A 71,442-nucleotide genomic window follows, 5' to 3' on the forward strand; every position below is an offset into this window, starting at 1 on the left:
AAGGACATGTTTAGATTCATCTACTAATATAAGTTGTCTTTTCGTATTACGATCCGACCACGTAATATCATTTAGTATTAATTTAAACATTAGACAACCAGTGAGCCAATATTTGCTTCTATTTTGCTTTGCATGCAAAAATCATATGAGGACATTATATAAAGTATATTAATGTAATCTTTGAATTATTTTATTAACCAATCTATTTGAAAAATTATAAGTTTACAAACAAATATACTACACTTAAGGCACCAAATCCAACAAAGATATCATTTACCCATTTCTTGGGTTATGAAAGATGTTACAAGGATATCATTTACCTATTTCTTGGGTTATAAAGTTGTATACCCAATGCACCAGCTTTCAGTTCCTTATCTATTTGAACTTAGGTTTTTACTTACATCAAAGTATACAAGTCACGCATACATAATACAACAACCACTTAATATTAATGTATGTCGCACTATGAACGTCATAAGTAAATAAATCCATAAACAGATTTAGGATCTATTCTACTTGAGTCATGTGCGATGTACTGCCAATCCAGTTAGTCACATCTATATCTCTATCTTTTGAAAGTCATTTACTCCAGTGCTTAAGGAAAAATATCTCCCTAATTGGACTTGATAGATGACATATTAGTATTTCAATCGATTTACTCATTTTTTATTAGATTGAGACATGTTTAGGTTCATCTACTAATATAAGTTGTCTTTTCATATTACGATTCAACTATGTAATACTGCTTAGTATTAGTTAAATGTTAGATGACCAATCAGCCAATATTTGCTTTCATTTTGCTTTGTGTGCAAAAATCATTGAAGATGATATACAAGGGTGTTAATGTAATTTATTGATGTTTTTATTAAACCAATTTGTTTAAAAAATACAAGTATATAAAACGAATGTACTACACTTAGGGCACCAGATCTAACAACTCGAGACTAACCAACTGACACACCGTAATAATAAAAATGTTGTAGCATTAGTGTCCAAAGACTAAAACACTTTTGCACTAAAGTGTCAGTAAAAAAAGCACCAATGTGCTAGTAACAGAAGTACCAAAGTACTAATAACAGAAGTATAGAAGTACTATGCCAGAAGGCTAAATCATAGTTGAAATCGCATCTTCTATTAGAAGTAACTGAAGTCCTCTATTGGCATGTCAATCATATCCTAACTAACTCACTAAGCTACTAGGGCTTTGTTTTATTAATTCAATTTATCAGAAGATTTCTCATGCCATTTGCCACTATACCAAAATTCAATAAGGATCATATGGCTTGTGCCATTTTAATAAAAACCAGTGAAATTTACATGGCTCACACCATTAAAATAGAAATTAGCAGTCAGTTTCATTTATCATAATATGTGTTTATTCATTTAGGATATAAACATGATTTACAGTCACTTAAAATCTTTTGTTTCAATTTTTAGAGCTCATAATGTAGGAAGGTTACACTACTTTTAGGCACCCAAATGCATTCACATATACATTTCATTTCACGTTGTTAATTAGGCCTTATACCAGTTTTCAGTGTTCAGTTTTCCTTTGTCATATTATAGCAATTCTCATATTTTAGCTTGTATCTACTCTTGTCGACATAAAGTATGACTTTACAATTTAACATAATTTGGCTATTATGGCATTATCCAATCTCTTTATATTAGTGACATGGTTTGTACACATACATACATATCCTTTCAAGTCTTAGATTAATGCATGGCAACTGTAACACATTTTCACATAATTGACTACAAATCCCCACATAATCACACATCAATTTTTCTACCCCATTTTAGTGCATTATCATTTCACATTTTTCCATAGGATTCCACAACCATACTAGCAGAATTAAACACTTAATTATAACATTAATTTCATGATTCTTAAGCTTACTAACTTAGGGTAAGTATGAGTATCCATGATACTTACCTCATTGGATGCTCTACAACATTAAATCAAGTCTCCATGAACATCAATTCATCATCAATTAAGCTTGGAACTCCATGAATCAACATTTCCCCAATTCCAATCAACCAAAAATACATTCAAAACTTAATATAAATTCATTTTAAGCTTTCTCATGACAACTCCTAGCAAATATCAAACTAATAAAGGTGTAGGAAACCATTTCTTACCATTATTAAAGCTTTCTCACTCTAGATTCATCTTCTCTCGCAAAAGCTTCATCAACCCTTGTAATACCCAATTTTAGCCCGGGCTCACAAATGGAAACATAATTTTTGAGGATATGCAATCTTATATATGATATGCAATCCTAGATATGATATGCAATCTTAGATATGATATGCAATCTTAGATATGATGTATAATCTTTGATATGATATGCAATCTTAGATATGATGTATAATCTTTGATATGATATGTAATCTTAGAGATACCCTTTAATCTCAGCCGTTGATGTAATTGATCTGTACCGTTGGATTTGGGGAGGCTCAACTATAAATAGAGGCCTCTCCCTTCATTGTAAAAGTGGGGAAAGAGAAAAAAAAAAGAAGGAAGAGGAATAAAAAAGAGAACGATTGGCAGTTTTTTAAAGGTGGCTTACTATTTTTCTTTCGATTATTTTTTTACTTATTTACGATTTTAAAAAGGGGAAGAAGGTGATACCACTACGAATTTTATTTATTTATTTTATTTAGCCCCTCCGCCTTTTAATGTTTTTGTAATTAAGTTTTTTTATTTTTCTTAATTTATCCTTTTATTTATTTTTATTTCAATTGGGTCTAAGTTGAACGGCGTCGTTTTAGAGGAGAAGGGAAAATTTCCCTTCCAGCCCCTCTATGTAATTCGCGGGTTCAAATTAATCCTTTTACTTTTATTTATTTGCGGATTTACCCCAGTTTTTTTTATTGCAATTCAATTTAGTTTTTCTTTTCTTTCTTTTCATTTATTTTATTAATTAATAACGTAATCATCTTTTTTATTTTTATTTTTTAAAATCTATACATGTATATTTTTATGCACATTTTTTAAACTTATATTTTCTCACATTTATATATATATATACGTATATATATTTTTAATGTACTCATTATTTAATTGTTTTTTATCTATATATATTCCTTTTATATGTACGTGTATATATTTATTTTTAACTGAATATTTTTCCTATATTTTTAAATGAATATTTTCATCTTTATATGTATATATTTATGATTTTAAAATGATTAAATACTCACTTTTCCTTTTAAAACACACCTTTTTTATTTTATATATGTACGTATAATTATATTTTCTTTATTTTCATAAGTATATTATGTATTATATATATGTATAAATTCTATAACCCAAAATTTTATTTGTAAATTATATTTATATTTTTAATCTTCATAACTTCCATGTGTATATTATATGTATTCTAATCTTTATTTTGTTTGCTATCCCATCCATTGTATAATTGTGTTTACATTTAATATTTTGCATGTCATGGATTACCTTTTTTATTTCGTTTATTCATTTGCTTATATTATTTTTATGTCGATGATGTATTTATTTTATTATTATTATTATTATTATTATTATTATGTATAAAATCACGTGATAGAAAATTTTTTAAAATTGAGATAATGTTCGTATTTGGGATTTTCAAAGGAATTGAGCCCTAACGTATTGGGTTCCGATTTTCTTCGTTAAATCCGACAATCGAGCATTTCTCTTCAATCAAGAAAATAATAAAAACTCATTATTGGGAATTCAACACGTTGTGTCCTAACGTATTGGATGTGACGCATTGATTTCTCGAAATGAAGATTTTTTTTAAAAATCATGAAGGAAATATTTCGAGTTTGAGATTCTAAAGGAATTGTGCCCTAACGTATTGGGTGTGATTTCTTAAATCTTGGATAAGTGGATGTTCTTTTAAAGTAAAGGAAATATTCCGAGTTTGGGATTCTAAAGGGATCGTGCCCTAACGTATTGGGTGTGATTTCTTAAATCTTGGATGAGTGGATGTTCTTTTAAAGTTTTATTGTGTAAGTATTCTGACCTAATTCATTTTGGAGGAAATTAGAATGTTGTGCTCTAACGTATTGGGTGTGGCATTTTTGCTTCTCTGAATTGAAAAGGGTCTTAATATGCAACGTTTTAAGTTTTTAAAGATTATATTTTTAAAATTTTCGACCTTAAGACATTAATTAATTAACTAGGTACCAATTTTTGGGCGTAATGAGGGTGCTAATCCTTCCTCATACGTAACCGACTCCCGGACCCGTTTTTCTAAAATTCGTAGACCAAAGCTATTTTTTAGGTGATCCAATCACACCTTAATAAAAGATTGGTGGCGACTCCCAATTTTCATTTTTTAAAGTCGACAACCTAAAAAAAATTTTTGTTTTCGAAAAAAATGGTTTCGACAACCCTAAGCTAAAATTGGTGAAGTTGTTGACGGTAATGAGTTTAGGAGGTGGTTTCTATAGAGATTTTAATAAAATCTTAAGGTGGGTAGTGGAAATTTTGAGAGCAATTGATGAAATAAGCAAGAAAATGGAAGGTGGAAGTGGAAACTTCCATGTTTTTCTACTGCGGTCATTGGAGAAGAAGAGAATGAGTTGATGAGTTTCCTTCCCATCTTTAAAATACCATCAAATGGGCTTTAGGACCATGTTTACATGTTTCAAGTCTATTTTATGCCAATTTGAAGCCCATTTCCATTAATACGGAGTTCAAATGATCCAAAATAAATTCCAAATTCCAAATATCATATTTAAATGTTATTTTCATCATTGAAGTCTCAAGAATTGACCGAATTACCATTTTTGGCAAAATTATCATTTCCCCCCTCTTTTACCCCTTTTTTAGTGATTTCTTCTCAAAATTCAATACTTAAATTAATTTAATTTCCTAATTCATTATAAATCTTTATTATAACTTCATGAGTAATGAAAATCTCACTTTGGCTCTTTTTCGATAAAAATGAGAAATTTGCAATTTAGTCTTTATACTATTCAAAATTTTCAATTTAGTCCCAGAGTATTTTCATCACACCAAATCACATTCTAATCCATTTCATGTCAAATAATCCACAATAATTAATATTTTCCATATTCGATAATTTTGCACATTAGTCCTCATACTTTTTAAAATTTGTAATTTGGTCCTTTTGTCATATATTCGTTTTTGCAATTCCTTTCACATGCTTCCATCTCCAATATCAAATTTATTTCATAAAATTCTCATGTGAGTCCTTCTATAATTTTTATCATAATTTTCTCAATATTCACGTCCAAAATTATGCCACATGTCATATCAAAATTTTTGGGGCATTACTAGCCTTATTAGGAAAGTTGGTATATATGGAGATTCATACATAACCGAGATACATTTTGCAGCCATGAAAAAATTTCCTTCAAGATTATTTTGGTAGATTAGGGATGGTATGAGGATATAGATTTAGGGTTCATTGTGGGGCTTGGAGGTGCTTAGAGATAGTGATTTGAGCTCTAATGGTCAAGTTCCAAAACATGCTAAAGTGTGTGAGTTGTTTAATAGCAAGGGTAGTGGGTGGAATGAAACAAGTAGATTTTATTATTTGGGGACATTCAAAATAGGTAGATATTATTATTTAGGGACACTCAGCAGATGGAGTATACTCTACCAAGATAGCTTATACTTAGCTTTAATTGAAGTCATTGGGTTATGGTTTGCACAAGTTTTACCAGCAAGTGATTTAAAATCTCAAAATGTTTCCTCAAGTTAAACTTTTTGCTTGGAAAGAGGCCATGAGATTTTGCTCATTGTGGCTAAAATTGCACTTATAACTCCTATGCATGATGCTACTTGTAAAAGATGCAGGGCACTAAGGGAAGACTTAATTCATGCTCTTAAGGTGTGTTTGGTTGGATGGAAAAATGGAGGGATAAAAGGAGGGAATGAAAAAGTGGAAAAAAAAATTGAGTGTGCTTGGTAGGAAAGATAAGTGAGGAAAGAAAATAGGAGATGTGATCATTTTTCATACTAATGCATAAAAACTAATCCTTCGAAATTCAAATAATGAGAGCAAAGAAAATAAGAGAGAGGTGTATGTTAGTTCAAAATTAAGCATTTTTTAAATGTTTTATTTTCTTTCCTTTTATTTTTCAACTCTACCAAGTAATGTATGGAAAGAAAATTATTATTTTTTCTTTCAATTTCTCTATCTTTCCTACCAAGCACATCCATGGAAAGAAAATTTATATTTTTCATCTTTCTATTTTTTTCACCCTTTCAATTTTCCATCTTTCCGATTTTCATACTCTACCAAGTAAAACATTAGGGATTGCCTTAATCTTTAGATATTTTGTGACTTGGAGGTATTAATAATGATTTGCATGTAATTTTCAAGTTATGCATCCATACTTGACTTGTATCATTTGGTTGCGTTCATATACATGATTAGGGATGTATTTAGCTAGAATATATGTACAAAAGTTGCCTTGGTTTATTTTAATATAATTAAGGGACGAAATTGTTTGAAATACATTTTGGTTATGATTGTAAACTTTTGAGCTCATAAAATTGTATTATGACATGTAATTATGTGATGATAAGTATATATATGTGGTCTAAGTGGGAGATTGTTGGATTAGACATCACACACATATATAATAATAGTAATAATAATAATAATAACAACAAAAATTACATGTTATTATTTACTATTATAAAAGATTTAGCTCAAAATATAAAGTGATCTAATACAATTTAAGTTAATTAGGCTTCAATTATTAAATAAAGTATGAGCTAAATATGTACAGATAATTAAGAAACTAATTTCTAATTGATGATGTGCTAATTAAAGATTAGGGTTAATATGCAAAGGTTATTATTTTTATATAATACTTAAAACTGCCTATAACCCCTCATGCATTGGCCACAATGCCAATGCTAACCGAGCTAAGACTCAATCGACATTAATATGCAAAAGTTCTATATTAGAGTTATGGTCCCAAATTATACAGAATTCTTTTTAGTGTGAACTACACCATTAGTCACTAAACTATGGGTAAGTTTTCGTTTTTGTCACTTAACTAAAAAGGTTACCATTTGGTCACTGAACTATTCAAAAGTTTTCATTTAAGTCATTAGGCTATTAAAATTGATGCTATATAGCTTTCTCTATTTGCACTGCCTGCTAAAATGGAAAGCTCTATTTCCACTTCTCTTCTACAGTTTAGTTTTCTTTCATGAAACAACTTTGGACATCACGAATCTACGAATCAAAATTTAAAAAAAAAATTTCTTTGATCTTTGCTATTGACTATCAAATCGACTTAAACCTAAGGCATGTTCATCTACTCATCGGTGGGTACTAATCCGCCATACTGATCGCCAAATCATCGAATCGTTGCTTTGAGCTTGCTGGTGGAACTTTAAAAATAAAACCTAACAGCCCAGTGGCTTAAATAAAAACTTTTAAATAGTTCATGACTTAAATAAAAACTTTCTAATATTTTAGTGGCCAAATTGTATTTTTTTAATTAAGTGACCAAAACAAAAAATTAATTTAGTGACTAATGGTGTAGTTTATCCTTGTTTTTAACATTGTCAGGTTATTTTTAAAATTGTATGTTAATTTGAAAGATAAAAACAAAAAAAAAAACTTGGTGGACTAGATTGCCTTTGTTATCCTTGATAGGTGATGTCATAGAGAAATACACGAGACCTTTATTAAATCCTTGACTCATCGTAAACCCAACATATTGAGGGGGTGTTTGGTTCGTCGAATGTAACATTATGGTGTTACATTCTAGAATGTGTTACACCCTCATACCCGACCCGATTGCCAAGTCAAGGCATCAGGATGTCACATTCGTTACCGAAGTAACTATTAAAAATTTCAGATCAATTTATCTTATTATTTAATTAATGTAGATCATTAACTAATTTTAGTAATAATTGAATTTACGATAGAACTAATTATATGTTAAATGAGCTCATTAAAATATCCACAATTGATCAAAGGCCAAATTGTAAAGTTCATAAAATTTTTTGAACTGTCGTCGCGACGTTAGGGTTTCCACGTCGTGACATGACGAACTTGTCATCGTGACGTCATCTCCATTTCCTACAAGTTCGACACTTTATTTTTATTTATTTATTTTATATCATTGCCTGAACCGTATTCAGATGTCATAACCACCACTTCATTTTACATATCATCTACTTACATCTATTTCTAATCTCAAGTCTTCATAAAACATGATATTCAATTAAATATAACAAAGTTTATAAAATTAACACAAATATTAAAATTTTACAAATAAGACCATTGGAGGACTTACACTTGCAAAATTAGTTACCCACTTGATGTATATTTCATATTTATTTCTAAATTATGCCAATCAATTTAATTCTTCATAAAATTTTAACAAAGAATTCACATCAATTAACAATTATTTACTTATTATGTTATCAATTAGTTTAAACATACTCATATGTATCAATCATTCCATCACCTACATGCCATTTCAAAACATTTCAAATTCATCTACTATACATATATATATTCATATATTTTTCCTCATCCTCCTCCTCCTCCTCATTCCACATCCTTTATGTATATATTTGTTAGAATCTTTAGCTTTTAGCATATAACGTACTTATATGTAACATTATCTATAATTCCACTATTTACTTATGCATTCATATCAAAGATGTCCTGTAACACCCCTTAACCCCAAACCGTCGCCGAAACAGGGTTACGAGGCATTATCGGACATATCAAATAATTTACAAATAATTCTTAAATAAATAACCAACATATTAAAATAAATCATAATTCATATAAATTTTAACAATTGACTTCATTCTCTTTTTTTATTATTTTTTATTTTTTATAAATTTCAGTAGCATTTCTGCTTATTTTTACATAAAAACCCCTGCAAATTTCAAATCGCAACCAAACCAATCCCAGTAATTTAACCAATACATTTATATACTTAAATTATACTTGACATAACAACTTAATTAATAAATACCCTATTATCATTTCTAATTAATTCATAAAACTAATCAAGTCATTTCCACTTAATACCAATGCTATAAATAACTTCTACCATTTTACTATTATAATCATCAAACCATCAAATACCTTTCTTTACAACAAAATTATATAACATACCAAAATAACCATAATCATTCTTATGCTGGACTGAGACTCTGACCCATTTTTCAACCTGCGCACGGAAACAACCGTACGCTGAGTATTTTATACTCAATGGTATTACCATAATTCAAATTATAATAGCAATAAAGAATTATAATTACCAAGCATATAACTATCCGATTTCTTAAATATCAATTAATTCATAAACTTTCATTATTCAACAATAACAATACAATTTTTAGCTATTCTTCAATCTCAATCACATATCACATGTAGCAATTTCAATCACTACATAAACATTAAATTCATACCTTTCATTTCAATATCAATTTCAATCCACAAATTTAAATGTTCTCATATTCAATACCACAATCAATCAAATTCATTTGATTTTCTCATTTCAATTACTCACCCTATTAACAATCTGGACTTTGACAGATACACGGATTCCAACCCAAACACACCAGTACGGTACATTGTGCCTAAAACGGTACATAGTACTTGATCAGTAAACGACACATAAGTGCTTGAAACGACACACGAGGTGTCTGATACGACACATAAAGTGCCTGATGTACGACACATAAAGTGCCTGATCGGCAAAGCCGATAAATCCCGTACTCTTCCAAATCCTATGGCATGGCAACTATATCCGACTTAGCCCGACTAATTAATAGGGTATTCAAATTCTCAATTCACTTTCATTTCCAATTCAAGATCACTTTTCCACTTTCTAATCAATCAACAATTTAATACCAATACATATTTCAAATAATCACATATAATCATATTTTTGATTCAATTCAAACCACTTTTCAATCAATACACAATTCACATATTCACACATATTCATAAATTAATTCACTTTATTTAATTCATATTTTAAATTTATTTTCCAACCAAATTCAAATCACTAATTACTTTTCCATCAATATACATTTCAACTACTCACATACTTCCATCATTCAATTCAATTTAATTCAATTCAAATCACTACTATCATTTCAATTGCTTACCTAATTCTACTTACCATGCATTTTAATTAAAATATAACAATTAATAATAAATATATTTGAATTATAGTAATACAAACCGGAATTCTCTTCGGATTTAATCCTCGACGATCTTTTCTTTTCCTTTTTGGGCCGATGCTTCAGTCTCGATATTAGCTACGAACAATTAAAATAATTTCACAATCATTAGCACAAAACAATTTAATTGCTGAAATTTTTATCTAACTTTTACTTTAATTCTAATTTAATCCTAACTAACCTATATATTTTTCTTTCTCAATTCATACCTTTTAACTACTTAATTTCCTACCAAACTCACATTTAACTATCTAATTTTTATCATATTTTCATAATTTCGAATTTATTTCAATTTAATCCCTAAAATTCAAAACTTATAGTTTAGTTTACAATTCAATCCTTTATTCTATTCCAAATAAAATTTCTATCAAATAAATCCCTAATTTAACAATTTATTCAACATGAACCATGCTAAAAAACTATAAACTTCCAAAACCTCAACTTATTTTCAACAAAACTTTGTTTTAAAACTTTTAAAACATTTAAATTAAAAGAAAAGGACTTGATTAAACTTACCTATTAAACTTCAAGCTTCAAATCCCTAGTTTTCCTTTTATTTTTCTTTCCCCTTTCCTTTCTTTCTTTTCGTCTGTTCTCTGTTTCTTTTTAGCTATTCTGTTTCTATTTCTCTTTTCTATCTTTTATTTCTTTTATTTCATTTGTTTTCTTTTACTTTTTGTTATAATAATTTAATATAAATATCTTTTACTACACATGTCATATTCATAACCATACATTTGTTTTAATCTTATTTATTTCACAATATAATAATAATAATAATTTAATAATATATTTTAACACATAAAAATCTTATTTATTTCACAAGATAATAATAATTTAGATTTTTATGCTTATGTCGCCTCAAATTTGGCAATTGGCATAATTGCCTATTCAATCCCTTTATCTTATTTTAGTCTATAATTAAACTTTCACTTTTATTGTAATTTAATCCTTTTACTAATTATTCTTAATTAGACTAAATTCACCTAATTAATACCTAATTAAGCACTAAACTAAACTCATAATTACTTCTAATAATTATTTTCGAACTCAATTTACTAAGACGGAGGCCCGATATTATACTTTTCAATGCCCGTGAATTTTTGGGTCATTACATGTCCACTTAAGTCATAGTCACTAAATTATTTATATCTTGAACTACAAAATTCTAAATTAAGATTTGCTTTGATGTTTTTGAAACTAGACACAAATATCTTTTTACCATAAAAATTTCAGAATTTATAATTTAGCCAATAAGTACAGTAAAATCTTCAAATTTATCCCTGTTCTGTTGTTTGACAGCTTCGACCTTTCTTTACTAAAAATTAATTATCTCTTAGTACGGGGTTTTGATAATGTCTCTGTTTGTTTCTATTAAATATGGACTCATTAGTAATTTAAACATATAAATTTAAACCCCTAATTATTTTTTTAAAATTTTTGATGATTTTCTAAAGTCAGAGAAGGGGAACCCGAAATCAATCTAACATTGTCTCACAAAAATTCATATATCAATCTAACATTGTCTCACAAAAATTCATATATCTCATAATATGAAATTCTTTTGTTTACACCGGTTCTTCTATGTAAAAATAGACTCAATAGGTTTTAATTAACCTCTAATTCAATTTCTAAAATTTTTGGTGAATTTTCAAAGTCAAACTACTGCTGTTGTTCAAAACTGTTTTAGTGCAAAATGTTGATAACCAAGTTTATAAAACCCTCCTTTCCTTTCTGTACAATATTTCCCATCACTTCCTCTTATTTCCCTTCACTAACATATCAAGAACATAAAACCTTATATAAGAAAACTCTACTTAACATCATTTTCATGCTTTTTTTAATAATACCAAACTTAAATATATATTAGAATCTTGATGTTCTTACCTTGTCCTATTGATTTCAATCTTTAACTTGATTTTCTCTCTCCTCCAACTTCCATTTTCTTGAATCCAAGGTGATTTTCTTGTTCTCCATAGTCTCCTTATCGCTTTTCTCACTTGGTGATTATGAAAATTTCTTGAAATTCTTGGTGAAAATGGTGAATTTTTGGTGGCAGGACCAAATTGTAAATACAACAAAATTTTCTTCTTCTCTCCCCTTCACTCACGTTGGAAAGATGGGAGGATCCTCTCTCTTTCTTTTTTTTCATTTTCCTCTCCTTTTATACTAGCTATTTATAATAAAATATTAGTAAAATATCTCATTAAAATATTAATAAAGTAATATTTATCTAATTAAATAATTATAAAATATCATCAAAATATCTCCAACATCATCAGTGCCTTCTAGAGTTCTCTCTCTTTCTAATTGACCATTTTTCCCTTTATGATCTTTTAAAATTCGATCCTTGAATCATCACTTAATTTGGTAAAATTACGATTTAATCCTCATAATTCTTCACATTTTTAATTTGGTCATTGCATGCCAATTTCATATCATAGTAAATTAGATTATTTTCACTTTTGGTCCTTCAACTTTTTATTTTTACACTTTGATGCCCTAAATTTTGAATATTTATACTTGAGCCCAAAAAATTCACATATTTACAATTTAGTCCTTACTTTAAATCAATATACTAAAACGCACTTCTTAATTATTATTATTTTAATACTCCTTAATATTCGCTTTTATCATCTTTATATCAATTTCTCATTTTATCGAGAAATCAATTATACATCATGTCATGCTTCTTGATTTAACTCTCTTTGATATCTTGCAACTTTCATTTTCTTTGATCTTATACTTTATTTCACTAAAATTTATCTCATATTATTTACGACCAAGGGGGTTTTGAGGATGTTACAGAATGAGATTACGGTGTTTGAATTTTAACATCCTGGCCATCCTATAATATAGGGTGTAATCTCATTACGGTCCATTCCTTAGGTAATTTTAGATTATGAGTATAATCTTAATTTTTAGACCAATTTGCCCTTTGTTTTATTATTCTATCAATTTAAGCTTTTATCTTAAATAAAGTTTAAGACTAATTTAAAAATATTTTTCTTAATAGTGAATTTGTAGATATCATACATTGTAATTATAATCATTATATCTTATTAATATATTACTTATGGTTATAACTAAAATTATGGTTGGTGTCGCAATCACTTTTCATGAATTATTATAATTATGATTTATAAGTTTATTCCAACACAATATATTTATTTATTAATATATAAATTATAATAAAAGTAAAAATTCTAATAATTTATCATAATTTTATGAAAATTGAGGCTAAAAATATTAAATAAACTAAACTTATAAAAGAAATTTATAACGAAGACAATTGAATAAAATACATTTTTAAATAATCATACATTCTGTCCAAATGAATTAAATAAGATAATTGCACATTTCATCTTTCATCTTATATATTCCCATTTGTTTTCTTTAATAGAAATTTACTTCAAAAAAGAAAAGAAGTTTAGTCCATAGAGGACACGTGAAGGGATACCTTTTTACTTTTCTGAATATTTTAACTTATTGTTATATAATGGTTTGACATTTGTGCGTTAATCCTTTCCTTTCGCTATTCCTACTTTTCCCCATCATATAATGGGTTTGCCACACAGTAGTTATTTGATGAGATAAAATCTTCAATCAAAATCCATGAAAAACCTAACGGTTGCCAAGTATGAGTTATTTAATAGCTTGAACGTTAGGTTAGAAGAGGCTCAACCAAGAATGCAAGCAGTAACTAGTAAGACGCAACCTATTTCAGTTTTAAAAAATCTCAAGTACGGCATAATCAATATCCCCGCAGTTGAGTAATAATTAGTCCAATCTCCTGCAATGAAAAATGGGGTCTTTGTGCCTTTTGTGTGTGTGTGAACAAAAGGACAGTAGGGGTTCCTTTTAATGGATATATATCTACTGATATGGGTAGGTTTTGGGTTCCATGTGGAGATTCAGACAACCAACCAAAAAGGAAAGTATTTAGAGTAAAATTAAGATTACGTAAAATTATATTTGTAATATGATGATTGCAATGTAACATTATTATATTTGATTATTTTGTTGAAAGTAAAATTTTAGACATCAGAATTAATTATTTCTTTCATCAAAGATGAACTTTTAAAGTCAACAATAAATTCAGTAAAATAACATATATTTTTAAATTATTAATTGTAATTATGAAATTTAAATTTTATAACAAGTAATTTAAAATTTTAATATTGTTGGAAATATAAGATTATAATAATTTTGGAACTTTATTAACTTTGAAATGTGAGATTAATTGAAGCAAACAGATTTAATATTGCTATCTCAGACATTGAAGGGAAGATAACTATGCTTGTCTCTTTACTTGTATTACTTCGTATAGGAATCAACCATCTTTTCTACTTACAAACTCTTCTATTTCTTTTGTTGATCCTTCCAATGAGATAAAAGAAATGATTGCCATGTGCTGCTTAATTGTTGCCTTTGAACATGTGACAAAAGCAGTAAAATTTTAGTACTACAGCTAGAATCACTGTCGAATGAAGTTTGATGATTCAGATTAGTCAAAGAAATTATGAGTTTGGATTTATTTTCAATGAAGTAGGTAAGCCTGTCCCCTGTTAGATACGAGTATGTGTTTGATTTAAATATATTTGAATTATACATATATTACAGGGATACGTAATGAACTAATCCAAAAGCTAGTTTTATTGTATGATTAATCATATGCCTAAAGAAATAAGGGTGATTAGCTTACAACTAATACATTTCAGGGGAACTGGTCAACAGCAGCATGCAAATATTGGCATATTACTATACTAACTCCAACCTTAACCATTTCTTTCCTGTTTTTCTGAATTATGCAAAGCTAGTTTACTTAATACTGTTTTCATCTGTTCGACGACCATTCAAACGAACTAGTCCCTTTTATAAATACCCATATATCCCTTGGAACCTCTCATCATAACCAAGTTTTCAACATTCCTCTTCACATTTCTTCAGCTGTTTCAACTTTGGTCTAGAAAATATTTAAGTTAAAAGGCCAAAAACAAACTAGGAAGCTAGTAGGACCAATATGGCTCATTCTATGGGCTTTATCACAGTTCTTTCTCTTCTTGCCATTGTTCCCCTTTGTTTGTCAGGCAAGACATATGGAGGAGGAGGGTACCTCTACCCTCAGTTTTACGATCATTCATGTCCGAAAGCTCAAGAGATTGTGAAACACTCTGTAGCTAAAGCTGTCGCGGAGGATCCTCGTATGGCTGCTTCATTGCTAAGGCTACACTTCCATGACTGCTTTGTCAAGGTCTTGCTTTATATATTGGCCACATCTGGAGTAACAGTTTCAGTGTATCACAAAAGTAATTAATACCTTTTAACGCTTGGTTTTTGTCACAGGGTTGTGATGCATCAGTCTTGCTAGATAGCAGTGGGACTATAATTAGCGAAAAGAGGTCGAACCCTAACCGTGATTCGGCTAGGGGATTCGAAGTCATAGATGAGATCAAAGCTGCAATAGAGAAAGAGTGTCCTCATACGGTATCATGTGCTGATATTATGGCACTGGCTGCTAGAGATTCTACTGTTCTTGTAAGTCCTGCCCATGCTCTAATTACGCTTAGCCAAAGCATTTGCATTGAATTAACTCCTTTGGCATTTGCAGACTGGAGGACCTAATTGGGATGTCCCTCTTGGAAGAAGGGACTCCAGAGATGCAAGCTTGAGTGGCTCTAACAACAATATCCCTGCCCCAAACAACACATTCCAAACAATTCTCACCAAGTTCAAGCTACAAGGCCTCGACATCGTCGATCTCGTAGCACTTTCCGGTAAACTTACTCGACTCCAAATCTTGCACTGATATGTTCTAAAGAAGGCAAAAGTCAGAGAACATGTTTTATTTTTATGCAGGGAGCCACACAATAGGAAATGCTCGATGCACCAGCTTCAGGCAGAGGCTTTACAACCAAGCAGGCAATGGAAAACCAGACTACACATTTGACCAATCATATGCCGCACATTTGCGCACCCATTGTCCAAAATCAGGTGGTGACCAGAACCTGTTTTTCTTGGATTTTGTGAGCCCTGTGAAGTTTGATAACAGCTACTTCAAGAACTTGTTGGCCTACAAGGGTCTGCTCAGCTCTGACGAAGTTTTGTTCACTAAAAATGCTGAATCAAGGGAGTTGGTGAAGACATACGCTTACAACCAGGAACTGTTCTTTCAACAATTTGCCAAGTCCATGATTAAGATGGGAAATATCTCACCATTGACAGGCTACAAGGGTGAGATCAGAAAGTATTGCAGGAAGGTTAATGCTTATTAATAGGCATTAAGAAGTGAATAAATATTATATCGTCTCCAGTTTTATGTTATTATTTGCTTTCCTTCTTGATTCATGTATTGCATGGAGTTGTCTTGATTGTTTCATCAAACATGAATATCTGCAGAGTAATTCAAATTGAAAGTAAAAGGATGAATAGAATGAAGTCTGATTTTTATAAGATCATGCACAACAATATTTTAGAGGATGAGCATGCACCTAAGGACCCACACGCAATCAGTTCATGCAATTTTGACGTCACCCGCTTTCAAATTTTTATATGAAATAAAAAACCGCATTCCCACCATCTGTAAATGAAAATCCTGCTTCAGTAGTTTTGGTTGAACGTCTTAGTTGGTTGTTTGAAGTTTTATTTAAGGTAATCAATGCATCTTTTTTTCACTCTATAGAATATACCGTTTCAGATTAATAAATAATTATAGAAAATATTAAAGGAATGAAATTAAATAAATTAAATATATAAAATATTTACCAATTATATAAAACAAATTTTACAAATAAAAATTAAGCATTCAACAAATTAAAGTAAATAATTATCCCATATTAAACACTCCAAAGGTAAGTTCAAAAATTTCATTTAAAGTTTAAGTTAAATTTAAAATTTTTATTAAATATTTTAACAAGTGAAATCAAAATTAGGTACAACTGATACAAGCTAAAATTTTATCGGTCCAAAAAAAATTACAACTAGAACTGATATGGATTTGACTACATTGATTTCCATTATTTTTTTATTTTTAATTTTAATATTGTAAGATGCATAATATGCATATTATCTTCTCATCGTGGAAACAAATAGTAAAAGTATTATGGATATTTTGTATTAGGAGTTAGATTGTTTTATGAGAAAAATATGTTAGGAATGAACTGAAAATGTTTAAAGTTAGATAAACTTGAGAAACAAAATTTAGGGACATATTGAGTAATTTAAATAAGAATTTTATATAGTTTTTAAGTTTATTATTTTTAAAAAATAAAAAGATAAGAAGGGTTTATTTTTGTTATTCTTATAAAATTTAATTTCAAAATGGGACAAACCTAACATGCAAATAAGTCAAAAGTTTAACTAGATGTCATCATACTCTCATGCGGCACTCTTTTTTCAGCCACTTAGGACGCTTCAATCTGATCCCTCAATTTGTTAGGAGACACCAAAATTTTATTAATTTTTTTAGATTTCTAGGGTGGTGTGTAATAGCCTGAATTTTTAGTGGTGTCGGAATGGTGATTCGAGATCACTAAATCTGACAAACGAGTAGAAAATATTATAAATTTAGTAAGTATAAGTTAAATGTGAAGTTAGGAAAATTTTTGAAATAGTGAATAGTGTACTAGGAATAAATATTAAAATAATTAAAATCAAAAACGAGGTATCGAGACCTCGAAGATTTTAAACCGAGCCATAAATATTTTTAGAAATATTTATAGAGTGTCATTGAGTTGGTATTAAAGTTTAGTTAGAAAATTTTAACGTTTGGATAGTTAATTAACTAAAAGGACTAAATTGGGAATAGTGTAAAATTTGTTAAATTGTGATTAAATAGCTTAAGTGACTAAAGTGGAGGGATTTAAAGGCAATTAGGCCCAAATTATATGGGCTGGACGGTTGGGTAAGAAAATCAGCAGAATGTAAGGAGAAACAGGGCAAAATTGGAAACTTAACAAATTAAACATTTAAAACAAAGACAAAAGTGAAAAATCTAGAGATCTCTTCACAATTTATCAGCAAAAACGCCATAGGAGGTCTAGAATAAGCTGGTTTTCATATTTTTGAATCATGTAAGTTTAATTCTTGATTATTTCTTCTAATTTTGTGATTTTGATACTTTTACAATTAGGCCCAACTAATTATTTCATTAGTTTTTGATTCCATGGCTGATTTTGAAAGTTACCATTGATGAGTTTTGGATTTTATGATTAATAAACATGGAATTGAAGCTTTAATTTTGTTATATGATGATTTTATTAAGTAATTTTGATAGAAATTGATTTTAGGGACCTAATTGTGAAAAAGTTTGGAATTAAGATTTGGTGTTGCGGTTTTGAGTATGAAAGGCTATGTAGTAGTCTAAAATAGTTGAAAAAGGTGTTAATTGAGAAAAATTAGATCAATTGAGGGGTTAATTGAGTAGGGATCAAATTGTAAAAACTGTAAAGTTTGGGGTAAAAGTATAATTTCGAAAATTAAAGGGCATAAATTGTGAAATGAATTAGAATTGAATTAAATGCTGATGAATGAATAAATTTTCATTTTAGATCGAGAACCCAAAACAAGTCGAGGAAAAGAAAAAGTAGCCGATTAGTCCCTGAACTTTTTACAAATTCTGCAAATCGATCCAGGTAAGTTCATATGGCTGAAATTTAATGATTAAATGTTAATTTCATGAATTATACAATGTATGGTGAAATGTATTTATTGTTGAAATGAGAATAAAATAAAAATGTGAAAATCGAATAAATGATCAAATTAAATGGAACGTCGGATTTGAGTACTTCTGATCAAGTGACAAAGTGATAAGTGCTATACTTATCTGATCAAGAAACAAAGTGATAAGTGGTTACACTTATCTGATCAAGAAACAAAGTGATAAGTGGTTACACTTATCTGATCAAGAAATAAAGTGATAAGTGGCTACACTTATCGATCAAGTGATAAAGTGATAAGTGGTAGCTTACACTACACTTATCGATCAATGGTAAAGTGATAAGTGGTAGCCTAGCTACACTTATCGATCAAGGACAAGTGATAAGAGGTCATATGGCAAAGTGAAAGTGAAGTACTCAAATTTCCATGACCGTTCCTTAATTTTGATCAAGGATGGTAAGTGACAAATGGGCCCAAAGGAATTATGGTAAAAGAATAAGTAGTAGTGAGTTTATACCAAGGAACTCACCAAAGATTGTGGTTGACAGGTAAATTTAGTAGTGGTGTATATTGTATAAGTGTACAAGTGTTTGGTAAGATTTATGTTTTATGCCTATGAACTTACTAAGCTTTTCTATAAGCTTACATGTGTGTGTTTATTGTTTTTGTAGATTAACGTATTTATACATTCGGAGGATCGGATCTACATCAAGAATCACACTATCCAGATATACCCCGGTAGTTTATGTTAAGCAACTTTTTGGATTTATATGGCATGTATAGGGAATTGAAGTAAAAAGTAAATTTGAATGTTATGGTTGCGTTAGATATCGAAATATATACATGTTTTTAGTTTGAAATGGTTGATTGGTTGAACTTTATTAGTATTTAAATGAAGTAGATGAAATCTGGAATTGGTTGTGATTTGAAATTTGCAGGAAGGTTAGACAATTATAAAGGGTTATATTGAATTTTTTTAAAATTGCAATGGAGCAGTTCTTGGACAGCAGCATTGATGTAACTTTTAAAATCACCAAAATAGTGGAAATAGAATTAGAAGTTGAGTGAGATATGAAATTAAAGCTGAAAGAGTCTACTTTCATATGAAAGAAGTGGAGTAAACAAAAGAATTATATACTTTTAGATATTTGAATTTTAGTGAAACAGGGCAAGAATGTTTTGAAGTCCCTGTTCTGACTTTAGAAATTCATTAAAATTGTACAGAAGGAATTATGAGTTATAATTTATATGTATAGATTCCTTAATGAGTCTATTTTCAGTATAAATAAGTTTAATCACCATATGAAGCATTTAATAAGAGATAATTAAATTTTAGTGATGAGTGGTCAGGATAGTCGATTAGTGAAACAGGGGAGACTTCAACTAATAAACTGTACTAATTGGCTAAAGAAAAAATTCTGAAAAATTTATGGTGAATAGATATATGAGTCTAGTTTCAGGGAAAATTTACGGATCTAAATTTTGAGTTTCGTAGCTTGAATTATAATTATTTTAGTGACTACTGTACAGGTGGACAGCTTTATTATGAATGATGAAATTAAATTTGAAAGTAAATTTTTATGCCCCGAACTTTTAAGTTAAGTCAAGTAACGCCTCATGCTCGACTCCGGCAACGGTATTGGGTAAGGGGTGTTACATGGTGCCGCATGATAAAGTGGCGATGTAACATCCTCAAAACCCCATTGGTCGTAAATAATATGAGATAAAATTTTAGCAAAATAAGGTATAAGATCAAAGAAAATGAAAGTTACAATATATCAAAAGAGAGTTAAATCAAGAAGCATGACATGATGTATTAAGGAATGGACTAAATTGCAAATATGCAAAAAGTTCTATGGACAAGCATAAATGTAATATCCCTACAATTGATATATAATAAAAGTAGTAATAAATTGAATAATGTATAATTGATTTTTCAGTAAAATGAGAAAATAATATAAAGCAGATAAAAGAGAATATTGAAGAGTATTAAAATGATAATAATAATAATAATAATAATAATAATAATAAAGAAGTAGGTTTTAGTATATTGATTTAAAGTAAAGGTTAAACCGTAAATATGTGGAAAGTTTTTGACTCAAGTGTAAATATTTAAAATTTTAGGGGATTGAAGTGTAAAAATGAGACATTTGAAGGACCAAAAGTGAAAATAATCCAATTTACTAAGATATGGAATTGGCATGCAAGGACCGAATTGAATAGATGAAGAATTATGAGGGACTAAATCACAATTTTACCAAATTAAGTGATGTTTCAAGGATGGAATTTTGAAAGATCATAAAGGGCAAAATGGTCAATTAGCAAGAGGGAGAGTTCTAGAATGTAATGATGATCTTGATGATATTTTGGTGATTTTTTAATTAATTAATTAGTTAAATATTATTTATTAATATTTTTCTTAGATATTTATTATTATTTTATTTAGAGAAATGGTAGTATAAAAATAGAGGAAGTATGAAGGAAATGGGTCATCCTTCCAACGTGAGTGAAAGGGTGAGAAAAGAAATTTTCTTTTCTTTACAATTTAGTCATTTACCATGAAAACCTACATTTTTACCCAAAAATTTTAAAATTTTCCTTAGATATTAAAGAGAGAAGATGAAGTAGAGATTCTAGAGAATATGTTCATCAATTTAAAAGCAAGAAAATAGTAGATGAAAGTGGAGAAAATAAGAAGAAAAAGGAAGGAAAGTGGTGAAGATGAGAAATGCATGGAAATGAAGAAATTCTTGACAAAGGAGGTAAGTTTCATACTAAACTTACTTGGATTTCAATAGATTGAGTTAAAGATGTTTTGAGTGAGATGTATGAAACATGTATTTAATCTAAATACTAGAAATAGAAAGTATTTGATGAAGAATAGAGACTTAAAACACTAAATTGGTAAGAGAGAATGTGATTTGTATGGTGAAAAGTACTAAGATTAAGAAATGAATATGTAATCTACACATAAACATAAGTGTCTAAATTGTATAGAAATCAAAAGTATGACAAGTATGTGTGAATGGATGAAAGATAGTGCAAGGAACCATGGAAAAGAAACTATTTTTTCATTAAAACAGTTTGGATAACAAAGAGTGACTTAACTTTGAAAATTCACCAAAATTATAAAAGTTTAGTTAGAGATTGAATTAAATATGTAATTAAATCTTATTGAGTCTAGTTTCATATGGAAGAATGATGAAAGAAACATAATTTTATAGTTTGAGATATATTAATTTTCGTGAAACAATGTCGAGTGGATTCGTGTTCCCTATTACGATTTTGGAAAATCATAAAAGATGTAAAAAATTATTAGGGTTTTAAATTTATATTTTAAATTCTTAATGAGTCTATATTCAATAAAAACAAACGAAAACATCATCCAAACCCCGTAATAAGAGATAATTAATTTTAGTAAAGAAAGATCAAGCTGTCAAACATCAAAACAAAGACAAATTTGAAGAATTTATTGTACTTATTGGCTAAGTCATAAATTCTAAAATTTTTATGGTAAAAAGATATTTGAGCCTAGTTTCAAAAGCATCAAGTAGATCTTAATTTGAATTCTATAACTCGTTATATAAATAATTTAGTGACTATGACTCAAGTGGACAACTTTGATATGAACACATAAGTAAATAGTAGAATTATAGATAATGTTACATATAAGCATGCTATATACTAAAAGTTAAAGATTCTAACAAATATATACATAAAAGATGTGGAATGGAGAGGCGGAGGAGGAAAAAAATGAATATATATATATATATATATATATATATATATATATATAGTAGATGAATTTGAAATGTTTGAAATGGTTGTAAGTGATGAAATGATTAATACATGTGAGTGTGTTTAAATGAATTGATAAAATAATAAGTGAATAATTGTTAGTTGATGTGATATTGAATTCATTGTTAAAATTTTATGAAGAATTAAATTGATTGGCACAATTTAGAAATAAATATGAAATATCGTAAAGTGGGTAAACTACTTTTGAAAGTGCAAGTTCTCCAAGGGTCTTATTTGTAAAACTTTAATATTTGTGTTAATTTTATATATTTTTTTATCTTTGATTGAATGCCATGTTTTTATGAGAACTTGATATTAGAAATAAAATGTAAGTGGATGATATGTAAAATGAAGTGGCGGTTATGACATCTGATATATATTCAGGTAACGATATATAAAAATAAATAAAATTAAAGCGTAAAACTTGTAAGAAAATGGAGACGACGTAATGATGACAAGTTCGTCATGTCACGACGTGAAAACCCCAACGTCGTGACGACAATTCTGAAATTTTTATGAACTTTAAAGTTTTTCCTTTGATCAATTGTGGATGTTTTAATGAGCTCCTTTAACTCATTATTAGTTCTATTGTAAATTCAATTATTACTAATATGTGTTAATGATCTACATTAAATAAATAATATGATAAATTGATCTGAAATTTTCAATAATTGCTTCGGCAATGAATGTGACATCCTGATGTCCTGATTCGACGATCAAGTCGGGTATAGAGGTGTTACAGGCGATACCTAAAATTAGATTATTCTCATAATTAATCTTGAAATTGGATATTTTCATAATTTTTTAACGGTTTGTTTAAAAATTGGTAAAAAATAATCATGTAGATTGCCATAAATTTGTATTAAAAAAAGAGCCTAAACTCTATGAATAACTTTATATATAATTTATTTGAAGAAAACGCGTGCTATAAAATGGCCTTAATATAAGAAGAAATTCCTTTTATTCTCAACTCAGGTTTAGTTGTTTACAGATACAGCTATTCATCGAAAATAAAAAAATAATTATTAATATTAAATCAATATATCAAAAAGGAAAGAAGTAATGCAAAACCATTCATTCACACACTAACGCCAAACTATGAACTTTAGAAAATATATCAAACTCATTTTCTACTTTTTTAGGATTTGGGTTTAAAGAATTTCAAAAAAATAATATTTTGAACTTTTTTTTTTCTGAAAATAAGAAACGAAGACTAGAGTGTGCAGCCTTTGATTATGCTCACCAAATAGGAGGGTACGGAACGGAAAAGAAAATGCATTAGTGATGGAGGTGGTTGTTCACTTGTTTGAATTTTAGTGAGGGTGAGGAGCCATGAGAGGAAGTTAAAAAGGTGGAGAGTTTTGAATGAGAGATGCAGCGTAGAAGTACAAAGGAGTGTTGAGAAATTTTTTATTTAATTTTAATACATTTCGTGGGAAGTTTGCCGCAATTGGTCAGAATTAGATGTTTTTTTTTTTTAGGTCATGGGTTAATTTTGCTTTAGATCCTTCAAAATTTGTTAGTCTTACACTTTAGTCTTCATTTCGTTTCAATTTAATCTTTAATAATTCAATTTGATCTTAATTTCATTCAATTGATACTTCTTGGATTTGTTTGGATTCAGTTAGGTTTCTCTCTCTCTCTCTATATTTCTATGTTGGAATTGTTTTTCCATTTTTATTTCATATGGTAATTATTTCATTAAAATTTTAAATGTAGAAATAATTTTATATGCACAAAACAGGAAAGAAAACTAGTCAATTAATGGATTAAAGATTATTATTTACATAATGATTGAAATATCAAAATTCCAAAAGTATAAAAACTTAGAATGATCCAATTGGAAAATATGAATTAAATTTATAGTTGTATGCATAGTACATGATTAATAATTGAGTTTAACCAAACGGATTTAATTGTTCTTGTTTGGATCAAGACTAAAATTTTAAATTTTGAAAAGTACTTGGACTAAAATTAACCAATTAAAAGCACAGGCTAAAATTGATCAAATTAAAGTACGAAACTAAATCCAAAACTTTCACAATGTACAAGGATTATTAGTAGAATTTAACTTTTTTTTATCACATTCGACTTTTCTTTTCATTTTTGGTTAAAGTGACTCAGATTGCATTTTGCTCCATTTACTCAAAAAAATGACCAAATTTGTTCTTGTACAATAAATAGCAAACTAGCATTGTTTTGTTAAAAATTTCATTCATTTTCTTATTAAAAACTAACACGACTGACAAAATAACTCGAACACTACATGTGGCATGTGTACCTCATTCTAATGTATAATGACCAATTTTTAACAATAAAAACGGACGAAATTTTTAATAGAATAACTGGTTTGCTCTTTGATATAACATATAGAGATTAATTTACCCGTTTTCATTGGTCGAGTTACTCACTCAAGCCTAAAGGTTTGCTTAAAATGTGGAAGAATTTTGGAAAAATATCCAAGCTCAACCTGACCCTTTTTTTTTTAAAGTTTATAATTTTTTTAATTATGTTATTTATATATATTATATAATTTATAACACATAAAAGTTAAATCTATAATAGTATATAATACAACTATAATTTAAATGCTAAAAAATGTTAAATTGATTATATATATATATTTTTTAATAAACAAAATAAATTAAACTATTAAATATTAAATTATAAATAATATAAATATATTTTTTAAAAATGATATGAGCGGATTTAAAATGAGCTTGAGTTAGACATTTACAAATATGGACAAGTTTAGACAAAATTTTAAACTCATAATTTAAATCAAGCCGAGTTAAAAAAATATAAAATGTGTTAATATCATGCCTAGGCCGACCATCAACACCTTTAAATAGAGTCCTCATAGTGCTTTGACCTTTCATTTTCTTTTGGTCAAAATTTGATATTAGACCTTATACTTTGTATAACTTGTAAATTTAGTATTTATGTTCTAATTTGATCAAATTTTGTTTTTATATTTTTCGAATTTTAAAATTTTAGTCCTAACTCAATGGTAGCGATTAAATCCGTTTGATTAAATTATGTTATTAGTCATGTACTATGCATAAAGTTATAGATTTAGTCCACACCAATTGATCATTCTTAGTGGCTATATTTTTAATTTCAAAATTTAGTCTTAATGCAAATGACAGTAATTAAATATATTAACTAATTTTGGTGAGTAATAAGTAAAAATAACAAATCAGCATAGCATTACACATACGATAATATGTTTGATACATCAAATTTTAAAAATCATAGAACTTAATTTAATGAATTTAATAGCTATTATTTGGTCAGGAGTAAAATTTTCAAATTCTAAAAGTACAGGGACTGAAAATGACCAAATTAAAGTATAAATACTAAATTCATAACTCACGTAAAGCATAGGGTCTAATAGCAGAATTTGACCTTTCTTTTTGTATAGCTATGGTTTCAACTGTAGTGTCAGTCGAATGATGGCCTCAGCCGCTTGCTCTTGGAAGAAAAAGAAAATTAATATTTGGGCTGAAGTTCAAGCCCATAATTGACCCGACCTGTTTTTACACCTAGGGCTTATGCCTAAACCCTCAGCAACACTCGTACTTTCGTTTTCCTTGCACTCTCGTGATCTCACTGGACTCAAACCAAGAACACCCAAATTGAAAATTGAAGCAAAAAGGGAGAAAAATGAGAAGTTTACGGTTTTTTTCCTCTAATTTAACTCGAATCCATAAAACCCTTGTTCCAAATCCAAGCATTTCCTCTTCCATCCAATCTTCACACAGCTTTTACCTTACTCCAACACGAAATTATACCACCCCATCACAAGAATCCACCAAGCAAGCTCCTTCCGTAAAGGTCTCCGCAATCGTCGATGAACTCTCCGGTTTGACTCTGCTCGAAATCATGGACTTGACCGAAGTCCTCCGTCAAAAACTGGATGTTAAAGAGATGCCAATAATGGCAATGATGATGCCCGGGATGGGATTCGGTGGGGCCATGAGAGGAGCCGGGAAAGGTGGGGCTGCTGGCCCTGGGAAAGGGGAAGAGAAGAAGGAGGAAAAGATGGTATTCGATGTGAAGCTTGAAGGGTTCGATGCGGCGGCTAAGATTAAGGTTATTAAGGAAGTTAGAGGGTTTACAGATTTGGGGTTGAAAGAAGCTAAAGATTTGGTGGAAAAGGCGCCTACTTTGTTAAAGAAAGGGGTTACTAAAGAAGAAGCTGAGAAGATTATACAGAAGATGAAAGAGGTTGGAGCTAAAGTCTCCATGGAGTGAGGTACGAGAAATTTGGTTTACTTTGATTCCTTGTTCATTTTGTATTACTGTGCTTCTTTAAGCTATGATCATCTTAGTAATGTTTATATTTATGATATATACATATATTCATTTGAAGTGTTAGCTTTACATTTGAACAAAAGTAAAGGTTTTAGCTTTACATAGTTGCTTAGCAAGAGATGATAGAGGATAGATTTTTATAAGTTCGTCAAAATAGGTACTTCTGTTAGTCTATTTTATGCATTTTATTCGCTGGGAATGTTTAGCACATAGCAGTCTAGGAGAATTTATCATGAATAGTATCATTCGATAACCTTGGTAGACATTAGATAAGAGACAGATGATTATCTATGTAGTACTGGAGTTGTATACTACATAGATTTCAACTGCATTGCTTGTTTAATTGCCTGTGAATAGGTCATTGATGTACTTGGGAAGAAAAAGCTTGCTGTGAGCCTTTTTTTTTGGCTACTATTAGTATTATTAATGCATCTTAATTGGAAACCAAGGGAACTAGATCTAGTTATACTGATGTAGTGAGGTTAGTTAATCAATGCAAGTAAAATGCAGAGTACAATTTTATGGTCATTATTTTTTAAGGCAGGTGTAAGAGAGAATGGTTGAGATTGGATCTGGTGGTGTATTGACAAGCTACAGTCAAAATGATTATGGCTGGTAAATGATCGATGTTAAACTAAAATTAAAACAACCTGACTCTAATGATGGGAAACATAATTAGTTTCAAGCAATTTAAGAACATGCAAGGGTACCTTTACATGCACTTAAAACTTATGATTTATGAACTGAAAGCAGAAATTTGTAAAGCCTTTATTAGTTCATGAGGTATGGAAGTCATGAATATGGAGTTGAACCCCTGAAAAACTCGTTACAAAGGAAAATCTACCTCGGCTTTACTACATCGGTTAAATTATGTTATGCAGTTTCATGAGCTGATTTTTTTTTTCTTTCTGGATTTTAACTTTGCAAGATTTTCTCCGAGGAAAATGGGACAAAGAAGAAGACCAAGGCATTTCCTAATGGTTTAGGAAAATGCAGAGTAACTGATATTGATGTATAATGGAAGGATTACTGTTGTGTGAAGGGGGGTCAATTTAGGATTCTTGACAAAGCAAAATGTTCTTTGAAAAGATTGATTTGCAGCAGCTGAACCCATATTATGTTTTCATTTTCATTGATCATCACAATAATTTATTGATGATTCTAAACCACCAGTTCTTGAGCTGAATTTTGACAGTAGATTCATTTTATAAAGATTTTTTTTCCCAGCGTCCCCCTGATGGATTTCGTTGATCATTTACTGCTATGAGCAAGTTTGTACCCTGGAACAAAGGTTAGATATCATATAACGTAAACAATGTAATGTGAAGTATTTTGCTGATCATATGCCTAGTGTATGACATAAGACCATTGGCCTTTATTAAGTCTGAATAAAGCTTTTCTAAATATCTAGATAGTTTCATGAACAAGGAGGTCAGTAACTTGATCATTTATTTATCCAGGCTAGTTATTTTCTCAGCAAAATCGTGATGAAGAACCAGAGACATGACTATTCTGCAGGGAATTTGCGAAGAAACGATAGAATTTCCTCGGAGACTTCTAGGTGTTTTTCTTGTTGGAGAAAATGATGACCATCAAGGAAAACAATTTCCAGGTTGGGAACAAGGCTCCTAAAGATGTTTCCCTCAACGTATTGCCTTACACCACTCACTTCAAATCCCAGATCATTTTTACCCACCATGAATTTTACTGGCACAGTGATTTTTGATCCTTGCCAGGGTGCAGTAAGCTCCCAATTCCTGTTTTATCAATTTGAAACATTAGCTCTGAAGAAGAACACTAATAAATATGAAAATCAACCATTTCTGATTAGCAAAAATACCAGAACTTACAAGTCCATAGCACGGTAGTAATTAAGAGCTCCAGTGAAGCCAGATTCCTGAAACTTGTCAGCATAAACCTGGAGTTCCTCTTCAGTAATCCATGGTGGTAACCTTGATAGTGTTCTCAGATAATCAATAATCTCCATTCCAGGAGGAGCTATCAGATTATCAGTCTGTGTAATCAGCAAGAACTTCTTTATCACCGTCAAATAATCATACCTGGCGAATGCCCTTTCTGCTCTTCCCGGTTCCTATCGAACAAATTTCCCCAAGAAAAAGCCTGATTAACATCAACAACATCATGTACATCCCATATCTTGACTAAATGGGACAGAATTTACCTGGAATTGGGAAATGTAAAATCCATCCCCATATGTTCTGATTAAGGATTCAGCAAATTTGGCGTTTGGGTTTCTACTATAGTATGGAACGGATAAGTTGATCAATCCTTTGACTCTCTCAGGTCTAAACAGTGCTAAATGCCAGCCAATAACAGCTCCCCAATCATGTCCCACTATAAAAGCCTAGCCATAAATAGTATAAACTCAAAACAGTTGAGGTTGGGTTTTAAACACAACACGAACTGGCAAAAGATAAGCAGGTTCGTTCAAGGAAGGTGGAAATACCTGTTGTTCCCCAAAATGGTCAAGCAGGCCAATGATGTCCCCAACAAGGTGCATAACAGTGTAGGAGGTTGGGCTAACTGGGGAGTCGGAGTCTCCATAGCCTCTCAAATCAGGAGCAACTACATGATAGCCATGGTTAGCCAAGAAACTGATCTGATGGCGCCATGAATACCATATTTCAGGGAAGCCATGAAGCAATAGAACAAGTGGTCCTGTCCCTTGCTCTGCTATATGCAGCCATATCCCATTTGTTTTGACCCTTTGGTGACTCACCTCATGCATGGTCCCTCGCGTTTCTTTCACTTCTCAAGGAATAAAGGTAGAGCAGCTTGGTGTTCAACTGAAACCAGGCCAATTGATTTGCACCTATGAATATAATTGACGAGAGAGAAAGTTGAAAGAGTTTGAAGTTTGAATGAAAAAGTCAAAATCAGAAACTTTGAGATTAGGCAAAAGACAAGGACATATTAGAATATTGTTGAAAATAAGAAAGAAAACACCAATTGGAAGTCCACGTATGTAACTTGCATGAAGGGCAAGAACATGGTGAAGTCAGTCCTGAAGTCATCATATAGCCTAGCCGTTGATTCTCTTGATACATTGCACCACCTGAGTCCTGACTCTGGAAGTAGTTAAAATTCAAAGCAATTTGCCCAGAGGAATCATACAAAATTAGAAATTTAGAACCCTAATTCTAGTAGTGCTAGATTACTAATTCGAATTGAATAATTTTGTCTTGGGAGAGAGATGGTTGCAACTAGATTGGTGAGATTAGTTAATAAATGTAAGTAAAATGCTGAGTACGATTTCATGGTCATTATCTTATAAGAAGAGGGTTTCTTATTTTAGAACTGTAACAGACGTTGGCAGGGAGTAGTTAGTATGTGTAAGAGAGAATGGTTCAAGATTGAATCTGGCAGTGTATTGATGACCTACAGTCGAAATGATGATGACCGGTAAATGAACAGGGTTTAACTAAAATAAAAGCAACTTGGCTCTAATGATGGGGAAATGTTGAGGTAAGATGTGGTTGGAGGGTAAAGTGACGGTTCACACACCGGAGTAATGTGCCAAGAGCCGTAGGAGGGAGATTCTTGGTATATCTGTTGTGTGCAAAATGGTAGAAGGAGATGCATAGGTCCTCCCAAGGTTAGAGATGAATATTTATAGATGATGGCAATTATCTATCAACTTTGAATCTTGATACTCGTATAACGCAAGTTCCATAATGACCGATCACTTGAGAAATACAATAAAATTTTTAAGTAAATTACGATGTGTATGCCATATAAGGGAGAGCTCAGGTCTCTACATATTATGCGTTTGCATATCCATGAAGCCAAGTTTTGGTGAAGTGTTACTCTTAACGAGGTCATGGTAGGCATAGTTGTGGCATGATGAAGACTGGACAAACAAGGTATTTATAACATAACTAGTATGGTTTCCCACCCACTCTTTGCATTGGGTTAATTATTTATTTTTTGACTAAATCAAAGTGTAAAAATTTAAAGGTTACAATTCGCTCAATGTTTTTACACTCTTTGTTAATTTTTATACTTTTATTTTTAAGAATTTAGCCTCTTTACTTTTTGAATTTAAAATTTTAAGTCTATTTGTTAAATTTGTTAGAATTCTTTTGTGTTGATGTAACATTTTGAAAAAGTAGAATAATTTTAGTATCTATGTAACAAAAAAAAACACATTGTAACAGACTTAAATTTAATAAAATGTTTTAATGGAATTAAAATTATTAAAATTTCACATCATCATTTTAATTAGAATAAAGTATTTAGACTAGCTAATTAAATTGTAAAAGTTGAGATATCAAATTATATCAAAATTAAAATAAATAGATTAAATTTCAAATTTGAACGAAATATAAGGATAAAATTAAAATTTAACCATGCTTATAATCTAAAAAGTAGGCAGATTGGAGTTAAAATTTACCCAGTGTTCTCATAAGGAAAAAGGTGGACAGGTGTCCATTGTGGAACGCTTTAGGGAAAAAGTTGCATAGATTTGTAAACCATCTATTGGTCAATTGCGGCATGCAATTTCACGAATTAAAAACAGAGTTCATACTATGTTCTCATTTTCATTTCCATTGACCATTACTGCAATTCCTAGATGATATTCTAAACCTGTTCTAGAGATGAATTTTGACAATTTTTATAAATAATACTTCCAATGCCCTCCTCATGGATTTCATTGATTATTCACTGCCTTGAACAAGTTTGTATCCTGGACCTGGAACAATGCTAGAAGATCTCTTTCCATGCTCATGTGCCTAGTGTATGATAGAAAAGGAATGGCTTTTACTAATTTCTGGGTAAAGCTTTTATTATGGAGGTTTTTTCCTTAACTTTGCTACTCTACAAGACGAGCATACGCAGGATAAACAGTAAATTAAATCTAGTTATTTTCTCAATAAGATGACGAAAAAATCCAGAGAACACTATTCTGGTGGAAATTTGGCAAGGAACGACAGAATTTCCTCTGAGACTTGGTGGTGTTTTTCCTGTTGGAGATAATGATGGCCATCTAGCATAACAACTTCCAGGTCGGGAATAAGGTTCCTGAAGACATTCCCCTCTATGTATTGTCTTATACCATTGATATCAAAACCAATATCATTTTCACCCACCATGAATTTCACTGGAACTCTTATTTTTGATCCTTGCCATGGTGCAGTAAGCTCCCAATTCCTGTTTTACCAATTCCAAACATTAGCTCTCCGAGGAGCAGCACTCACAAATATGAAAATCAACCATTTCTGATCAAGCAAAAATGCCAGAACTTACAAGTCCAAAGCACGGTAGTAATTAAGAGCTCCAGTGAAGCCAGATTCCTGGAACTTGTCAGCATAAACCTGGAGTTCCTCTTCGGTAATCCACGGTGGTAACCGTGATGGTGTCTCCAGGTAATCAATAATCTCCATTCCAGGAGGAGCTATCAGATTATCAGTCTGTGTAATCAGCAAGAACTTCTTTATCACTGTCAAATAATCATACCTAGCAAATGTCCTTTCTGCTCTTCCCGGTTCCTATAGAAAAAATTGCCCCAAGAAAAGCCTGATTAACATCAACAACCTTATGAACATCCTTTATGTTGACTGAATGGGACACGATTTACCTGGAATTGGGAAATGTAAAATCCATCTCCAAACGTTCTGATTAAGGATTCACCTAATTTGGCATTCGGGTTTCTATCGAAGTATGCAACGCCTAAGTTGATCGATGCTTTGACCCTCTCAGGAGTAAACAGGGATAAATGCCAGGCAATAGCAGCTCCCACGTCATGTCCCACTACGAAAGCCTTGCCACAAATGATAAAACAGTTGAGATAGTTTTTATAACACAACACAAATTGGCAAAACATAAGCAAGCAGGTTCAAGGAAAGTGGGAAATACCTGTTGTTCCCCAAGATGGTCAAGCAAGCCAATGATGTCCCCAACATAGTGCATAAAAGTGTACGAACTTGGACTAAGAGGAGAGTCGGAGTCTCCATAGCCTCTCAAATCAGGAGCAACTACATGATAGCCATGGTTAGCCAAGAAACTGATCTGGTGGCGCCATGAATACCATATTTCTGGGAAGCCATGAAGCAATAGAACCAATGGTCCTCTCCCTTGCTCTGCTATGTGCACCCATATCCCATTTGTTTTGATCCTTCGGTGACTCACCTCATTCATTTCTTTCACTTCTCAAGGCGAATGGTGTTCAGCGGAAACCAAAGTAGTTGATTTGATCCTATGACAATAATTCACGACAAAAATGGGTGAGTTTGAACCTTGAATGGAAGATTCAAAATCAGAAACTTTGGAATTAGTCAAAAGATAATAACATAGTAGAATATTATTGCTGAACTTAAAAAAAGGAAAATACCAATGGGAAGTTCACGTTTGGAATATGGAAATCAATCCTAAAGCCATCATCTAACGTAGCACGTGACTTTCTAGATACATTGGACCACCTGAGTGCAGGTCACTTTTTTTTTTTTTTTAATTACAAAAGAAAAGTGCAAGGTTTAATATGCAAAATTTATAATAGACTTTATAAAATAAAAAATACTATTTATAGAACATATAATAAAATTATTAATACCATAATCAATACAAATATATACACATTTATTGATTAAAAAGATAATAAAGATATTAACTAATAAATTAATGAGATTTAAACCAAATATATCACATAAAATTTATAAAATAAAGCTAAATTGAAGGATCAAATATGAAAGAAAACCAAATTAAAAGGATTTGGAAAAACCAAACATAGTTTACTAAATATTTATATATTTAGTCTAGGAAGTAGGAAATGAAAAAAAAAATTGAAAAGTTTGCCTTGCCAAGCCCCTGCAGACAAGGTTTACTTTGGATGAAGTTTAGAATTAATAAAAGTTGGATAATTTCCGAATCCTTGTCCCCATTACTCACATTTTCAGATATTGGTGTTTTAGGAGCTTCTTTGATAAAAAACCAACTTTTCTTAAAACTTTGCTTTCAAACTTTCTCTTTACTACATTTTAAAACAAGTCAATGCATGAAAGCTCTTATATTAAAAGTTAAATTGTATTTTGCCCTTCTATTAAAAAAATGAACAAATTGGTCCTTATATGTTAGATCAAAGAGTATCCATTTCTACTGTTAAAAATTAATCGTTGTACGTTGGCATGAGATACACGTGGCAGAAATGAATTAAATTTTAATAGAAGGGGTCATGTTACTTTTTGATCTAATATATAAACACCAATTGAACCACTTTTTAATAGAAGGGGGCAAAATATAATATAGCATCTAACCATAGTATTTTTACCGCATAAAAACAATATTATAATTTAGATTTTAAAATATAAAAAAAAGTTTTGTTTTAAAGTTGGATGATTAAGGATAAAACAACCTTTTAAGAACTTTGTTTTCAAAGTTTATATAAATAATTTTGTTTGATGTTAGGAGTTTTGTTCTTTGAATATGAAAGACGTTGATTTCAGGCTCTTAAATAACATTCAAATTCCGTCTTTATTTTATAACTCTAAAATTCTTAGCATATAACTTACCAATTTTTAAAAGTTACATTCTATTTTTTCAAATTTTGCAATTTAACATTTTTCTTTCTATTTTGGTATCTAAACTTTTTTGGCCCAATTTAGTACTTGAACTTTACACTTTTTTCCTAATTTGGCACCAAACTTTTTTTGGGCCCAGTTTTGGTACCTGAACTTGGTTTTTTTTTCTAATTTGCTACCTAACCTTTTTTTTAGATTCAATTTGGCACCTAAATTTATTAAATGTTATACAAATTACGCGAAATATTGTCAGTATTAGAGGAAATTCATGTTAAAAAATAGTTATTGAGCTATGCTTAACTAATTAATATTAAATAAGAAAAAATTTTAAAACCCCGATTTAAAATAAATTCATTATTTTAATTAATAAAATAATTAAATAAAACTAAAATTAATTGAACATATACAAAAAAAATATCATATCATCTATCACTTGTCAGTTATACATTGATTATTTTTGCTACCTCATAAAAAAACATTTCCAGCATATTGGAATAATTTGTAAAACATTTGACCAGTTCCAAATCAAACAAAAAAAGGATTAAGTACCAAATTAGGAAAAAGAGTCAAGTTCAAGTACCAAATTGAACCCAAAAAAATTAAATACCAATTTAAGAAAAATGTCAATTTCAGGCCCCTAACGTTATATTAAGCCTTTAAAAAACAAAAACTTCATAAGAAATAATTATGTATATACTATATACTTGAGACGCTGCGTTTTGATCCTTCCACTAGGTGCCCAGAATAGTGGATAGGTAAAGACTATCCTGTGGTATTTTCGCGTTGAAGTAAATACAGGGCGCTCACACAAACTAGTTGTTCCAATGGCCTCAATTTTGGCTCAACCCGGCTGCTCCTGCATTCGAATCCATCGGCGATGCTGCTTTACCACTCTTAAGTTCTTCTCTTCAAGGCCTTTCGCTTCCCGTTCCCACCCTCCTCACCATTTCTCTCACCGGCCGCTCAGGAAACGCTTCGCTCTCGATGTTTCTAGAAGCCTCTCTCAATCTCACCGCCTCCTCAACACCGATGCCCCCACTCTCCATCACTTCACCGCTCAAGCTTCCCTCACTGCCTCTCAATCACAACCCCAGTAAGTCCCTTTTCCCATTTTCCTTTTAAATATCTATTTTTGGTTTCATGTTTTGATCTCTCTAGTAAGAGGAAACAAAGAAAAACACAAACTTTTTTTTTTCTAAAATATCTGATTGGTTTCAATCTTTTTTCCCTTTTGATTTTAGTGTTTTGTCTAGTGATGCACCGAATTCAGAAGTTGCTTCAAAGGGTAGAATTTATCACGAGACTTATGGATGTCAAATGAATATAAACGATATGGAAATTGTGCTTTCAATTATGAAGAATGCTGGTTATACTGAAACTGTGGATGTTCCTGAGAGTGCGGAGATTATATTTATTAATACCTGCGCCATAAGGGACAATGCTGAACAAAAGGTATGGCAAAGGCTTAATTACTTTTGGTTTTTAAAGAGGCGTTGGAAGAATAATGTAGCTATAGGAAGATCGCTGTCGTTGCACCCTCCGAAAGTGGTGGTGTTAGGATGTATGGCTGAAAGGTTAAAGGATAAGATTCTGGATGCTGACAAAATGGTTGATGTGGTGTGCGGACCTGATGCTTATAGAGACTTGCCGAGGTTGTTGGAAGAGGTTGATTATGGTCAGAAAGGGATTAACACTCTTCTTTCCCTTGAAGAGACATATGCGGATATTAGCCCTGTTAGGATTTCAAAGAATTCGGTTACTGCTTTCGTGTCTGTGATGAGGGGTTGTAATAATATGTGCTCGTTTTGCATTGTTCCGTTTACCAGAGGTAGAGAGAGGTCACGTCCTGTGGAGTCTATAGTGAAGGAGGTGGGGGAGCTTTGGGAAGAAGGTGTGAAGGAGGTCACACTTCTTGGACAGAATGTGAATAGTTATAATGATGCATCTGGAAGTGAAAAAGAAGTTGAACCAGGAAGTAATTGGGAGTTGAGTGATGGCTTTAAAAGCATGTCTAAGGTGAAAAACATGGGCTTGCGTTTTGCCGACCTCTTAGATCAACTTTCTAATGAGTTTCCTGAGATGAGGTTCAGATATACATCCCCTCACCCTAAAGATTTTCCAGATGAATTGCTGTATCTGATGCACGACCGCCATAATATCTGCAAGTATATACATTTGCCTGCCCAAACAGGGAGTACCGCAGTGCTTGAAAGAATGCGTCGGGGGTATAGTAGAGAGGCTTATTTAGAGCTTGTTCAGAAGATACGCAGAATCATTCCGGACGTTGGAATAAGCAGTGATTTTATATGTGGTAAGGTTTTATTATCTTATTCGGACTCACTATTTTGATCATTTACTTGTATATGAAACTTAGGCTGTTGACCTTTAGTACAGACTATGAAGGATTGAACTCAATTATCCTATATTGTAAAAACTAGTGCTGTTGGTATTTGACAATCCGCATATGCACTGCTGCTAGAGTAGTAACACATTTTCACTATGTAAGAATGTTAGCCTCGAGATTCTGGTGTTGGCTTCTTATTATCATCTGGATCCTTTGGGGCAGGTTTCTGTGGCGAAACAGAGGAGGAACATGCAGATACACTAAGCCTAATAAAGGCTGTTGGGTACGATATGGCATACATGTTTGCTTACAGCATGAGGGAGAAAACTCATGCCCATAGAAACTACATTGATGATGTTCCAGAAGAAGTCAAGCAAAGGAGGCTTACTGAACTGATTGAAGCTTTCCGTGAGAGTACAGGTCAGCGATACGATTCTCAGGTTGGAACCATCCAACTTGTGTTGGTTGAAGGACCAAACAGGAGAGCTCCAGATAAAGAGCTTATCGGCAAAAGCGATAAAGGCCATAGAGTTGCATTTGTTAATCTTCCTTTGCTAGATCGGGAGAATCAAACAGATAAGAAAAGGAATCCTGTTATTGGTGATTACGTAGAAGTTCATATAACAAAGTCTTCGAGAGCATCACTTTTTGGCGAGGCACTTGCTATAACTAAATTGAGCGCATTTTACAACAATGTGGATGAAGCAGCAGTAGCCTGTGGTAGCAGAGGTTGAAAACCATCTCCAATTTCATCGCCTGTAACTAGTTTCCTTAATATGCCTGGAAATTACAAGAATTAGAGTAGCTTCTTGCTATTGGAATTGGCATTTGCTGCTATAGGATTATTAATCGCTTGAGATAGCAAGCCTATTCATTTGATGTGAAGGATAAAAGGAAACTGTGAGTTATGAGTATGACTGCGGATTTTTCTTCTTTCCTATTATTCTCTCTCGATATTGCTGATGCCTGCTGGCTGATGTATACGAACAAAAAAAAGGAAATACAATGGGATTCTTAAAACATTTTGTTGCAATTGATTACTGGAATTACATTTCACATGAATTTAAATTTAAATTTGATGCAATACCAATTTTGTTAACTTAAAAAAAAAAATTTCTAACTAGTGAGCTTCAAGTGATGATTCTACATTTGTGTAGTGGATCAGTATCTATCGATGAGTAGAAAAACATATTTTAGATTCAAATAGATTTGATGATTAATCTCAGATATTAAAAAGAAAGCTATTTGAATTTTTATTTGCATTTCGTGATATTCAAAGTTTTTTCATAAAAAAAACTAAACTAAATTGTAGAATAAATGGGGAAGGAAATGGTCATACTAATAGTTTAATGATCTTATGTGTAAACTAACCAACAAATATTGAAATGAAGATTGAGCTCAACCCATATTTTAAACAAGCTTATTTTTCTTACCTAAGCCATTTTTTGTCATAATATTTTTGTCCAAAACTATTTAAATTTCAAGAGGGCCTTAAAGCTTTAACGGGTTGCTCGATCTTAGGATAAGCCTATTTAAATTTAACTTTATTTTAATTTTGCAATACTTGTTATATTTATGGAAAAATATTTGATACATTGTAGGAGAAATTATTCCATGAACCCTTCCCACCACCTTATATGTGGTCCTAGCTAATTATTTTATGCCACATCAACAACTTTTTCCAACTCAAATTAAAATAATTAAAACAATTTTCACATCAAATTTAATTTTGTTCATTTTATTATGTGAATTTTTCCTTCCTCTCACCGTCTTTCACTGTTAGAAGAAAAAGATTTAGGGTTTTGTTGATTTTCCTAATTTTTTTCCTTTCTTCATAATCTCTTCATTATTAGAAAAAAAATATTTAGGGTTTTGGGCAATTCAAAATTAACAATGGAAGGATTACAGGCTGAGCAAAAAAAATGGAGGGATTACAGAATCAAGTTCATTCCTATTTTTAGTGATTAAAATTAATGGGTTTTACTCTTTTCATTCAACTATGAAAAAGTTATTAAATTTAGTTTATAACAATTTTTTTATTTTTTATTTATTAGAAACAAAAAAAAGAAGAAGAAGAAGCAAAATTGAAGTAAAAAAATGAGAGTAACCCTTTTCAAATTTCTATTAATATATATGCAGTGGGAGGTGACTAGCTTCTTGTTTGTTTTGTTTTTTAAGTTTTGGTTTATACCCAAATCACAAATATGTTGCAAATTGCATCTTTAATGCGTCTTAAGTGCATAATGATATTCTTGTTTGAGCCTTTGTATGAATTCAATTTGTAATGTAATGTTAGTTGCTTTGGATTACTGGCCATTTCCTGTCATATTATTGATGGAATTCCTGTTTATGTAGATCTCTAGTGCTACACTTTTTTTCTTTGAAGTCTTTCAATCAGTTTGGGTCTTCTTTTTATAATGCTATTATTGTTTTCTCACTTTTACATTTAAACAAAGTATTTTGATATTTACTTCTCTACTTTAAGGTTTGCTAAACCAAAACATATTGTGTTTTTGTCCATGGATTTTAAGTTTTAGTTTATATCCAAATCGGCAAATATGTTGCAAATTTTCTTTTATCTTTTTACTTGGAATTTGTTTTATTTAGGAATTGAGTGTTTAGATCATGTGATCAAAACTTTAGTTGGTTGATTAGAAAGTGAAAGAACAGAAAGAAAATGTAAAGAATTTTTCGAGTTTGAAGTGAACGGGAAATTTTTTATAATTTTGCCTCTTTTTTTTAAATAATTTTGCACAATATTTAGGTGGACAAGAAATTTTTTTTATGAATCCTCCTTACCACATCATTCATGTAACACCCTTAACCCGAATCCGTCGCCGGAACATGGTTACGGAGCATTACCAGAGTTTGCAGATCAAATAAACAGACATTTCAAACATTTCATATGATATAATATTTATGTCAGAAACCAATCGAAATCAAACATATTGTCCCTTATACGAGCTCTTGAGGCCCAAAATACACATTAGAAACAAGTCGGGACTAAATCGGACACTTAAAGAATTTTTTTTAAAATGTTGAAATTGCTCAAAGCTGTAGGGGTCACACGGTGTGTGGCCAGGCAATGTGATTCACACGGCCAAGAGACACGCCCGTGTCTTAGGCCGTGTGGACATTCAAAATAAGGACACACGGTCGTGTCCCAGCTCATGTCCGTACCCGTGTAACTTACTGACTTGGGTCATACGACCAAGCCACATGCCCGTGTGCTAGGCCGTGTGAGCATACTGACTTGCATTCTTAAGAAGATACAAGGGACACACGGCTGAGACACACACCCGTGTCTTTGCCTGTGTGGACGAAAATAGGTCATTTTACAGGCCACATTTCTCACCCAATTTAGCATCCACCTATACTTAAACATTTTGTATATATACAAGTCATAATTAGGCATCCAAAACAAGCCAAAAATTAAGCCTTAAACATGTAAAATCATCACATACAACCAATATGCCTTTAGGCACTTCAAATGACAATATGCAAATATGTCAACCATGTACCCTAAATTTACCTAAGTGACTAAATACATATATGTCTAATTATACCAAAACCTATCATGTAAATCATTTATTAAGCTCACCCATTTGGTACCAAATATACCATTCTAAACCAATCATCAATATACATAAATTTTCCATCATTCAACCATATCAAACACACATTAAATATGATAAGGTCACATATATATATACATCAAAATATACCAAACACAAGCCAAATAAGTGACTAATCTCAACAGAACATTTATATGCCAACTTTGGCTAAATTAACCTATACATGCCATTATAACCAGAATTAATTAACCAAAAGTACCAAAAGAGCCAATGGATAGTGTGATATAGCTCCGACAAGCTTTCAACCTGAACAAGCTTCCGAATCACTATAAAACACGGAAAATAACACAGAGTAAGCTTTTAAGCTTAATAAGTTCGTATAACAAAGAAATTAACTTACCATTTAATCACATTTAAGGTAAGCATACATAACATATCCAACTCAATTTGGCCAAAAGTCTAAACACATATCCTCAATAACCATGTTAGTCATATAATTCATATAAAAATCAAGAAACTTGTATGAGCTCAACAATAATCAAACTTCCATGTACATATAATTTCTACATCATGTATCTAAATATCATGTACAAATCATTTTCATATATCTCATGCAAATACCTATAGTAGTTCGTATTGAACTCATATAATCTCGTAACAGAATAGTGCATGTTGAACCCTTTAGAATATCATTAGATACGCGGGTAGTACACACGAGGTGTACTGAACTGTAATCCGTCAATTCATGTACATGTATGCTCATACGAGCTGTAAATGGTAAGCTCCTCCGAGCTGAAAAATCGATAAGCTCATACGAGTTGAGTATCGATAAGCTCATAAGAGCTGAAACCGGTAACTCTAATGACATGCCATTTGTATCCTACGAATTCCTAAGGTTCAAACAGGGCTCGGTAATCGTCGTACATCGTCGGATATGTGATCGGTATTCATATATGATGATAATGAAAATAATATACATATAATTCAAACAAAGTATATAATTATACAATTTAAATACACGAACTTACCTCGACGAGTGTACGTAGATATGGAGGCGACTAATCCGATATTTTCTCTTTACCTCGATCTAACTCTGTACGAGGTCTGACAGGATCTATATGAATGAATTTAACTTATTTCAATATAATTCTCATTCAATTTAATCCAACATGGAATTTTTGGAAAAATACCATTTTTCCCTATACTTTTAATTCCTTTGTAATTTAGTCCCTAGGCTCGAAAATTGAAATTCATGCAATTTAATCATTAACCAAGCCTAGTCGATTTTTATACATATTAGTAGCAGCCCATATATTTCACAAAATTTGCAAATGTTACCATAAATTTATCACCTTTTTTTCAATTTAGCCTCTAATTGATAATTTTACCAAAAATCTCTTTACAAAAATTATTTATCTAACAACAACCATTCATTTTCTATCATAAAATTTCAAAATTCAAGCATGTTCATCAATGGCAAAATCCTAATACTTTAATAGTTTTGCAAATTAATCCTCGGGCTAGCTTAAGCTACAACGATCCTGAAAACATAGAAATCATAAAAAACGGGACAAAAATTCATACAAAATTGAGCAAAATAAGCTTGCTGAAATTTCAAGCTTCCATGGCTAGGTTTTCCTTTAAATTTTTGGTGGAAGATGATAATAATGGATGATAATAGTTTGTTTTATTTTATTTATCATTTATTACCTATTTACTAATTTAACCTTAAAAACTAATCAAAATTTCAATAATAACAATCCATACTTATCCACTAACAACCTTAATGGCTAATTACTATATAAGATCCTCCACTTTAAAATTATATAGCTATTTAATACATTTAGCTATTACAACAAAACTTTTACATTGTATGCAATTTAGTCCTTTTTATCAAATTAAGCATGTAAACAGTAAAATTTCTTAACTAAATTTTTATATGGTATTTCTATCATACCATAGACCATAAAATAATAATAAAATAAATTTTTTGACTTCAGATTTGTGGTCCCGAAATCACTGTTCCGATTTCACTGAAAATGGGCTGTTACAATTCATGATTGAGTAATTTGAAATTTTTTTAGATTCTGTAATTGTTCAATATAATTATATGACTAATTTGATGTAGATATGTTTCATGACCTGGATGAAGAATATTCTCAAAGTTTTACTTACATAGAAAGGATAGTAATTGATACTGTTAATTTGAAGGGACTTATGGTGAATAGTGAAGATGAAACTTATAATTTGTATATAGATTATGACCATCGCATTGGTTTTAGTGTTTGAAAATGAAAAAATAGATATTTTTTTGGCGCAAAGATTATTCGCACTAGAGACTTTTATTGGTTCAAACAAGGTTTCAAAGATTTTGAAGATGTTGTGGATATAAAATAACATAACAAATTGGAAACAAGAACTGGATGTTCAACAATGATTTACTTTACAATACAAGATGACCAATGGAAAGTCACTCGTTTTATTTCTGAGCATAATAATGAGCTAACAACTCATTCAAAAAGACATCTACTAAGGTCAGCTCGATCAGTTCCGGTAGCTAAAGCTCATGTCATTAATTCAATGATTAGTGTTGGTATACGTCTTATAGATGTTTACTCCTTCATGTCAAATAAAGTTGGTGGAACTAAAAATGTTGGGTTTGCAAAACAAGATTGTTGTAATTACATTAACAAATAGAATATGATGATGATTGAAGCCGAAGATGGTCAAAGTTTACTTAACCATTTTAAGGTTAAAGCAAGTGAAGATCCAATGTTTTTTTACACAGTTCAAGTGGATCAAGAAAATCAAATAACAAACTTTTTTCGGAGAGATGGTAGATCAAGAATTGATTATGATTAATTTGGAGATGTTGTGGTTTTTTATACAACTTATTGTACAATAGATATAACCTAATATGTGCTCCCTTTGTGGGTATTAATCATCATCGACAAACAATAATGTTTGGGTGTGCATTTTTGTTAGATGAGACTGTTGCTTCCTTTGCATAATTTTTCAAGTCTTTCTTGCAATTAATGGGTAATCTGTCACCAAATATTACAATGACTGATCAAGGTCATGCAATTAGCAAAGCAATAGGAGAAGTTTTTCCTGATTCATGTCACAAATTATGTTTTTGGCACATTTCTAGGAATGCCCATTCACATATTGGTAATCTCAATGAAAATGTTGATTTTCATGCTTTGTTTCATAAGTGCATGCAAAGTTATGAATCCGAAATAGAATTTGAAAAGACATAGGAGAAATGATAAATGATGATAATCTTCAAGATCATTCATGGTTGAAAGGTTTGTACAAATGCCATGAAAAATAGAGTACTGCTTTTAGCATCAATATATTTTCTTCTCAAATTAAATCTTCTTAAAGGGTTGAGGTTACAAATAATGTTTTTCATGGTATTTCTAAATCCACTCTTCTCTTACCGATTTTTTCTATTCAAGAATTTAGTGGGAAGATAGTGTTCTTCTGAAGCTATGAAAGATTTTCAGCGCAAAAATGGCTCAATCACGTGTGCAATTAAAAATTGTGGCATTTTGTCTAATGCGTCGAAAGTTTTACTAATGAAATGTACAGGTGCTTTGAGAAAGAATTTCGTGATGGTGTTCTACTGATATGGAGAGAAATTGCGCAAAATGGTACATCTTATACTTTTGAAGTAATGATGAATGAAAATAGTTCAAGAGTTCGAACAGTCCATTTTAACACAACCACCATGGAGATTCGTTGTACTTGTAAGAAGTTTAATTTTTGTGGCTATCTTTGCTCTCATGCTATACGAATTCTTAGTGTTTAAAATGTCAAGAAAATTTCTGATTAGTATATCTCTCAAAGATGGACTAAATATGATAAAAAAATATGTATGGTGGTAATGTTGCTAAGTTTTCACAACAGTATAATACGGAGGCTGAAGTTGTATTTTGTAATCGTATGATTCGATTTGCTTATGATTTGATTATAAAAAGTCAAGAAAAAAAAGCAATTTTGTCAGAAGAATTTATATGAAGGAGACATGGAAGTTAAGAAAGAATTGACAAAGTTATGTGTCTCTAAGAATCATGAGCTCAAAGAGAATGAGACCAATGCAAGAGCAGTCATTCCATCTAGTAAGTTATCTATATAATTAAGAATTTTAAATGCTTTATGTTTTTTCTTACATAAGTAATAATTGTTTTATTTTTAATGTAGAAAACGTGAAAAGGTCAATAATTGAATAATTACCGATCAATGATGATAGTGTTGTAAAACAGGGTGAAAGTAAAACTTCTTCAATCTTAGATCCACCATGTGTTAAGTTGAAAGGGATATCTAATTCTAGAATTAAAGGTCACCTAAAGAAAAAAAAAACAAAAGCATCCCAATTGCACAATTTGGGTAAGTAATTTGATTATAAATTTATATTTTAGGGTAAATTTATTTTTCTAATTATATTATTTTAATAAATCTTACATTTTATATAGGAAAAAAACAATCAACAATTCGAGAATCCTTAGATGTACTGTTAGCTCTACTTTAAGTTATAACAATTTTGTAAGTATAAAATTAATTAGTCACATATTACATAAAAGTATTTTTATTGTTTTTATACATTATTAACTCCTTTTTTGTCTGCATTTATTGGGAATCAAGCCGATTAAGCAACAAACAAGTAAAAATAATGAAAGAAATTGAGAAATTGAATACACAAATTTAACATGATAAAACCCCTCCAAAGAGGATAAAAAACCACGGGAAAAAATAATTTTACTATAATGGCAAAAGAACGAAGATAAAAAAGATGGAGATAAAAACTAAACTCTAAAAACCCGAAAACAAAGAACCCTCAAAACGTAAACACAAAATTCTCTAAATGTGTTATGAGTTCTAATCTCTAATGGGTGTGTTTTCTAAGGTGTAAAAGAACATATTTATAGGCTAAATTCATAGGTCAAATAATACTAAAATAATCTAAACTAATCAGAGTTTGATTGAAACAAATAAACAGAATTTAACTGAAATATTATTTCTTAAATTTGACTGAAATAGGAGTCATACTCAACAAATCTCCACCTTGACTCATATTTTCACAATGCCATCTTTACCAAAGCCTGCCACAGGCCTATCTTGAATTATGCAGGGAATTAACTGAGTCGAATCTATGCTTAGAAACTGGAAGACTTTTAGCCTTCGACTTGGACACTGGCAAATTAAAACTAACCCGAGTCTGATTTTCACGAACACAATACCCTAACTTTTCAAACCTGCATCCAAAAGAGAACCTCTCTTCAACGAAACGGTCATACCTTTTTCCCAATATGACCAAGTTGCCTCCAATCCAAACGAGCTGACTTTGACTCTGTAACGGACGAGGGACGTCCGATTTCACCGGTCACTGTAGAATCTTCCAGAATATAAAGACTGTCGGTTTTTTTACCTTTTAAAAAAATGAGAGCTCCATGAGATACTTTAATTCTACTCGACTCGATGTTGATTTTGAATTCTTTCAAGTCTAAAATACTCAAGGAGATGAGATTTTTTCGTAAATCAAGTACATACCTGACATCTGAGAGTGTCCTAATCGTCCCATTGTGTATCCTAATTTTAAAAGTTCCAATACCAATTACCTTACTAGATGAATCATCTTACATGCGCACAAATCCACCTTCAACCGAACTGTATGTGGAGAACCATTCTCTATTGGGACACATGTGGAAAGAACATCCCGAATTTAAGGCCCACACGGACGTGAGCTTGGAGTTATCACTCGTTGACACTAAAAAGAAATCATTACTGCTTTCATCGACCAAATTAGCACCAGCTACCTCTTCCTCGTTACTCTCAGCAACTCTTTTATTTTGCAGTTTATAACAATCTGCTTTGACGTAACTTAACTTTTTATAATAGCGACACCTTTTGTCTCGTTTCTTTGATGCTACCAAAACGGAAGCTTGCCTATCTGCCTTGCTATCCAAACCAAAATCATTGCTGAATTTGTCTCTACTCAATAAATGACCCTTCACATCTTCGAACAAGAGTTTGTCTCTGCCATAAATCAAGGTCTCCCTGAAAGACTTGTATGAAGGGGTAAAGTGCACAATAATAGCATAGTCTGATCTTCATCGTCAATCTGAACCTCAACATTCTTTAAATCATTTAAAAGAGTAATGAATTGACTGATGTAATCTCTAAGAAGCTCACCTTCGTTCAGGCGGAACGTAAATAGACGTTGTTTCAACATTAAACGGTTAGCCAGAGACTTAGTCGCATAAAGAGTTTCTAACATTTTCCACAAGGCAGATGAGGTCTTCTCCATCAATACCTCCTGCAATACCATATTCGCGAGGCACAACTAGATTGCAGACAAGGCCTTTTCATCAAGTTTTTCCTATTATGTTTGATTTAGATTCTCAGGCTTTTTCCCAGTAACAACTTTTTTCAAGCCGGTTTGAACTAGAATTGCCATCATCCAAACTTGCCACAGATTGAAATGTGTCTCACCATTGAACTTTTCAATTCCAAACCTTGTTGTTGCCATCTCTGAATGGACTGATCTATAAAAATTGAATTAGCTCTGATACCACTTGTTGGGAATCAAGTCGGTTAAGCAACGAATAAGTAAAAATAATGAAAGAAATTGAGAAATTGAACACACAAATTTAACGTGAAAAAACTCCTCCAAAAAAGATAAAAAACAACGGGAAAAGATAATTTTATTACAGTGGCAAACAAAACGAATAATATAAAAGATGGAGATAAAAACTAAACCCCAAAAACCCAAAAACAAAGAACCCTCAAAACGTAAACACAAAATTATTAAACACAAAATTCTTTAAATGTGTTATGAGTTCTAATCTCTAATGGTTGTGTTTTCTAATTTGTAAAAGAGCATATTTATAGGCTAAATTCATAGGTCAAATAATAATAAAATAATCTAGACTAATCAGAGTTTGATTGAAACAAATAAACAAAGTTTAACTGAAAGATTTTTTTCTCAAATATGACTAAAATAGGAGTCATACTCAACAACATTATAGGTTATTCCTTCAGTGATGCTGCCAACAAACAATATCTATGCATATCCTTGTCAAAATTCAATGCAATTTTTCAACATGGTAACCACAACCGATAGTTATTTTATATCTATATCTTCTTAGAATTCCATGTAAATGAAACTATTTATTTTTTTAAGACTCCAAGTAGCAGTTGGTGTTTAAGTGGTGCAAATTTACCTTATAATAGCATGCAACTAAGTACTGGTGTAATACTTCCAAATTAGTGTCGATATTCATTTTTATTTTATTTGTAGATATATAATATGTTTGATTTTACATTAAATATTCAAGTGAATTGTTTTCGTTAAACAACTCTTTTAAAATTTATTTTGTGAATTTAATTTTTTAATCAATTAATTATAGGAGCCACTTACACGTAATCAAGGATATCCAGATTCTAACTGTTAATCACATGTTTATTTCATACTAATGCTTATTCTTTTATCAAGGAATTATACTTGTATATAACTTTTTTTTTGTATTTGTCGCAATGTAGGATAAAACCCTGGATTGTTTTTTTCAAAGTCAGAAAGTTGCACATCATGGTGAAGCTATATTGCTACGACAAAGTCTAGATTTGATGCTTAATGGCAGTTGATATTAGATTAAATGTCTTTTGTACACCATTAGTATGACCATTACAATGTATAAAAGACTTGAATGTTCTATGGTATGATTGTGAATATATGCACTTTCGTATTTGAAGTTCTTTAATCAAGTGTTGTATTTTTTAGCTACGTTTGTTTGATATTCCATAATGAGATTTTTGCTAGTGATTTGTTTTTATTTTTATGTTAATTTCTTATTTTATATTCTGATGTTAATTTCTTATGTCCCTTGTTTGGATCTTATCAAGATCTTTTGTAATGAGCTATTTTCCTGTTTCTAGAAGGTAAAATGTATAATTTCATTAATGAAATTACTACACCATCAAATCAATAGGTAACAATTCTGGAACAATATCAATTCTCAAGAACATACAAAAAAAATTAAAAGAAATAATTAGAAAGCATATTCAATTCATAAATTCGTCAAATTCGTACATTTTCTTTAGCCAATCAAAGACAAACTAGTTGAAAACAAAATAGTTAAGCATTGCTGAACAATGTCATTGTTTCTAAACAATGTCTAGTCCAATGGTACAATTGATCTTATTCTATCTGGTGGTGCCTTGGAAGTGGGACGCATTACCGTCAAGGTGTATTCTTTCGAACCTGGGTCTAGTTGAAAATAGCGGAGCTCTTGTTCTCATTCTTGGCAGGACAGGCACTTGAGTTGATGTCAGCCTTTGAGTGTTCAGTCTCGTGGAAGAAACAAGGCTCAACCATGCATGAAAAGGTAGGAAAATGACCTGGTCCAGATCGAATAGTTGTGTACACTGGAAGATTTAAACCAGCCTAATGAGCAGTCTCTTGAAGTAAATTCTTATAAACACCTGTTTCATCCTCTGCAGTAGAGATAAACTCAAAAGAGTTTAGCTTCTTCTTTTTCCCCAAAATGAATAATCAATAGCTGCAAATTCCAGCTCAAAGACTAATGCAGAACAATTGGTTGAGTAGGAAAATGGCATCTACGTAAGTCTAGCTCAAAAGTAGATAAAATTTAAGTTGAATGCTTACCAAAATTCTAGCAGCCAATGCTTTGGAAGTGCCTTTTTTGGCAAGCGTATTTAGAGCTATTGCAACATGTTCGACTTGTCTCAAAGTAGAGGAAAAAGTAGGGCTTTCGAAAGTCTCTCCATTAAAATTGAGAGTAGCTTTAAACCAAGGAGCATGATCTGATCCTTCTCGGATGCATGAATAAGAAGACGACAAATTAAAGCAACTCTTTGAGCCAACTTTGGCAATTGGTTCTTGTACATATCTACAAACGTAGCACATATTTGTTAACAGAGGAAATTGAAACGAAAAATCTACAATTTAACTTCACCTCCATACTAATACATTTGCAATATATATGCAAAAGGAAGGTTAAAGAAACTAATATTCAATTATCAAAATCATTAGATAGTGTAAGATTTCACCAAATTCTCAAGTGCAACATTAGATTAACAGATAATCAGAACAACTAAATTGTAAGACATTTAAATCAAAACACACATCATTAATCTCAAACAGAGTCTATACAATTACATAAGACTCATAAGAAAATGAAAATCTCAATCAAATTATTCAAAGACGTGTTTTTTAACCAGAAAATGAAGCTGGGTCAGTCCATTTGATGGCAAAATCCAAAGAGAGACAACAATGTTGCAAAAACTAGCCACATGGGCTCTCCACTTTCAAGACATGGAACAAATAAGATACTATAAACCAATGTTTATTCATTGCACTACACGAGCAGCTTTGGAATATCATCTTTAGGTAAGCACCTTAAATTGCATACATTCAACTAATAAAAATCTTATATTAATCGATTTGATGCAATCAGTAGTTTTATTAAAAACTATTATACTAATATCTTGAAATCAACATACAAGGAATTATATAAACTACCACGTGTATATAAATATGAATTAGATAATTCCAAGAAAAAATCTTAAAAATTTAGCAAGATGAATATAAGTCTAAGACAGAAAAGTTCAAGATCTCATAGTAGAAGACAGAAAAGTTCAGAGCCAATCCTAAACGGATAGGATGAGTTGGGGCTAGCTCAGCTACTGCAATGTCTTGAAACGAAAGCAGTAGAAAAAGATACAGATACCATCAATAAAACTTAAAAACCATGGACAAAAACACAATATGTTTTGGTTTAGCAAACTTTAAAGTTGAGAAGTAAATATCAAAATCCTTTGTTTAAATGTAGAAGTGAGAAAACTAAAATAGCATTATGAAAAGAAGATTCAAACTGATTTAAAGACTTTAAAGAAAAAAATCGCAGCACCAGAGATCTACATAAACAAGAATTACATCAATAACATGACAAGAAACAACTAGTAATCCAAAGCAACTAACATTACACTACAAATTAAATTCATACAAAAGCTCCAACAAGAATTTCATTATGCACTTAAAACACAGTAAAGATGCAATTTGCAATATATTTGCGATTTGGATATAAACCAAAACTTAAAAAACAAAACAGAAAGAAGCTAGTCACTCCTAGAGGTGATCATGGGTTGGGCCGGGCCCAGAAAAAATTTCCGGCCCGCTTTCTGGGCCCAGGCCTGGCCCGGCCCGAAATATGGGTCTAAAATTTTGTCTAGGGTTGGCCTGGAAAAAATTACTAAGCTCGAGCCCGGCCCGTCCCGGCCTTTTTTTTAGTAAACACCAAAATTGTATAAAAAACCTGCAAAATATAATCAATCAACCAGAATATCCATACATTAACCAATCAACATATTTAATTTTATAACAAAATTATAATTTATTGCATAATAGTATAATACCGAACTCATATATTGCACGAGATAATAAACTAGTTATTTAACTATGCTAGCCTTGTGATACAAGATCAAACTTGTCACATGTCTTTAAGTAATACTAAAAAAACACACACCATTTAGGAAAAGTCGCTAAGGTTTATTGTTTCGAAGGAAAGGATGTGAGATAGTGATAGCAACCTACCTGGGCCTACTGTTTTTCTGCCTCACTAAGTAGCTTGTTTCTGTAATAAAACAAAGCAAAAACAAAAAAAGATGAGATTAAATGAAGAAACTAAGCTTGTGATCTCAGCCCTACAAATTACATGCTCTATAAAACATACATCAATTCTCATCCAATAATAATTGAATAACACAATTTTGCTCTTAATTGTCCTCAGCTACCCTTAATCCTATAGCCTCGTATTGAAATACAAAACTCACCTCAAGGCAATTTTACGGTAAAGATATATATACATACATATATATATGTGTAAGTTGCTTTCTAAAAATGAAAAAAACAAGTTTCCAGATGTCAGGATTCAGGAACCATATGCTAAAAAAAATAATACTTCACTTGTTGAATAAAACTCTTAATAATCAGTCTCTTAATATATATATAGCTATAATTGTCAAATTTGGCTATGACTATCCTTCTATATGATTGTAGTTTACAAATTGATGTCATATCACTATGTTTATTTGTAATGGAAGACTTGTTTAATTCTACTTATGTTTAACAATTCTTTTAAGTGACAAATATGAAAGTTGTTTTGTCTAAATTTTTTATATTTTTCAAATGATTAAATATAAAAGTCAGTTTCATTACTAAAATCTGGTTAGTATATATTGGAAGCTTAAAAGAGTTGTTAAACATAAGTAGAATTAAACAAGTCTTCCATTACAAAGAAAAGAAGGTAGTCAAACCATAGTAGTTTATTTACATTACTAGAAACATTGTTTTACCTGATCAAAATTTTTAAAAAAAAATCTATTGATTTAGAAGTAACCATCATCCATCTTATCCTAGTGCATCCAGTGACCCAATCAACAGTAACATTCGTTTTATCAGTGGACAAAAGATGCATCAACACATAAAACAAAAGATATCCCTTTTAGCAGAGGTCGCCTAGAACAAAAAATCACTGGCTAAGGCTTCAGCCACTACAATAGATTCAACTCTTACTAGTAACTTTCGTTATCAAGAACTATGGTTGCAACTCCTGTCATTTCTCGTTTGGGGACAAAGGAAAGCTGTTTATTTTGATTATAGCTTGTGGTATAGTTATATAAGAGCACACTCCGTCAAACAGTGAAACAAAGGAATGCTTTGAAGCAACGATAGATCCAAAGCTTCCACCGTTCCCAGAAAAAATTGCTACTATAATGAGCTTAAAATTTTGGATATAAAAAAGATTATTAAACCAGACTCAAGGATCTTGACAAAATTTTGTCTTCTAACAAAAATTATAAATCAACCGATCTTCAAAAGGGGGGAGTGAATCTGAAATCAAAAGTCAAATACATCTGCATATCATCTCCGTGTCACAATAACGATTTCTCAACTGGACTCACAGGAAATCTATGGAAGATTACTTATATTACAGTAAAGATCAGAGAAAGAAAAAATAAACAGGAAAACTAACTAAATGTCTAATGAGAATTGAATCGAATAAATTAGGGTTAACACTGTTAATATACCTTTGAAATTCAAAGGTAGAAGCCGTTTGTAGCTTCGCTCTAACCTATGATTCTGGAAATGGGTGGAGGTGTGGAGGACCGGAGGTGGATCGGCGGAGGTGGATTGGTGCCGAAAGTGAACTCGAATTGAGAAAAAAATGGAGGAGGGCACAGGCTTAAGGAGATCTGTGGAAGAGAGGAAATAGGAAAGAAATGGGGAAATGAGTTAATGGGATTGGGAAATGTATTTTAAAATAAAAATATATATATTTATTATATTCGGGTCGGACCTCATTTTTTAACACTGTTAAAACTGTTAATATGCCTTTGAAATTCAAATGAGCCTCATTTTTTACCCAAACTCATATTTTAGGCCTATATTTTTACCCGAATCCTCCTATATTTCGGGCAAGCCGTCGGGCTGAGCCAGGCCGCCTAACCCATGATCACCTCTAATGACTCCCCACTGCATATATATTGACAGAAATCTTGAAAAGGGTTACTCTCACTTTTTACTTCAATTTTGCTTCTTTTTTGTTTCTATAAAAAATAAAAAAATTGTTATGATTTTTCTTTTAAAATCAATACTAAATTGACATTTATAAATTATGTCAATTTAGTATTGATTTTAAAAAAGTTAACTCTTAAATTTACACATTATGTAATTTGATTTTTTTGTAGTTTTGATTTTCTCGACATTGATGGTTAATTTTAAAATAACGAGAATAGATGAAAATTATTATCTTAGATTTTTGGGTGTTTTCATTTTTGTATATTTTCAATCAAATTTAGTTGATAATTTTTTTTAGCTTTTTAGGTGAAAGGGTAAAAAATTGCAAAAAGACTAAATTACACAACGTGTAAATGTTGAGGGTTAGATTTTTTAGAATCAAGACTAAATTGACATAATATAATATAAATATTGAGGATTAAAGTTACTATTATGTTAATTTTAAAAGCTGCCACTATTAGCCCGCTGGTGATTGAAAAAACAAAATTGAGTAGTTTGAGTGACTATTCTATAACTTTTCATAGTTGGGTGACTAAAAAAAGTTTTTACTAATAATTAAATGATCATTTTATAAATTTTCATAATTAAGTGACTAAAAATGAAGTTTGCAAAAAGTCGAAGGACACAAAATGCAGGCATTGAGAGGAGGCAAGGATTTTCGTCTTTTATAACATATTATATTTAATTTTTTTCCATATCTTTTCTTTCATGAGTGTATGACTGTGGTTAAAGATTTTCGTGGTATCTTTTATGTTGTCAGATAGTTTCCTTAGGCTTCCTTTGGTTTGGCTTTGTTTGCCAGTGAGGTGCAGTAAGGGGAAAATATGGTACCAACCTACTGGTCAGCCCTTTGGTTCAGCATGTTAGTCCAGTGAGAAGTCATCCCCACCACGCTGGTCAGCCCCAAATCAACTGGAGATTTCAACAGCAATTGAAATTAACTGAGCTGTTAGTATTTTTAACAGACAAAAATACTCTTATTTTTATTTATTATTTTACCATTTTATCTTTGAAAGTTAAACTAATTTCTTTCCCATTCTTATTTTTCTTCAGATTTGGCAGCCAAATTCTGCTGAAAACTTCATCCGCTCTTCAACTCCTGCTTTCCCACTCTCCTTCTTTCCCACTTCTCCCGGAAAAAACACACCACCAACAAGAAGCAGACTCAAAGAAACTCTGTTTTTCGACTCATCCTATTAATCTTGTTCTCAACTTTAATCACTTGGTAAGTCAAAACCCTTCTTTTTCCACTCTATATATGTGTTTGAATTGTATCAAAGTAGTTTCTGTTTTTCCTTCTCATCTTGTTCTTAGATAAAAAAATAATAACTATCTGGGTTCATTTGTTTGTGCGTGAGGATACTAGAAACTGTATGTAAACTCTTTGTGACCGCATATAGACCAATCTTAAATAACTCCATCGCTACTCCAAAATCACTTGCCTTGCAGAAAGCTTCTATTAACATCCTGAAGGTAGAAATATTAGGATTTATACCCATTTGCAGCATGTCATCCAAGATGGAAGTAGTGTCTTGGATTTTCCCATTTTTGCAAAGACTGAATAACGTTATTGCTTCATCTATTTGCATATCCCTAAAAATCATTGATGCTTCAACATGGTTTTTGTTTTGTGCGATCCGTAATTAATTCCTTGAGTATTTGGTTTTTTCTTTTTAGACGATGAGATTTTCAGCCAACATGGTTGTATGTTGAAGTTTTTACTTGAGAGTTAACTTGCAACTGATGTTTCACTACTGATAAGAAAATGAGTGGACTTCAAGCTTCTATCAGAACGCATCCTCCTTTAGCCACAGAGCTTTTGTTTCGCTTCTTTTAGTGATAGAAAAACAATCCTTAAAAAGAAAAATTCATCTTCATAAATGGCTGTTCTTACCGATTTCAAAGCGCTTGGTGTTTCATCATCATAGATGGTTATTCACCATGGATTTGCAGGAAACATTAATAATAAAAAAATTTGCCCTTTGGTATTTTAGATTGATTTTGAAAGTTAATTGTGATTATTTTTAGGTTTGAATTTTTATTTATTTTGTAGTAAATAAAGAATCTAAATACAATTAGTCATGATTAATCTTGTAATAGTCACCAATGTTCTCTTGTAACACTTTCATAGCAATCCGTTTTAGAAGAACTCATAAATTTTCAAACCAATAGGATCGTTTCTACTTAAAGCTCGACCCAATTTTTTTTAAATTTATAAGGTTTTATATTATGTTATTTTTATATACTATGTAATTTATAACAAATAAAAATTATAAAGTGACTATTTATCAAATTTTAATACATGAGAAATATATAAAATTATTAAATATTAAATAAAAATAATATAAGTATACCTTTTAAAAATAATATGGCGGGACCTAAAATGAGTTTTAGTTTAATTATTTACAAATATAATCGGATTGGGTAAAATTTTATGCTTATATTTTGAATTGTACCAAACTTAAATAAATAGAAATTATATTAATATTATGCTTAAATCGAGCTCAACGATGAATACTTTTATATTTTGAGTTGGCACTAATTTTTCCTATTAATCTCGAAGGACGATTGATAATAATATCTTGTCACTATCGTTCCTTTTAATTACGAATAACTATTCTAATTTTGTAGCATAAGCATTCATGATATTTGAAAATAAGTACTGAATAGAATTACTCATGATGTATAAATTTACAACTGCTCAAGTTTGCTTACACTTTTGAAAAAATAGTCATAATCAATTATCCTTTCTATACCCTCGTTATTATTTACCATGGATCTTTGAGAATTTTTTCTTTAGTGTTCATATTATGGCTTTCATCCATTCGTGATGTGTTATTTTTTTTTATGAAACTATATTATTATATCTAATTACATATTTATGGTTTTATGTCGGTTGACATTTAAAATCAAAATAATAATAATAGATGGTAAAGACAAGAAATTTTGTGGAGGGAGATAGTACCTTAGCAACAAAAGCTGTTTGAGATGATGAGCTGACGTTGATATTTTGTGAACTTTGCGTAAATGAAGTCAATGCTGGTAATAGACCGACAACTCATCTAAACTCAAAAAGATGGGAAAATGTCATTGCTCTTTTTCAAGCAAAAACACAAAAAAATTATGGAAAACCTCAATTGAAAAATAAGTGGGATACATTAAAAAAGGAATAGAGGTTATGGAGAGAGTTGCTTAAGGAATCTATAGGTATTGGATGGTGTCCATCTAAAAAGACGGTCGATGCTACCGAAGAATGGTGGGCTACAAAAATACAGGTTAGTGTTAACTTTATCATTATTTTAATGCATAAAGTTTATTGAAATTAATAATTTACAATTATAAAAATCTTAGTATAACATTTAACATTTAACATGTTATGTAGGAAAATCCTGATTTTAAAGGATTTAAGAATAAATGAATTGAACCACGATTGAATGAGTTAATGTGGCAAATGTTTGGTGGCATTGTAGCTACTGGAGAGAACGCATGGGCACCTTCATCTGGTGTTCTTCCAAGTGGGGTTCCTATGGGAGATGATACACCTAATGAGGGATTTGGTGATTCAGATGAACATAGTAATTAGAATGAAGGTATTCCTCCTGATGAGATACCATCAAACCCTTCTCATGAAATTCCTAATCGAAGAAAGCAAACACTTGGGGCTATACACGGTAAAGGAAAAAAATCAAGTTCAAGTAGAAAATCATCAAGAAATACATTAACTACTCAAATTGAGAAATTGTGTGAAAGTATGGCTAGCCCAAGGAAGTCAGTGAATGAAATTATTTTTCCTCACTCTCAATATACTATTTCAAATGCAATGGATGCTTTGCGTGCTTTGGGAGATGAAATTCCAAAAAAAGATGAACTGTACTATTTTACCACCAAAATGTTCCAAATACCGGTGAAATGAGAAGAGTTTTTGAACTTAGATCCAGATGATAGGGTTTGGTGGCTTCGACGTGAGTATGCCGAACAAAATCCAATTGCATCATTTTCATCCTTGGTAGCAACATCCTCATTTCCCTTCCAACCATACCATCAACTACCTCCACCATAAGCTCCTTAGAATTATTATTGTAATATAACTATACTATTTTTTATATGTAAAACTAATGTATGATACTTTTTATGTTTGGTATTTTTGTGCTATGCTTTTAATCAAGTTTCTGTGTTGTATAGAATGTCACGAAATATTAATTTATTTTCATTTTATTACTTTTTCAGGTTATGGATGAATTTAACAATATGTATAATAGTTTTGATATGAATTAAGATACCCCTGAATTAAGTGAAGAAGCTCAACAAAGAATAGCCACAATTGCTACCCAAGTTGAGCAAAACAATTATCATAAAGAGGAAGAATATGTGTTAAGCAGTGTATTGGTACACCATGAAACTTATTTCACTATGCAACCGCGTATGGATTCAAATTATACAGGTCAAATGTGGGTGGACGAAGTATTAAATAGGCACGATGATCGTTACATGAATAGTTTTAGGATGCCAAAAAATATATTTCACAGCTTGTTGCATGATTTGCAAATAAATTATGCTTAAAGAATGGGAAAGTATCGGCAATGGAGAAGTTAGCATTATCATTGTACATTCTTTGAAATAGAGAATCAAATTCAAATGCAACAGAGAGATTTCAACAATCTGGGGAAACTGTTAGTCGAATTTTTACTGATATGTTGCATATATTTGCTCAAACGGGAATAAACACGATTAAACCCACTGAAGGTCAATTCGAGGAAGTACCGAACCATATTCGACATGATACAAGATATTGGCCTCACTTTAAGTTAAAATTTACACAATCTTTATATTTTTAAAATATAAATTATTTCTAACTTTTATCTCATTATTTGTATTTATTTTAAAGGATTGTATTGGGGCCATAGATGAAACACACATAAAAGCATGCATTTCGCCTTCTTCTCAAATACCTTATATCAGACGGAAAGGTGAACCAACCCAAAATATTATGGCAGTTTGTGACTTCAACATGTGCTTTATTTTTGCATTTTCTGGTTGGGAAGGAACAGCACATGATAGTAGAATTTTTTTTGCAAGCACTTAGAAAACAAGAGTAAAGTTTCCACACCCTCCACCAGGTTGAACTTTAATTTTTTAATTAATTTTTACATAAAAATATTAAAATTTTAATTTATTTTTAAACTTGATATTATGTTTTACTTTCTTGTAGGAAAATATTATCTTGTGGATTCAGGATATCCACAAATGGTAGGTTTTCTAGGTCCATATAGGGGGAACGATATCATTTACCTGATTTTCGTCGAGGTAATCATCAAGTATCTGGAAAAAAAAGAAATTTTTAATCATGCACATTCTTCGTTACGCTCTGTGATTGAACGAACATTTGGAGTGTGGAAAAAAATGGCCAATATTAAAAGATATTCCAAGTTATTCATTCAACAAGCAAGTTTTAATAGTTATTGCAACAATGGTTTTGCATAATTACATTCGAAGACATGCTTGGTCAAACGATGAAGATTTTCGAGAATTTGAGAATATACCCGACATGCCAGTCTCTTCAGGCCAGTTTGACAGAGGTGAATCGAGTTCTTCTAACAGAGAAAGTGACCTTGAAATCACGATGTTAAGGGAAACCATCACAACTAGTTTAATGAATCCATATTTGTAAAAACATTTTGTATCATAATCTAATTTCTAGTAATAATGAAACTTGTTATGTCTTATGTTACTATATTTTTTATTATTAAAAATCATCCGTTTAGATACTTCAAAATTTGATCCAAGTATAATGTTACTATTTGTGAAAATAATATTTATCATTGTTATAAAAAATATTTAACTATAAAAATTAAAATAATTATCATTTTATCTAATAAATAATTTAAATTGATTATATAATTCATTAAAATATTGGAAGATACATTTTAATATTTTATTAAATGAATTTATAAATTCACATATTTTAATAATTTTTAAAAAGTAAAATAATTTAAAAAACTTCTATTATATATTAATTCTAGTCTGATGTCCTTAGTAGTCATTTTTTATTCTCACCTCACTGCTATAGTTGCGTTTGAATCCAAACACACACTCCACCATTGTTTCTAATCTCACTACTACAGTATCCAATCTCACCTTTACAGTAACTAATCTCACCTCCACCGCTGTTTTTAACCTCACCGGATGGTGAGTTTGGATGGGCGGTGCGTTTATCTGCGGTTAGTGTAAAAACAGTGGTGGCGGTGAGATTAGATACTGCAGCGTGAGACAAAAAGTAAGCTAAACACACCGCACCTAATCGCTTATCCAAACCCACCCTTAGTCTCTCTTTAGAGAAAGGCTTTGCTTTTGTGTGTATTCTTCAAACTTATTTCATGTGGTGCATCAATTTTATCCTGTTCAGAATCATTAAAAAAATTTGATTCGGTTTAATTTTTAAAGTAAATAAATAATAATAATCGAAAAATTAAAATGGAATTAGAATTAGAATAAAATCTTTTAACTTATAATTTAAAATGAATTGGCCATTGATCTCATTATCTTTTCTCAGCTGGTGGTGAGCGTCTGACGAATGATGGAAGACTAAACGATGACAATAAAAAAATAAAAGAAGGCTGACAATTTCGGCGCCCTCACGGTAGGCCCACTGGGCTTTGCCCCCTACCTCTAATTCTAAAGCTAGGGGAGAACCAATTTCAAAATCCCTACGATTAGACTTCACATTGCTCTCTCATTTTTGAAGTTGCTTGTTCTTTTAACTTTTCAACACCTTGGCTAACAAGTGTCATCCGAATTCCCTGCTTCCTGCCTACCAGTTTCATATGCCGAGATCCTCTTTTACTATGAATTTAATGACTAAAAAAACCTAATGGAGACGGACCATTTCGTTTTGTGTATATAGGCTTAGGCTGTGATATTAATTTTGTGGAATCGAAAAAGCTAAACAAACCACATCAAGTTAACCGGGGAAGAACAGCAGCAACAAGGACAAACCTTTTAATGCTTTTAAACCCTACCCCACTTAGGAGGAGGGATGGATCTCCGTCTATGTACACGGAGAGAAGACAAAAATGAACAAGCGTGGAGCATATATGGGTCAACTCATTTAATGATATAGCTTCAACCTCTCTCTCTCACTCTATACATACCCATATCACCTTCAATCCTCTTTTCTCATTCGATTCGCCTCACTTGGACCGTATTTTTCTCTTTCTTTAGTTTCAGAACGGTACAAAGAGCTGCATGAATGACTAAGTAGTCTCAAAGAGCTGCATGAATAAGCTGTACAAAGAAGAAAAAGCAACCCTCATCTGCTTGTTTTGATTGCTAGAGCTAGCTAGGGTTCTATTCAGAGAAGATGGGATGGGGATTTGTATTAATGATGAGCTTGTTGATGGGTATTGTTGTTGCAGGGTGGTTTTGGTATAAACACAAGGAGGAGAAAAAGATGAAGAGTGGGATACCGAAAGGGAGCTTGGGTTGGCCTTTCTTAGGTGAAACTCTTGACTTCATTGCTTGTGGTTACACCTCTCGACCTGTCAGTTTCATGGACAAACGCAAGCTCCTGTAAGCTTTTTTTTTTCTTTCTATTTAACTCCACTGTTGATGTTTCTTTACTTTTGGGATTATCTTCTTTTCTTGGCCACATGTTTTGTTTTTTTGCTCTTCCTACTTTCTCCATGGCTTCATTTCAATATTTTCATGTGTGTATATGCATGCATTGTTCTTTTATCTCTTAAACTTGCTTTTGTCTTGGATGATATATAGGAACCCTAGCTAGATTCATATATCATTGCTTCTTCACCATAATCATTTTATGTAAGAATATTGCTAACTATGCAACCTCTATAAAATTCTAATTATTTCCAAGTTCTTGTATTCTTGACTCAGTAGTATAAAAAGTTTTAATATTGGAGGGTTTATCTATTCAAATCATGTAACATGCAAAGACCAAACTAAACTTCTCTTTGATTTATTTATTTTTCTTTTGTTGGCATTATGAGTTTTCAATTAACATGTTGTAGGAAGTAGCTTATTACATAAATTTAAAATTATTGGAATCTTAATAATAAAGAAATTCTATCCTAGACGAGTAATAAATTTTTTCCCTGAATTATTCTAAAGTTGTCTATAATATTGTTAACTTTTTATATAAAACATTGTTATTTTAACTTGTCATTTCATGAAATAATATTTAAAATTATTTGTTAGACATTGGGAACATAGCCACAATGACTAACTTTTTCTTTTTTGGCTGAATGCCACGATGACTAACTTGGTACCTAGGCCCCAAATTCTCCTTATGATTCAGACAAATAGATAAATTAACCTAGACATCGTGTCTTCGCTAAATGATATGTCCCAAAGGAAAATTCTTCATCGATGAGCTCCTAGCTTGAAAACACAAGCTTCCATTATCCAAAAAAAAAGGCGTGACAGAATTAACACAATAAGCAATTAAATCGAATCCGAAAGCTTTTGCTTATAGAAATGGTTGTGTCTCGATCTTACCAGGCATGGGAATGTGTTCAAAACACACATCTTGGGAACACCCATTATAGTTTCAACTGATCCCGACGTGAACAAGGTGGTTTTGCAGAACCATGGCAACACCTTTGTTCCTGCTTACCCCAAATCCATCCGATTGTTGCTTGGCCCGTCTTCCATACTTCAAATGAATGGTAACCTTCAGAAGAGGGTACATGCACTCATTGCAGGCTTCCTCAGGTCCCCGCAGCTTAAAACCAGTATTACTACAAACATTGAGAACTCTGTGAGACAAACTTTGGGTTCTTGGCAGCACATGCAGCTCGTACATGTTCAACAAGAAACCAAAAAGGTCTACTCGAAAGTACTAGTATTGTTAATTCCAAACTCTCAGATTATTTATTTCACTGAATCTGCTTCATTAAACATCTCAGATTACGTTCCAAGTCTTGGTTAAAGTTTTAATGAGTGTTGATCCCGGTGAAGATTTGGAGTTTATGAAGAGAGAATTTGAGGAATTCATCAAAGGTTTGATTTGCTTGCCTATCAAGTTTCCAGGAACAAGACTATATAAATCTCTCAAGGTAATTGGCTTTAGCAGCATTCATCTCCTCTCCGGTTACCATTTTCCATGGGGTTTTCAAGAAGTTGTTTTGTTTTTTTTATTATTTGTTGTAGGCCAAAGAAAGGTTAGTAAAAATGGTGGAAAAGATTCTGAAGGAGAGAAAAATGGCCATGGCGAAAACAGGCGAAAACAGTGTGGTCAATGATGCAGTGGACGTCCTGTTACGTGACATTAGTGAAGAAGGTGATGATGATGAACAAGGAGAAACAAAAGAGAAGCAATCTCTGCCGTTGGATTACATCAGTGGGAACATAATAGAGATGATGATCCCAGGAGAAGAGACGGTTCCCATGGCAATGACCCTAGCTGTCAAATTCCTCGGTGACAGCCCTGTTGCTCTCCACCAGTTGATGGTACGTAACATACAAATCCCAAACATAAAACTTTAAAAAAAAAATGGGATAAGGAATTCTCACCTTTATATCCAACGGCTAGGATTATTTTGGTTTCCACTTCAAAACCAGGTCCAAGAATGTCACTATTTCACCATTTTTCCCCCAAAATTTTTTCCACAGATAAGTCTCTTTCATGGTTTCATTTAGGCACACGACAGATTGTAATTGTGTCAAAATATAGACCATACTTTAGGTTTGAGAGTTAAAGGAGTATGTCCTGTCACTTCCTGTTCTTCGTGGCGACCAGTTTATTTTAATTGAAAAATATGAAGGCTTAAATGCAAAATTACCCCTTAACTATATTACTTTTAAGATGAGACGAATAAGAACGAGACATGTGTTATGTTTTTAATTGGATGTTGTACACTTCTTTTAGTAGAATGAGAGGAATTGATAGTTTAAGTACCAATTTTAACCCCAAAAAAACTTTAGGTACTTACATGGGGAAAATGGTATAAGTTTAGAAACCAATTTTGTAGTTGAGCCAAATCGTAATTATCTAAATTTTCAATGGCATTAGCTTTGGCTCAAAAAAGGGATTTTTTAAGTAATTTTGATGTTGATTTTTTTGCAGGAGGAGAATATGGAACTGAAAAAGCAAAAGATGAATTGTGGTGAAGATTATAGTTGGACTGACTACTTGTCTTTGCCATTCACTCAAAATGTGAGCCTCAAAATTTCATGGTAGGTGCCATTAGACAAGCGAAAGGGAACAGTGACACTGACATGCACTCTTTTTTGTTTCATTGGTAGGTAATAAGTGAAACTCTTAGACTGGCAAATATCATTAATGGAGTTTGGAGGAAAGCAGTAAAGGACATTGATATCAAAGGTAGTTTTTCCATTGTATTTGCTTTAAGCTCGAATTTGTAGAAAGCAGGGAAAAGCACACATCAATTTGGTTTTTTTTCTTTTGGCAGGCTATCTGATACCACAGGGATGGTGTGTTCTAGCTTCTTTCATTTCTGTTCATATGGATGAAGAAAATTATGAACAACCTTATCGTTTCCATCCATGGAGATGGGAGGTAGCTTAAAATACTAAAATATTGTCAACTGTTTATTATTCATGAACTATTTTGAGCAAATAAAAGAAATTTATTTGTTTACAGAGACTTGGAACTGCTGTTAACAACAATGGCTTTACACCATTTGGAGGTGGGCAGAGGCTTTGCCCTGGTATAGAACTATCAAGGCTTGAAATTTCAATCTTCCTTCACCATCTCATCACCAGTTACAGGTAGTTTACTGATTCTTGTATTCTTTAATCATAGAATTCTAGTTCAACTGCTATGATTCAATTTAGTGGACCATGGGACACCTCAACGAGGTCTTACTTTAAACCCTACATGATTTGAGAAACTAAAGAATCGACGTTTTAGCTATCATGCCATGGTTAGACAATCTGTTAAAATCAAAGCACTCATTATTCTTCTCATACATGCAGATGGGTTGCTGAAGAGGATCACATTATCTACTTTCCAACAGTTAGGATGAAGAGGAAGCTGCCAATCAGTGTCACCCGCTTATGAAACTACCATTAGTTTGGCCCATCAAGGACAGTCTGTAGTACAATAATATCTAAAGCAAAATATTTTCCTTTCTGAATTGGATAATACATAAGAAGACAGAAACTTTGGAAGGATTATTGCCCACTCAAAAGGGAGCCACTGGGGAATGGCCATTTGTACAGATACATTGATCTTTTAAAAGATATGATAGGACTGTGCATTATGGTGTTAGTTCTCATGTCACCATCTTTTTTTTCTTTCATAGCATTGGAGAGGTCCTAACTGGGTCCCCTTTTTCTTTGTTCCTTCTATATTGAATGCATTGTCTAAATCCTTGTTCCATTGCCTCCTCCAATAATTTTGGCCCTGCTATAGATCAATCATCTTCCATGGCTAAAATTATCTAACAGAGGATATGTCTTCTAGATTAACATCAGTGAAAGAGCAAAAGATGAAGCAGATTGCAATTGCAACCATGAAAATGAGTTGTAAACATCTGTTCTTTGTTTGGTCGAAACTGGAAACAGGGGTTCATTGATTGATCAACAATGGAGCTGACTGATCCCGAATAGAGTGTGGTTGATGTCTCGTATAGGAAAAACTACTAATATTGACAACACCATATCTCGTTTTACACTTGGAACACTTGAATCTGATTGATATAATTGTAATTATTGATTCTATTTAGTCGGAAAGAATATAGTGGCTCAGGTATCTTTAGTCACTTTAGGCCATAAAACAAAAAAGGTGAGAGATGGAACCTCAAGAAACCTCAAGCATGATAAATGAAGTATTACCATAAATGAAACTGTATCCCTCTTCCATAACCTTTTCTTAGGTCAATTGGCAATCATCGGAAATCACAAGCATCATTATAAAATAAAATTTAATCTCAAATTATTTCAGATCTTGATTCACTGTGCTAAAAGTAAGTCCTCAGCCAAGGCCAAATGGAACTTTTGAACACCTTTCTGTTTCCTAGTCCTAAACACAAAGATACAAATTTCCTGTCTATAAATGAATAAGTGCAGAACTAGAGAAACCAACATCAGATGTCTAAATGCATTAAACCGTAGACCGGCTGGCGTAACCAAACATTAGGATGGAAACATAATTAAGTTCTTACAAACCATCTCAAAATCAGCATAACATTGGAAGACAAAGCGTATAAGCAAGCGAAATTTCAAGCCATGGCCTTTTTCTTCTCTTCCTCAAGCCCCTGCAGTTCCACCAGCCTTTCGGCCCATGCTCTATCCCTAGCCACTGCAGCCATCTTACGCTCTACTTGCTTAATCTTCTTCTTCCTATTAGCTTCCTGCAATTGAGCTTTCCTCTTCTTTGCCTCTGCCTGTAGAACCCAAGGGCAAGAGATAAGCGTTTTCTCCATAACCAAATATATAGACGTTAAGAAAAAAATGTGCATTATATTTCATGTCCTATGAAATTGTGAAACCATGCAACCTTCAGGAAGCAATCGTAGAGGCAAATTTTGAAAATATGAATTACCAACCGAAGACAGGTTTCAATGAAGTAGTCACAATCAAATGCTGGTTTTTACATGAAATAAACTAGTTGCAAGTATTAGGACAAATTTTCTCTCAATAACTTACACACTGATGAACCTATTCCTCATTTCAAGCCCCAAACTCTCTATTGACTAACTAAAAGGTTACTTACAGGCAACATTTATCAAATATTTAACTTCTTGATTTCCTCTAAATATATCGGACAAGGTAACCAGTTAAGCAGATTGTAGCTTCAAAATCCAACCATTAATTTCAAGTCAGCATTACTATACTCAGATGGATATAGGAGATTTGGATGCAACTTCTACTTAAAAGGAAAAATGGTTGATAATGCATGCAACATAAGCCACTTCCTTCCTCATTGTGTTCCCATTTAATTCCATAAAAACCAAACACACTACAAATTTGATGATTGCCATGCGAATCTCATATCAGTAGAACTATTTTCAATGTGATTTATGGAAAACAAACCAATTTAAACGCACGGCGCAGCCTCATTCTCTTTTTCTCATTCCTTCTTTTGACACTCCCTTCATTAGGATTATTTGGAAGAATAGGCTCCCCTGGTGTATACTTCACCCATGCATATGGCCCTGCATTCTTAAATTCATTAGCATTTCCCGGTTCTTTTCCCCATTTGTTTCACCAATAACTTGGGTATTTTCTTTTGTTAAATTAGGCATATTCTAAGGGGAGAAAAAAATGCTTTCTAAAAACCCTAATTGCACATAAACCCTACTAGTTAGGAACAAAAAAATCGCAAAAATAAATCCTGAAAAGGTAAATTAATTAAAAATTGAAAGACAAAATGAAGGGATGTTAAGTGAGGTACCAGGAGGTTTCAAGCTGGCTCTTTTTCGGCGTGCCTTGTCTTGAGGCCTTCTCTTTGGGAAACGAGTATTGGTTAAGCTATGCAACTGATTGGACATCGAGATCCATGGAGATTGGCGGTAAATAGACCCGCACAAAAGGGAATTCAAACAGGGTTTTGGGCACAAATAAGAGGGGAGAGTCGACATAGTTCCAGAAGCAGGGGAAGCCTGGGATAGTAGGAGAGTCCGACATAGTGGTCGAACGATACTTCTTAAAGCCCCAAATCCCATTTTCTAGATCATGAAATTGTTACGTTTAAAGGACAAAAGAAGAGGAAGGGGTTGTTTTTGTTTGAGCAGAGGGGAGGCAGTAAGCTTGTAAAACAGGGTTGGCGAAGAAGAAAAGAGATGAAGAAATTGGGCTGAAGCTTTGACATTGAGGCCCTTTCGTTTTCTTTAATTTTCCAACTAAAAGCCCACTTGACCCAGCTTTGACATAGAGGCCTTTTCAGTAAATACTATGAACTTGGTTGTGTTAGATTGATCTGATCTGAACCAACCGGGCCATTTCAAGTTTTTTATTTTCTTTGAAAGAGAGTGACGTGTGAAATTAAACAGGATAAAATGAAAGTTGAAGGCAATGATGTGAGAGACAAGGATATTGAATACAGTTGTCTGTTGGTTGGTTCCTTAAAGTTTCTCTTTGTTGCTGAGTTTGCAGAATTTTAGCTCCTTCATCTTCAACCCACTTTACCCCTTCACCGGTTTAATTGTAAATACAACTGCAACCTAACCTATGAAAACCTTCAAACATATTCGAGATTAAGAATCAAGAAAAGATGGTCGAAAAAGGGTATGTTTGGAGAAATTCAAAATCAAAAACACTAACATCCAAACCAAGGGATTTATGTTTGTAGGTATTGATTTTGATAAGGACTCCACTAAAGCTTATCATTATTATTTCATACTTGAATTTAGTATCTAGACCAAATATGTAATTCGGTAAATGTTTGATTGTATCCTCTAGTTAAAAAAGCATAAGTACATAGTTGGGGGATTGAACATTTAAGCCAAATTGATGTAGGATAGTGAGCATTGTAGCCAAACTTAGGTACCAACTTGGGATAAAAAAGAACAACTTAAATACTAAATTGAATATAAAAAATGAACACATGTACCAAATAGCATATTAACCTTAATTTATATTAAAAGTGAAGAAAAGCACCCATACCCTCAGGTTAAGAGAAATTGGCGCTGGCGCCATCTTTTTTACCGTTAAGAAAATGAAGAGCAATGGCCCGCCATAACCGATAAAAGTGCAAAAAGGAAAAGGAATCCAATATATATAAACTTTGACAATAACAAAAACAAAAGTTGAGGGAGCACAAAAGAAAATTAGTGTTGATGAAGAGAAGAATTAAGGCCTTCAGAAAGTGAGATTTATGGGCCACGAGAACCCAAAATCTAGGTCCCCGCCTTCAAAGCATAACATATATATTGGAGAGAAAAAAGAACACAAAGACTGTCATGCTTGGATAATGATGCGCTCAAAAAGTGACCCTTAATATATATATATATATATATGATGACGAGTAAGTCTTGGGTGTGAAGGGATATGGGTTTGCACAGGCAAAAGGTAAAAGACATGTAACTACTAACTGTAACATGGGTCCTATTGAATCAAATTTGGGGATCACATGATTCTTAATTAGGGTTCATGTGAAAAACCAATGATTAACTTGTTGACAAGTTTTTCCCATTTTATGTGTCAGCCATGTGGTAAAAGATTAAAAAGAACTAAAGGGCACAATATTTTAAAGACCGTTGTTAGTAAAATCCTTCCAACTTTGCCGGATATATGATTTTTAGCTTTCATCTAACATCAACATTGTGAGAAAGATGAGTGGGGTAATGCCAAATTTTCCTTTGTTTTAGGCTTTTCCACTAATTAATTTCCTTGTTGAATGCTTTTTCTGTGTCCTAACTTTGAGATATGGGTTTGTATATATCAGTAATAAAATCACCAAAAACAAAAAAAAAAATCTTCCGTTATAAATTATATACTCAACACAACATCTTAGTGAATTACATCCTTTTATATATATATTAAATGTTTCGCATCAATATTTATTTTGATACGTATGTCTTTTTTTTCTTAAAATTACTTAAAACTAACTGTTTTAACCTTTTCATGTTGCTTCTAATAATTAATTGACACCCCAAAGTCCAATATTTGACACTTGACAATGATGATGTCACAATGATATCACTATCTAAAATTTATTAAAAATCTAAAAATTAAAATATATATAAAATATTAAAATTATAAAAATCAAAATCAATTAAATTTAAAAGGTTTTTGTTTAAAATTACATATTTACCTCTAGTTACATAGTTCAAACAAAAAAAATAAAAATACTCAAATGTATTTATCTTCAACTCAAGATTTAAATTGAAATTATAACCTCTTCTGAATATGTATTTTTTTAAAATTATTGTCCAAAATTCAAAACATAGAATTTTTTACAAAACATGAAATCGGACACGCATTCAGAATGTGGCATCCCAATCTGAAATAAGTAGTATTTTGGTATCTAAACATGCATCCTTTTGACAAAAATGTCGTATACTTTTTAAAAGAGTAAATTAATTTTCAGAAATAATTTTTTCTGTTGAATGAAATCTATTTTATCAATTTTAAAATTTGTAATTCTTTTAGATAATATGATAATTTTGTAAATATAAATATTATCTTTATACAATAAAAATTTTAATAATTTTTTTATTTTGATGATGGCATCACATCTTAAATATTTATTGGACCACATGTTAAATATTCGTTGGTTTACATAGATAAAGGTAACACCGTTAGTTTCAGGTACTATTTTGTATGATAGAAACCAAACATAGGTATCAATTTGAATCGAGGTAAGCAAAATTCGATTCTCCTCGAAAAAATTGAAAAAAAGTTCTAATTATTCGAGTTAATTGAATCAACTTGAATTTTTTTTTGAATTTCTAGTTCAAATTGAATTAAAAGTTTGAATTTAAATAACTTCAATAATTTGAATAAATCAAATATCAAACCCTTTTCCTACCCCGACCCCCCTCAAACCCTTTCATTTTTCCCAAAGAAATTTTACCACCCCAAAACTTTTTCTTTTTATTTCCTCCCCAAAATTTGTACTTTCCCAAACCTTAATTTTATTTCATTTTGCTTTCCTCCAATACGTTTACTTCCTCAAACCCCCAAAATTTTTTTTTGATTTATATCTACTATTTATATTTTAAATTAAATTTCACATTTTGTACTATTTATATTATTGAATTGTTTAATATTGTTGAATCTTTATCAATTTATGTTAAAATTAAATTATTGATGATGTCATAAAATATTCGTGTTAAAATTTCATTGGTACCAATTTCACATTTTATCTTTAAAATAACTTTTATTAAAAATCACATTTTTACATTTAATATATTTTAAAATTTTAAAATACATGGTGACAAGAATAAAAAGATAATTGAAGCAACTAAGCAAGAAAAGAAGTTAACCCGTATATAAAAGATTAATAAATAAATTATGAGGAGATGAAAGTTAATAACAAAATTGATCACGGTGGGTGGCAGTGGTTACAAGAACCCAAAGTCATTTTTTAATTTAACTCGAACAAATATATTCGATTCAAATATCATCTCACTTGACTCAAATTGAGAAAATTTCAAATTGAGTTAGGATGATAAAATATGATTTATCAACTCAATTAACTCGAATTTTTTTCATTCGATACGATTCGATTGAATGTTCACCCCCTAAATTTGAACACACAAAAAAATGTGAGTATAAAAATGAACATTAAAACCAAATGTAGTTACCAAAATGTATATTTACCCTAAAAGTTATAAAAACTTTTAATTATCGGTGAAATTCTACTATTAGTCCCAATACTTTGCATAAAGTTATGTATTTAGTTTCTTTACTTTAATTTGGCCAGATTTAGCCCTATACTTTTCAAATTTGACAAATTTAATTTTCATACTTATTGAATTTTGAATTTTAGTCCCAAAACAAAGCAGTAGTGGTTAAATTTGTTTGATTAAATTATTGTATTAGTCTTGTACTTTATATAAAGTTTTATATTTAGTTTATATTCTTCAATTGAATCATTATTAGTATTTATGCTTTTGAATTTGAACATAAATAACTGTCATTAAATCCATTAACTAATTTTTTAAGTGTAATACGTGAAAATAATAAACAAATATAATATTACGTGTGTAATAATATATTTATTACATTGTGTTTTAGAAGTAACAAATTTTAACAATTATCATTTAGTAATAAAATTAAGAAAGGATAAAAATTAATAATATCACACTAATCACAAAATGTAACCATTAATCATTGGTGTTGATTTTGATATTATATTTAGAATTTTGAGTTTTGGATTTATCATTTATGCTACCCAACGAAGTTTTGAGGTTTCTCATATATTTCCCCTTCGTTTCCCATTGCTTCCTCAACGTAGAAAGCGACAAGTCCAGTGCAAAGCTCACCGAAGATACCAAATCTAAACACGTGGCGGAAATATATGCGGCGCCACCCGGCATAGATCCTCAGCCATTTTGGTCCCCTCACCCTTAATTTAAGGGACACATGCCCCATCATCCATTACATGTAAAAGGATTTGCTCAGAAATTTCGTACCAAGTACACCTAATTTCAAAGCAGACAATCCCATTTCTGTACCTCGCGAGAATATTCCAAGCCGGGAATCGGTAGGGGCAAATTCGACAACTTGCATAATGACGGAATCCTTGCCACCGACGTTAACGGAATAAGGTTGCTCTCAGAAAATGGAGGGAACAACTAACGACCCTTCACGCCGTTCCGCATGTTCTTTTTCTTAATATAAATTCATCATTTTGATCCTAAAAACGGAAGAGTCACGCGCGGCACGTGCACCGACGCTATGAGGAAGAAAAAAGGGGGGCCCACGACAAACACGCACCAAAAACGATCTTCGATTTGATGTACGTGATGGTGATGATTTCACGT

At 31.5% G+C, this 71,442-nt stretch overlaps 7 protein-coding genes and 2 long non-coding RNA genes across 9 annotated transcripts; 4 read left to right on the forward strand and 5 right to left on the reverse strand.

Moving 5' to 3' along the window:
• Nucleotides 1-8,451: 8,451 nt before the first annotated feature.
• Nucleotides 8,452-10,778, reverse strand: LOC128034958 (uncharacterized). The gene is made up of 3 exons (XR_008191324.1): nt 10,718-10,778; nt 9,523-10,279; nt 8,452-9,180 (listed from the first exon to the last, which is right to left on the reverse strand). It is a non-coding gene; the product is annotated as an uncharacterized LOC128034958 (long non-coding RNA).
• Nucleotides 10,779-15,128: 4,350 nt separating this feature from the next.
• On the forward strand, nt 15,129-16,654 carry LOC105803768 (peroxidase 72). Its single transcript, XM_012636162.2, has 4 exons — nt 15,129-15,455; nt 15,548-15,739; nt 15,813-15,978; nt 16,061-16,654. Exons 1-4 carry the CDS (start codon nt 15,225-15,227, stop codon nt 16,474-16,476), a joined length of 1,005 nt encoding a protein of 334 aa, XP_012491616.1. The 5' UTR covers nt 15,129-15,224; the 3' UTR covers nt 16,477-16,654.
• Nucleotides 16,655-26,219: 9,565 nt separating this feature from the next.
• LOC105803767 (uncharacterized) lies at nt 26,220-28,200 on the forward strand. The gene is made up of 2 exons (XM_012636161.2): nt 26,220-26,915; nt 27,903-28,200. The coding sequence occupies exon 1, from the start codon at nt 26,324-26,326 to the stop codon at nt 26,912-26,914; it is 591 nt and encodes a 196-aa protein (XP_012491615.1). The 5' UTR covers nt 26,220-26,323; the 3' UTR covers nt 26,915; nt 27,903-28,200.
• A 92-nt stretch (nt 28,201-28,292) lies between these two features.
• LOC105803766 (uncharacterized) lies at nt 28,293-29,863 on the reverse strand. Its single transcript, XM_012636160.2, has 4 exons — nt 29,442-29,863; nt 29,157-29,339; nt 28,825-29,066; nt 28,293-28,731 (listed from the first exon to the last, which is right to left on the reverse strand). Exons 1-4 carry the CDS (start codon nt 29,721-29,723, stop codon nt 28,482-28,484), a joined length of 957 nt encoding a protein of 318 aa, XP_012491614.1. The 5' UTR covers nt 29,724-29,863; the 3' UTR covers nt 28,293-28,481.
• Nucleotides 29,864-31,607: 1,744 nt separating this feature from the next.
• On the reverse strand, nt 31,608-33,311 carry LOC105803765 (uncharacterized). Its single transcript, XM_012636159.2, has 4 exons — nt 32,852-33,311; nt 32,574-32,756; nt 32,243-32,484; nt 31,608-32,146 (listed from the first exon to the last, which is right to left on the reverse strand). Exons 1-4 carry the CDS (start codon nt 33,131-33,133, stop codon nt 31,897-31,899), a joined length of 957 nt encoding a protein of 318 aa, XP_012491613.1. The 5' UTR covers nt 33,134-33,311; the 3' UTR covers nt 31,608-31,896.
• A 1,939-nt stretch (nt 33,312-35,250) lies between these two features.
• On the forward strand, nt 35,251-37,886 carry LOC105803764 (CDK5RAP1-like protein). The gene is made up of 3 exons (XM_052624285.1): nt 35,251-35,602; nt 35,751-36,820; nt 37,076-37,886. The coding sequence occupies exons 1-3, from the start codon at nt 35,334-35,336 to the stop codon at nt 37,585-37,587; spliced, it is 1,851 nt and encodes a 616-aa protein (XP_052480245.1). The 5' UTR covers nt 35,251-35,333; the 3' UTR covers nt 37,588-37,886.
• A 10,580-nt stretch (nt 37,887-48,466) lies between these two features.
• LOC128034966 (uncharacterized) lies at nt 48,467-52,761 on the reverse strand. Its single transcript, XR_008191342.1, has 4 exons — nt 52,540-52,761; nt 51,044-51,083; nt 49,097-49,340; nt 48,467-48,924 (listed from the first exon to the last, which is right to left on the reverse strand). It is a non-coding gene; the product is annotated as an uncharacterized LOC128034966 (long non-coding RNA).
• A 7,346-nt stretch (nt 52,762-60,107) lies between these two features.
• On the forward strand, nt 60,108-64,388 carry LOC105803759 (3-epi-6-deoxocathasterone 23-monooxygenase CYP90C1). Its single transcript, XM_012636154.2, has 9 exons — nt 60,108-60,595; nt 61,544-61,868; nt 61,951-62,100; nt 62,195-62,494; nt 63,111-63,200; nt 63,290-63,368; nt 63,457-63,563; nt 63,648-63,775; nt 63,983-64,388. Exons 1-9 carry the CDS (start codon nt 60,387-60,389, stop codon nt 64,065-64,067), a joined length of 1,473 nt encoding a protein of 490 aa, XP_012491608.1. The 5' UTR covers nt 60,108-60,386; the 3' UTR covers nt 64,068-64,388.
• A 530-nt stretch (nt 64,389-64,918) lies between these two features.
• LOC105803760 (uncharacterized) lies at nt 64,919-66,771 on the reverse strand. The gene is made up of 3 exons (XM_012636155.2): nt 66,405-66,771; nt 66,044-66,165; nt 64,919-65,394 (listed from the first exon to the last, which is right to left on the reverse strand). Exons 1-3 carry the CDS (start codon nt 66,673-66,675, stop codon nt 65,230-65,232), a joined length of 558 nt encoding a protein of 185 aa, XP_012491609.1. The 5' UTR covers nt 66,676-66,771; the 3' UTR covers nt 64,919-65,229.
• Nucleotides 66,772-71,442: the final 4,671 nt, after the last annotated feature.

Source organism: Gossypium raimondii, chromosome 11 (genome assembly GCF_025698545.1).
Source record: "Gossypium raimondii isolate GPD5lz chromosome 11, ASM2569854v1, whole genome shotgun sequence".
Taxonomy (NCBI): domain Eukaryota; kingdom Viridiplantae; phylum Streptophyta; class Magnoliopsida; order Malvales; family Malvaceae; genus Gossypium; species Gossypium raimondii.

Excerpts from the sequence above, each read along its gene's own strand:
- LOC105803765 (XM_012636159.2), bottom strand. The coding sequence starts at position 33,133 with ATGAATGAGGTGAGTCACCGAAGGATCAAAACAAATGGGATATGGGTG. Across the intron at positions 32,757-32,851 it reads ACCATCTTGGGGAACAACAG|GCTTTCGTAGTGGGACATGA; the intron begins GTATTTCCCACT and ends ATTTGTGGCAAG. Across the intron at positions 32,147-32,242 it reads TACTACCGTGCTTTGGACTT|GAATTGGGAGCTTACTGCAC; the intron begins GTAAGTTCTGGC and ends TTGGTAAAACAG.
- LOC105803766 (XM_012636160.2), bottom strand. The coding sequence starts at position 29,723 with ATGCATGAGGTGAGTCACCAAAGGGTCAAAACAAATGGGATATGGCTG. Across the intron at positions 29,340-29,441 it reads ACCATTTTGGGGAACAACAG|GCTTTTATAGTGGGACATGA; the intron begins GTATTTCCACCT and ends ATTTATGGCTAG. Across the intron at positions 29,067-29,156 it reads TTTACATTTCCCAATTCCAG|GAACCGGGAAGAGCAGAAAG; the intron begins GTAAATTCTGTC and ends TTTGTTCGATAG.
- LOC105803768 (XM_012636162.2), top strand. The coding sequence starts at position 15,225 with ATGGCTCATTCTATGGGCTTTATCACAGTTCTTTCTCTTCTTGCCATT. Across the intron at positions 15,456-15,547 it reads TCCATGACTGCTTTGTCAAG|GGTTGTGATGCATCAGTCTT; the intron begins GTCTTGCTTTAT and ends TTTTTGTCACAG. Across the intron at positions 15,979-16,060 it reads CGATCTCGTAGCACTTTCCG|GGAGCCACACAATAGGAAAT; the intron begins GTAAACTTACTC and ends ATTTTTATGCAG.
- LOC105803767 (XM_012636161.2), top strand. The coding sequence starts at position 26,324 with ATGAGAAGTTTACGGTTTTTTTCCTCTAATTTAACTCGAATCCATAAA.
- LOC105803759 (XM_012636154.2), top strand. The coding sequence starts at position 60,387 with ATGGGATGGGGATTTGTATTAATGATGAGCTTGTTGATGGGTATTGTT. Across the intron at positions 62,101-62,194 it reads GACTATATAAATCTCTCAAG|GCCAAAGAAAGGTTAGTAAA; the intron begins GTAATTGGCTTT and ends TATTTGTTGTAG. Across the intron at positions 63,776-63,982 it reads CATCTCATCACCAGTTACAG|ATGGGTTGCTGAAGAGGATC; the intron begins GTAGTTTACTGA and ends TCATACATGCAG.
- LOC105803764 (XM_052624285.1), top strand. The coding sequence starts at position 35,334 with ATGGCCTCAATTTTGGCTCAACCCGGCTGCTCCTGCATTCGAATCCAT. Across the intron at positions 35,603-35,750 it reads GCCTCTCAATCACAACCCCA|TGTTTTGTCTAGTGATGCAC; the intron begins GTAAGTCCCTTT and ends TTTTGATTTTAG. Across the intron at positions 36,821-37,075 it reads AAGCAGTGATTTTATATGTG|GTTTCTGTGGCGAAACAGAG; the intron begins GTAAGGTTTTAT and ends CCTTTGGGGCAG.
- LOC105803760 (XM_012636155.2), bottom strand. The coding sequence starts at position 66,675 with ATGGGATTTGGGGCTTTAAGAAGTATCGTTCGACCACTATGTCGGACT. Across the intron at positions 66,166-66,404 it reads AGCCAGCTTGAAACCTCCTG|GGCCATATGCATGGGTGAAG; the intron begins GTACCTCACTTA and ends TTAAGAATGCAG. Across the intron at positions 65,395-66,043 it reads TGCGCCGTGCGTTTAAATTG|GCAGAGGCAAAGAAGAGGAA; the intron begins GTTTGTTTTCCA and ends TGGGTTCTACAG.